Source organism: Equus asinus, chromosome 10 (genome assembly GCF_041296235.1).
Source record: "Equus asinus isolate D_3611 breed Donkey chromosome 10, EquAss-T2T_v2, whole genome shotgun sequence".
Lineage (NCBI taxonomy): Eukaryota > Metazoa > Chordata > Mammalia > Perissodactyla > Equidae > Equus > Equus asinus.
Window position 1 is genome coordinate 48,037,017 of NC_091799.1, and position 72,089 is coordinate 48,109,105.

The 72,089-nt window shown below is 43.2% G+C and overlaps 2 long non-coding RNA genes and 2 pseudogenes across 3 annotated transcripts; 3 read left to right on the top strand and 1 right to left on the bottom strand.

Annotated features, from left to right (window-relative positions):
• The first annotated feature begins 10,792 nt into the window (after positions 1–10,792).
• Positions 10,793–20,317, top strand: LOC139046377 (olfactory receptor 13C7-like; annotated as a pseudogene).
• A 14,595-nt stretch (positions 20,318–34,912) lies between these two features.
• Positions 34,913–35,822, top strand: LOC106836205 (olfactory receptor 2S2-like; annotated as a pseudogene).
• Positions 35,823–39,199: 3,377 nt separating this feature from the next.
• On the bottom strand, positions 39,200–41,343 carry LOC123289398 (uncharacterized). 2 transcript variants are annotated; one of them, XR_011506354.1, is made up of 3 exons: positions 41,107–41,343; positions 40,431–40,798; positions 39,200–39,874 (listed from the first exon to the last, which is right to left on the bottom strand). It is a non-coding gene; the product is annotated as an uncharacterized lncRNA (long non-coding RNA). The 2 variants fall into 2 exon arrangements; XR_006533339.2 differs by lacking the exon at positions 41,107–41,343 and having other exon boundaries at positions 39,200–39,758; positions 40,431–40,907.
• Positions 41,326–46,079, top strand: LOC106846514 (uncharacterized). Its single transcript, XR_006533337.2, has 3 exons — positions 41,326–41,550; positions 42,362–42,763; positions 42,979–46,079. It is a non-coding gene; the product is annotated as an uncharacterized lncRNA (long non-coding RNA).
• The last annotated feature ends 26,010 nt before the right edge of the window (positions 46,080–72,089 follow it).

Here is a 72,089-nt window from a genome sequence, read left to right on the forward strand (position 1 = left end):
GAAAATACTGTCCAGAGATAGAAAAATATCACATACATACATGGACACACATAACATACAGATAGACACAGAGATCTTATAGTCTTGTACAAAATTCCAAAAGAATAGTTGGATCTAAACTGTATTTCTGGCAGATTGACTAAGTTAAGATTATCTGCTCAAATGGTCAACTTTTTTTTTTTTTTTTTTCTGTAAGGATCCTCTTAGCTGTCTTTTTGGAGTCATTTTGTCTTTTGGAAACCTCTGTATACCAACCAAAGAATGCATTCTAAGGTCTCTCAGAGGTTTGAGTTTCTCTCTTTTACTTTTTTTTTTTAATTGTGGTAACATTGGTTTACAATATTATATAAATTTCTGGTGTGCATCATTATATTTCAGTTTCTGTGTAGATCACAGCATGTTCTCCACCCGAAGACTAATTACCACCCACCACCACACACGTGTGCCTACTCACCCCTTCCACCCTCCTCCCTGTCCCCTTCCCCTCTGGTGACCAGCTATTGACTATCTGTCTCTATGTGTGTGTTTGCTGTAGTTTTTTTATATGGTATGCTTTTTGGTGTGGAAGATTGGCCCTGAGCTAACATCTGTTGCCAATCTTCCTCTTTTTTTTTCTTCCAGCACATAGTTGTATATCCTAGTTGTAAGTCCTTCTAGTTCTTCTATGTGGGGTGCTGTCATAGCATGGTGTGTAGGTCCATGCCCAGGATCCAAACTAGTGAACCCTGGGCCACCAAAGTGGAGAGTGTGAACTTAACCACTACACAACAGGGCTAGCCCCCAGTTTGTTGTTGTTTTTATCTTCTGTTTATGAGTGAGAGCATATGGTATTTGACTTTCTATCTCTGACTTATCTTGCTTACCATAATACCCTCAAGGTCCATCCACATCATCACAGGTAGCCAGATTTCATCCTTGTTTATCGCTGACTAGTATTCCATTGTGTATATTTACCACATCTTCTTTATCCATTTATCCCTTGATGGGTACCTAGGTTGCTTCCAAGTCTTGGCTATTGTGAATAATGCTGCAATGAACATAGGGGTGCATATATCTTTATGCATTCATATTTTCATATTCTTTGGATAAATACCCAGCAGTTACGTAGTTGGATCATATGATAGTTCTATTCTTAATTTTTTGAGGAATCTCCATACTGTTTTCCATAGTGGCTGCACAAGTTTGCCTTCACACCAGCAGTATGAGAATGCCCTTTTCTCCATATCCTCTCTAACACTTATTATTTCTTGTCTTGTTAATTATAGCCATTCTGATGGGCATGAGGTGATATCTCATTGTAGTTTGGATTTGTATTTCCCTGATAATTAGTGATGTTGAACATTTTTTTATGTGCCTGTTGGCCATCTGTATATCTTCATTGGAAAAATGTCTCTTCAGATCTTATGCCCATTTTTTTTATTGAGTTATTGATAGGTTACAATCTTGTGAAATTTCAATTGTACATTAATGTTTGTCAGTCATGTTGTAGGTGCACCACTTCACCCTTTGTGCCCACCCCCCCACCCCACCTTTTCCCTGGTATCCACTAAACTGTTCTTAGTCCATAATTTTAAATTCCTCATATGAGTGGAGTCATACACAGATTATCTTTCTCTCGCTGCTTATGCCCATTTTTTAATTGGATTGTTAGTCTCTTGTCGTTGAGACATATGAGTTCTTTACATATTTTGGATATTAACCCCTTATCAGAGATAGAGCTTGCAAATGTCTTCTCTCAGTTGGTAGGTTGTCTTTTTGTTTTGTTGATGATTTCCTTTGCTGTGCAGAAGCATTTTAGTTTGATGTAGCCCTATTTGTTTATTTTTTCTTTTGTTTCCCTTGCCCAGTCAGACATAGTACTTGAAAATGTGCTGCTAAGACTTATGTCAAACAGTGTACTGTCTACGTTTTCTTCTAGCAGTTTCATGGTTTCAGGTTTTACATTCAAGTCTTTAATCCATTTTGAGTTAATTTTTGTGCATGGTGTAAGATAATGGTCTACTTTCATTCTTTTCAATGTGGCTGTCCAGTTTTCCCAACACCATTTATTGAAGAGACTTTCGTTTCTCCATTGTATGTTCTTGGCTCCCTTGTTGAAAATTAACTGTCCATAGATGTGTGGGTTTATTTCTGGGCTCTTGATTCTGTTCCATTGGTCTGTGTGTCTGTTTTTGTGCCAGTACCATGCTGTTTTGATTACTATAGGTTTGCAGTATATTTTCAAGTCAGGGAGCTTGATACCTCCAGCTTTGTTCTTTTTTCTCAGGATTCCTTTGGCTATTCGGGGTCTTTTGTTGTTCCATATAAATTTTGGGATTCCTTGTTCTTTTTCTGTGAAAAAATGTCGTTGGAACTTTGATAGGGATTGCATTGAATCTTTAGATTGCTTTCGGGAATATGGACATTTTAACTACATTAATTCTTCCATTCCAAGAGCATGGTATATCTTTCCATTTCTTTGTGTCTTCATCTTTCAATACTGTTCTATAGTTTTCAGTGTACAGGTCTTTCACCTCTTTGTTTAAGTTTATTTTGAGGTATTTTATTCTTTTTGTTGCAATTGTTAATGGGATTCTGTTCTTAATTTCTCTTTCTGCTACTTTGTTGTTAGTGTATAGAAATGCAACTGATTTTTATATGTTGATTTTGTATCCTGCAACTCGGCCGTATTCATTTACTATTTCTAAAAGTTTTCCTATGGATTGTTTAGGGTTTTCTATTTATAAAATTATGTCATCTGCAAATAGTGACAGTTTCACTTCTTCCTTTCCAATTTGGATCCCTTTTATATCTTTTTCTTGCCTGATTGCTCTAGCTAGGACTTCCAATACTGTGTTAAATAAGAGTGGTGACAGTGGGCATCCTTGTCTGGTTCCTGTTCTTAGAGGGATAGCTTTCAGTTTTTCTCCATTGAGAATGATATTAGCTGTGGGTTTGTCACATATGGCCTTTATTATTTTGAAGTACTTTCCTTCTATAACCATTATGTTCAGGGTTTTTATCATAAATTGATGCTGTATCTTGTCAAATGCTTTCTCTGCATCTGTTGAGATGATCATGTGATTTTTATTCCTCATTGTGTTAATGTGGTGTATCACATTGATGGATTTGTGGATGTTGAACCATCCCTGCATCCCTGGAATAAATCCCACTTGATCATGGTGTATAATCTTTTTAATGTATTGTTGTATTCGATTTTGTTAAGGACATCTGCATCAATGTTCATCAGTGATATTGGCCTGTAATTTTCTTTTTCTGTGTTGTCCTTGTCTGGTTTTGGAATCAGGGTAATGTTGACCTTCTAGAAGGAGTTAGGAAGCTGGCCCTCCTCTTCAATTTTTTGGAAGAGTTTGAGAAGGATAGGTATTAATTCTTCTTTGAATGTTTAGTAGAATTCACGAGGGAAACTGTCTGATCCTGGACTTTTATTTTTGGGGAGGTTTTGATTACTGACTGTTTCAATCTCCTCACTGGTGATTAATCTACTCAAATTTTCTGCTTCTTCTTGACTCAGTTTTGGAAGGTTGTATAACTCTAAGAAGTTAACCATTTTTTCTATATTATCCAATTTTTTGGCATATAGCTTTTCACAGTATTCTTTTTAATCTTTTGTATTTCTGAGGTGTCCATTGTAATTTCTCCTCTTTCATTTCTGATTTCATTTATTTGAGACTTCTCTCTTTTTTTCTTGATGAGTCTAGCTAAAGGCTTGTATTTTTGTTTATCTTTTTAAAGAATAGCTCTTAGTTTCATTGATTATTTCTATTCTTTTTTTAGTCTCTATTTCATTTACTTCTGCTCTGACTTTTATTATTTCCTTCCTTCTACTGATTTTGTGCCTTTTCTAGTTCCTTTAGTGCACTATTAGATTGTTTATTTGGGATTTTTCTTGTTTGTTGAGGTAGGCCTGTATTACTATAAACTTCCCTCTTGGTTGGGGATGGAATGTTCTATACATACCTACTAAGTCCAACTAGTCTAATGTGTCATTTAAGGCCAATGTTTCCTTATTGATCTTCTATTTGGATGATGTAAATGTGTGTAAGTGGAATGTTAAAGTCCCCTACTATTATTGTGTTACTATCTATTTCTTCTTTTATGTCTGTTAATAATTGCTTTATATATTTAGGTGCTCCTATGTTGCGTGCATAGATATTTGCAAGTGTTGTATCTCTTGTTGGATTGTTCCCTTTATCATTATGTAGTGCCCTTCTTTGTCTCTTGTTATAGTGTTTGTTTTAAAGTCCATTTTGTCTGATATAAGTATTGTTACCCTGGCTTTCTTTTCTTTTTCCATCCCTTCACTTTCCATTTGTGAGTGTCTTTAGGGCTGAGGTGTGCCTCTTGTATGCAGCATACATATGGGTCTTTTTTTTTTTATCCAGTCGGCCACCCTATGCTTTTTGATTGTCTGTTGACATTTAAAGTAGCTATTGATATGAATGTACTTATTGCCATTTTGTTACTTTTTCCCCTGGGTGTTTTAGTGGTTCTTCTGTGTTCCTTTCTTCTTCTCTTGCTCTTTTCCCTTGTGGTTTGATGGTTTTCTCTGGTATTGTGTTTGGGTTTCTTTCTTTTAATTTTTTGTGTATTTATTATAGGTTTCTGGTTTATGATTACCATGAGGTTCATATATAATAACCTACGTATATAGCAGTCTATACTAAGTTGATCTTTACCTTTAGTTTAATCTCTTGCTAAAAGCTTTACTCTTTTACTTCCCTTCTCCCTCTTTTTATGGTTTTGATATCATATCTAACCTCTTTTTTTGTCCATGTGTATCTGTTACCATCTTATCATGGAAATAGATTATTTCAGTACTTTTGTCTTTTTTAAAAATTGTGGTCATAATAGATTATAACATAGTGAGATTTTAGTTATATATTATTTATCATACACCATATAAGCATGCCCCTTCACCCCTTGTGTCCACCCTCCACCTTCTTTCCCCCAGTAATCACTAATTTGTTCTCTTTGTCCATAAGTTTGTTTATATTCCACATATGAGTGAAATCATATGGTGTTTGTCTTTCTCTGTCTAGCTCATTTTGCTTAACATGATCCCCTCAAGGTCCACCCATGTGGTTGTGAATGGGATAATTTCATCTTTTTATGGCTGAGTAGTATTCCATTGTACATATATACCGCATCTTCTTTATCCAATCATCAGTCGATCAGCACTTGTGTTGTTTCCATGTCTTGGCTATTGTGAATAATGCTGCAATGAACATAGAGGTGCATAAGTCTCTTTGAATTGTTTATTTCAAGTTCTTTGGGTAAATACCCAGTAGTGAGATAGCTGAGTCATATCGTATTTCTATTTTTAATTTTTTTAGAAATCTCCATACTGTTTTCCACAGTGGCTGCACCAGTTTGCATTCCCACCAGCAATGGATGAGGGTTCCCTTTTCTGCACAGCCTCTCCAACATTAGTTGTTTTTTGTCTTGGTGATTATAACCATTCTAATGGGCATAAGATGATATCTAAGTGTAATTTTGATTTCCATTTCCCTGATGATTAGTGATGTTGAGCATCTTTTTGTGTGCCTATTGGCCATCTGTATATCTTCTTTGGAAAAATGTCTGTTTATATCTTCTGCCCACTTTTTATTGGGTTGTTTGTTTTTCTGTAGTTAATTTGTGTGAGTTCTTTATATATTATGGAGATTAACCCCTTATCAGATATATGACTTGCAAATATTTTCTCCCAGTTGTTGGGTTCTTTTTTCATTTTGATCTTGTTTTCCTTTGCCTTCCAGAAGCTCTTTAGTCTAATGAAGTCCCACTTGTTTATTTTTTCTTTTGTTTCCCTCGTCTGAATAGACATGGTATTTGAATAGATCCTTTTAAGTCTGATGTCAAAGAGTGTACTGCCTATATTCTCTTCCAGAAATTTTATGGTTTCAGGTCTGACCTTCAAGTCTTTGGTCCATTTTGAGTCTATTTTTGTGCATGGGGAAAGATAATGGTCAACTTTCATTCTTTTGCATGTGTCTGTCCAGTTTTCCCAGTATCACTTATTGAAGAGGCTTTCCTTTCTCCATTGTATGTTCTTGGCTTCTTTGTCAAAGATTAGCTGTCCAGAGATGTGTGGTTTTATTTCCGAGTTTTCAATTCTGTTCCATTGATCTGTGTGTCTGTTCTTGTACTCCATGCTGTTTTGATTACTGCAGCTTTGTAATATGTTTTGAAGTCAGGGATTACAATGCCACCTGCTTTGTTCTGTTTCTCAAGATTGCTTTGGCTATTCAGGGTCTTTTGTTCCCACATATGAATTTTAAGATTCTTTGTTCTATTTCTGTGAAGAATACCATTGGGATTCTGATTGGGATAGCATTGAATCTGTAGATTGCTTTAGGGAGTACAGATATCTTAACTATGTTTATTCTTCCAATCCATGTGCATGGAATGTCTTTCCACTTCTTTATGTTATTATTGATGTCTTTCAGAAATGTCTTATAGTTTTCTTTGTATAAGTGTTTCACTTCCTTGGTTAAATTTATTCCCAGATGTTTTATTCTTTTTGTTTCGATTGTAAATGGGATTGTGTTTTTGACTTCTTGTTCTGTTATTTCATTATCAGAGTATAGAAATGCTAGTGTTTGTTGTAAGTTGACTTTGTACCCTGAAACTTTGCTGTAGTTTTTGATTATTTCTAATAGTTTTCCAATGGATTCTTTAGGGTATTCTATATATAAAATCATGTCATCTTCAAAGAGCGAGAGTGTAACTTCTTGAGTGCCTATTTGTATTCCTTTTATTTCTTTTTCTTGCCTAATAGTTCTGCCCAAAACCTCTATAACTATGTTGAATAAGAGTGGTGAGAGGTGGGCACACTTGTCTTGTTCCTGTTCTCAGAGGGATGACTTTCAGGTTTTCCCCACTGAGTATGATGTTGGCTGTGGGTTTGTCATAAATGGCCTTTATCATGTTGAGACACTTTCCTTCTATGCCCATTTTATTGACAGTGTTTATCATGAATGAGTGTTGGATCTTGTCAAATGCTTTCTCTGCGTCATGGAGATTATCACCTGGTTTTTGTTCCTCATTTTGTTAATGTGATGTTCCACATTGATTTGCAGATGTTGAACCATCCCTGTGTCCCTGGTGTGAATCCCATTTGATTGTGGTCTATGATCTTTTTTAGTACTTTTGTCTTTTGACCTTCATAGGTGATTGATCTGCTACCTTTATTTTATATTTGCCTTTACCAGTGATTTTATTGTACTTTTTAAAATGATTTTCTTATTCCTATTTGCAGCCTTCTCTTTTACACTTAAATAAGTCCCTTTAGCATTTCTTGTAATCTGGTTTCTTGGTGACAAACTAGTTTAGTTTTTGCTTGTCTGGGAAGCCCTTTATCTCTCCTTCCATTCTGAAAGATAAACTTGCCAGGTAGAATATTCTTGGCTGTAGATTTTTTCCTTTCAGCACTTTAAATATAACATGCCACTTTCTTCTGTCCTATAAAGTTTCTGCTGAGAAGTCAGCTGATAACCTTATGGGATTTCCTTTGTGTGTAACTTGTTGCCTTTCTCTTGTCTCTTTTAGGATTCTCTCTATCTTTAGCTGTTGACATTTTAATTATAATGTGTCTTGGTGTGGGCCTCTTTGGGTTCATCTTGTTTGGTGTTCTCTGTGTTTCCTGTACTTGCATGTCTGTTTCCTTCCTTAGGTTAGTCAAGCTTTCAGCGATTATTTCTTCAAATAGATGCTCTGCCCTTTTATCTCTCTCTTCTCCTTTCTGGGACACCTATAACACAGATGTTAGTGTGCTTGATGTTGTCCCAGAGGTCCCTTAGAGTGTCCTCATTCTTTTTGATTCTTTTTTATTTTATCTGCTCTGCTGGGTGATTTCCTCTAGTCTTTTGTCTAGCTCACAGATCCATTCTTCTGTGTCCACTCTGCTATGGCTTCCCTCTAGTGAATTTTTCGTTTCCAATATTGTATTCTTCATTTCTGATTGGTTCCTTTTTGTATTTTCCAATTCTTTGTTGAAGTTCTCACTGAGTTCATCCATTCTTCTCTCAAAATCAGTGAGCATCCTTAAGACTATTTGTTTGAACTCTGTCATGTATATTGTTTATTTCTGTTTCATTAGTTCTTTTGCTGGAGTTTTATCTTGTCTACTTACTTGGAATGTATTCCTTTGTCTCCTCATTTTGCCTCTTACTCTGTGCTTATGTCTATGTATTCCATAGGTCAGCTACATCTCCTGATCTTGGAGAGGTGTCCTTATGAGTCTCAGCCATGTGCTTCCCTCTCATCACCAGTTCCAAATGTTCCAGGAGCATCCCCTGTCTGGGCTACATGTGTTCTTCTGTTGTGGCAGGGTTGCACTTGCTGCAGGTGCACAGGGAAGCTAGGATGTCCCCCTGGCCAGCTGGTTGTAATGCTCAGCTGCATGCAGCTGCTGTGGTCCCTTCAGTCACTTTATGGGGTATGGGGAGCCCCAGAACAGTTGGCTGCAAGGTCTAGTAGCACATTCTTGTTGCAGTTTTTCTGTTAAGTGAGTAGGCCCTCCACATGGCTGGTTGCTAGGCTTAGGGGCTTACAATTGCTTTAGGCCTCTGGCCTGCAAGGCTGTTATCAGTTCTCTCAGGATTTCAGATGAGTAGGGCTGGCCCCAGGCATGGGGACATCCAATTGTTTCAGGCTTTGGAAGGTGGAGTTGTTCCCCTATGTGGCTGTTTGAGAAGCACAAGTCTGCTGCAGCCATCAGCCTCCACTGCCCATAGGGCCACACACTCTGTCAACACAGTCCTGCCCTGTGTACACACCCCAACCCACTTAAGTGGACCCAGTCACTCCACTGCAGAGGCCCCACACACTCCACCAGTGCAGGCTCACCCCTCATGCACACCCTGCCCTCCCAAGGTAGACCCACTTACTCAGTTGCAGAGGTTCTAGGCATCCAGCCTCTGCAGGCCCACAAGTAGCCTGAAGGCTTGCTGTTGTGTGGGGCCTGTCCCTAGGGTGGGCTGCCTGTCCTGAGTGAGCTGGATTAAATTGGTGCTCTAGTGAGTGGAGCAGACCCTGGGTTAACTGGCCAAGGGAAGAAGTCCAATGATGTCTGCCAGCATCTGGGTCAGTATACCTGTACTTGGTCACAATAATGGCTGGCACCAATGTCTCAGTCCCTGGAGAGGTCTCACTTCTCACCAAGATGCACCCAGAGCCTATCAAGTGAGTCTCTTTTCATCAAAGAGCTGTGTACCTTTCTTTCTGGTGATTTTAGGTTGCTTTCCCAAACATGTGAATTTGCACACGGGCCCTTTAAGAGTGTACTTTTTTCCCTTATGTCTGATAGCTTTTCTTGGCATATTCCCCATTGTAGTTAATAGCTGACAAAACCAGATATTATGACACTCATCTCAGTTGAGCTGAGTCCAAAAGCTATTTATTGTGGCAAAGCTCTCCCACTCCTCCAGGGAATGCTTCATACCTTAAGATTGCCCCTGGCTGTCAAGTGCTGTGACTAGAAGGTGGCTTTTTCCTCTCCAGAAAGGAATTTCTGCCTCTTCCACCTCAATCAGCACTCTCCCTTTTCGTCGGAGTGCTTTTAATCCAGCTTTCGGTTCTCTCTCGGGAGTAATTGTCCTGAGAGTAGTTGTAAATTCATTGTGTCCACTGAAAGAGGTGAGTTCAGAATCCATCTATGCCACCATCTTGACACCATCCCTAGTTTCTCTCTTTTAAAGTTGCCCTTTAAGGTGAATTTATCTAAGTCAAAGATTCCATAGAATGGCCATTACAATTTCAAATTATTTAAAAGTTTACCTATTTTTTTTCAGAAAGGCACAAGATCCTGGTCCTAAACCAGGTGGAACCTATCTTGCCTTTGGACTCCCTAAAACACCTTAACTGTGAGGGACCCTGTTTTCCAACAGCGGTTCCAAAACAGTGCGAATCATGTGTTTTCCCTCTTTTTGAACAGAACGGATGATTTACCAGGAAACTTCAGTAAACAGAAACAGATATTAGAACAGGACAAACATAAATACATAACAAATGTACACAATAAAATTGGAGGGCTCAGAACAGAAAAAAAAAGGCAGGGAACCAAGAGTGTACTACAGAGGTGGGCTGACATCCAGATTTAGTTTTATAAAATGTCTAGCAAATTCTCATAATCTAAGTCCTCACAGTAAGTTTTGGGTAATTTGTCTTCATCAACAGCAAAAAGAAAATTAGTCTTGATTCACTGGCAAGAGAATTTGCAGTCGCCAGTGACAGTGCAAGAAGTGGGGCTCTTAATTGGGGGGGAGGGGGAAGAGAGGCCTCATAAGTCTTTGTGTCTTTCTTTGTTTGTTTGCCTCAGTTAATTTAGAGATTGTACTTTGCAGAGAGGCAATTTTAGACTCCTGTTAACACTGGAAGCCTCAAAATAGGCATCCCATTCAGTTTTGACAATTTTAGAGCCATGGCTGTCCAATTCAGTTTTAAGAAAGGTAAGTTTTTGGAGTTAAAAAGTTCCCTCTAATAGCTGCAGGTGATCTAAATTAGTTTTGGTTAAGTCAGTCCATTTAATTATAAATGTGTAAGAAGATGGACCATAGTTTTTAAACATAAAACTGGCCAGGGGACACCCTTACAGCATTTAGATGACTGGGATCCCATTTCTCAGAGGTTTTTTGTTTTGCTTTGTTTTGTTTCTTAAGCAAAAGAAAAATTCCTTAACAGCCTGCAGACCAAATACCAGCCCATGATAGGAACAGCCCGATCCCAAAAAGCACACAGTTCCAACAGGAACAGCCTGATTCCAGAAAGAATTGGACCAAAGGCCAAACAAGTATTGCAGAAAGGACAAAGGCCTTTATAAAGAAAGGATGAAGCCTTAATAAAACAGATCCCGAATAAAACCTGGAGAGTGGAGCTCAAACCCAGGATAAAACTTACCTTCACACTGTGAGTCAGCCAGAAAGCAGTGCCCTCAATGGGCTCTGTGTGTGGGTACTGATACCAGTTTGCTCACCATTCTCAGAGTTGCTGGGGGTCCTCTTTGGATTCCACTTCTCTGACACCAAATTATGTTAACTTAAAAAATAAAACAGCCAGTTTTTTAACCAGAAAGGTGGGTTTATTCAGGAACAGAAAAGAATTGCAATTCAGCACAAGCAGGCTACAGCAAAGCCATAGGCAAGTCCAGCAAGCAAAGCAGATGAATATCATTTTGTAGAGAAAAACGAAGAAGTTGGGAGGGGTTGTTTGGAACAAAAATCCATTGGTGGAAAACAAGGGTTCAGGGTAGTGACGGTTTCTCATTGGCTGAGTTGCTGGGGTGGCCATGTTCTTGTTGGGCATTCAATGTACATCTTTTACTGTTGGGGTCTGTAATGGACAACCTTTCCTGTAATTGACCATCTTTCCTGTAACCAACCTCAAGTGGTACTGCATGAGAGGTCCCCCTTCTGGCCTCCTGACTCCATTTTAAATGAGGTTTCCCTTTACTAAAGGATCAAGAATCAGAATGGCTGCTGCCTTCACATCAGCAGTACCTTCAAATTCAGAAGGAAGGTGATTTCCAGTAAGTTCCTAGAATTCCACACCCCACTGTGGTGGTTAACGTTGTGTGTCAACTTGACTGGGCCATTATGTGCCTAGATGTTCAGTCAAATATTATTCTGGGTGTGGCTGTGAGAGTCTTTCTAGATGAGATTAATATTTGAATCTGTAGACTTCGTAAAGCAGATTGCTTCCTAATGCAGGTGGGCCTCCTCCAATCAGCTGAAGGCCTGAAAACAACAAGGCTGAGGAAGAGAGAACCACTCCTGCCTGACTGCCTTCAAGCTGGAACATTGGTTTGAGTCTCTGACAGTCCTTCCTGTACTTGCCTTATCTTGACCATGCATTGAGAAAATTCCCTCTTCTCTCTCCATGCCTTGCTGCTTGGGTTGGTTGAGGACACTCATTTCACCCCACATAAATATTCTGCTTTGGCCTGTTCCCAAGAGTGGGAAGTGGGCCACAGTGAGATCTTAGAAGCAGAAAACATAAAGCAACCCATTCTCTCTGATGGCATTTCTGCCAGATATCTGGTACCTGGTACAGCCCAGCCTGACCGACCCGGAAGAGGCTATTAAAACCATCAGCTTATATTCTCAGATGTCTTCCCCCAAATAATGGAAAATTTCCCCTTTCTTTGAAAAGCTAGGTTTGTAATTGTTATTCAGTTTTTCAAGATGGAGCAATGCATTGGACACTGATACATTTATAGGTGGTGGTAAAACTGTGAAGGAAACCAATAGAATGTATTTTTGTTTTCTATTGCTATGTTACAAACTACCCCAAAATTAATGGCTTAAAACAATACCCAGTTTCAGTTCTGTAAGTGAGAAGTCTGGGTTGCCTTGGCTCTGAGAAAAAATCCACTTCCAAGCTCATTCGGCTTGTTGGGGGAATTCAGTTCCCTGGGGTGGTAGGACGGACTATGGTCCCAGTTTCCTTGCTGGCTGTTGGCAAGGGTAGTTCTAGGCTTCTTGTGGCAGTTCTCTGATGCTTGTTTGTGGCGCCCTCCATCCATGGAATCCTTCCCATGCTTAGAATCTGACTTCTCCTTCTGCTACCAGCCTGAGAAAACTCTGCTTTTAAAGGGCTAACCTGATTGGGTCAGGCCCACCTGGATAATCTTCTAATCTTAAGGTCAACTGACTGGAGACTTTGATTACATTGAAAAATCCCTTCACAGCAGCACCTAGGTTAGTGTTTGACAGAATCACCACAGGACTGGAATCATGGAGTGAGGTGGGGATTGTTAAGATTCTGCTTAGGTTAAAAGGATTTCCATGAAAGTCAGAATAATGTGCATTTCTGGAAGAGAGGGAAAAAGGGACTATAATTGGGGAGAGAAGTATGAGGTGCTTCTAAGGTACTGGAGTATTCTGATTTCTCAACCTTGTGGGGGTACATTGTCCATATTTTATTATTTTTACTTAAATATTACACATTTACTTTTTACACTGTTTTGTATGTATATTTCACAGAAAGAAAAAAATCAATGCGAGGCATAGTGATTTATGACCATAAATATGGCATATATTTGATCGTAATATTTTTAGAAGCCAGTGCACAAGGCAAGTATGTTTCATTTGTGGAGGAAGTGGGAGGAATCGCCTGAGTCTTGTATTTGTTCCTGGCACTGGGCAAGCTCCTCTGGTACACCAAAGATATCTGTGGAATGAGGGCTCTATACATGCGCCAACCACCATCCCCAGTATTAGTATTAGATGAGAAGGAGAAAGCTAGAATGTGGTTAAGAAACCATAGCGTGTCAGAAAACAGCGGTCAGGCTGCTGCCTGGGCGGTCACAGCTCTCAGTTTGGATCCTAGAAGTAGAGGTTACCAGATCCCACTGATAAAGCAGCCGTGCTCTCACAGAAGCACAGATACAGGGCACTCAACACACACACGTAAGAACGACTTCAAACAACAGGACATCACTTCTGTGATCAACAGTCCTTTTTCAAGCCCATGGCTGCTAAACCTGTGAAACTCTCATGGCAGGAGGCAGGACCAGATTCATTTATGACTCTCCCAATGCCTTTTAAAGACCTGGCCTAGGGTAGGAGCTCAGAATCTATTTGATGGGACACAGAATAGGGGACCTTCTAGGACACCTGCTTTTTTCTAACCCTGAGGTCCTGGTTGGAAATGGCCAGGGGTACTGAGCTGCAGGCACGCGTCCTGAGCAGTGGGTTTCACGTTTGGCCGGGCCTATCGTGGGTTCTGCTGAGAGTTCTCACCAGTCGGGGGTTCGCGTTAGTTCTGGCTGGGCCGGGACGACTCTCCCTCTCGGCTGCTTTCCAATAGCCAGCAGATGGTACAAAGAGATGGAAGGGAGGGATGCTTCTGGAAGGACCTCAGAATAACTGGATCCTGGGGACATAATCCCAGATGTATAAAAAGTTTCTAAATGTTGTCACTTCAATTTCTAAAGTTTAAATTCCTTCAGGGACTGGAATAACCCCAGTGGCATGGTGGGATTTAAATGGCTTCATCTGTACAACAGACAGTCCTTTGTGGATTTTACCCAGACACAGAACGAAGACAAGAAAGCTTAGCTTTCACCTGTTTCAGGTGCTAACTCCGCTGGCCGCCACTTTCAGATCAGATTGGCTACTTTCGGCCTCTGGACTATTCCCAGACCACAGAGAGGTGATTTTTTTATGAAAGATGTAAGAGAGCACTTTTAAAGGAATATGTAAATTCCTGTGGGCCCAGCCACATTCCAGCTTCATCCCTTCTGACTCTGGCCTGGGGAGAATTTGGAGGAAAGGGAAACGGACCTTTCTGTGGTGAGACACAAAGTTCAAGAGCAAGAAATTCATGAGATCAGTTAGTCCCTAGGATGGAAGACCTCCAAAAATAATCCATTCCAGAGTGAGTATTAGGAAACGGAGGCCCAGAGAGGAAGAGGGATTGAGTGATTCCCATGCACCGAGTGACCGGCAAGGCCAGTTCTTTGCTTAGTGCTCTGGAGGAGACTGGCAGGTGAGTGAAGGAGTGAATGAATGACCAGCCCAGGGGCCTGTGGATTGTCAGAGAGGATCGTAAAGAGGAGGAAGGTAGAATCCCACAGTGCTTGGAGAGGGGAATGGCCAGGAATTGAGGGTGAAGAAGATTAGTTATTTCCGGTAGTTCTATGCCCCAAAGGGGGGAAAACATACAAATGGAGTACAGCACTGCTCACAAAATTGATTAAAGTGAATCAGCAACACGTGGTATAACTCGAAGTAAATGTATGACGTCTATCTTGAACGTGATTAGGAAAATCAAATCCAGTCAGGTGATGTTTCAAACATCTCTACAGGCAGCCAAACATGACAAAGTAGATTTTGATTGAATTCTCTGCATTTTACTCAGAACAACACAGACAGCCCCCAGATTGCCAGAGCCGTTCTCCACTTGCTCAGCAAAGCGAGTTTCCTCACTGGCTTTCTTGCCACATAAGGCATCAGAGAATCATGAAGTTGGCTGTCTGAGTTCCCACAGGTGACAGAGCAGATGCACCATGGATGGGTCCAATCAGACCTCCTCCATGGTGGGGTTCATTCTCCTGGGCCTCTCAGACCACCCAATGCTGGAGAAAACATTCCCTGTGCTCATCCTGCTGATGTACCTGGTGGTCCTCCTGGGCAATGGGGTCCTCATACGGTGACCACCCTGGACTCCCACACACACACGTCCATATACATCTGTCTGGGAAACCTCTCCTTCCTGGACATCTGCTACACAACCTCCTTGGTCCCCCTCATTCTCAACAGCTTCCTGACCCCTGGGAAAACCATCTCCTTCTCAGCCTGTGCCATGCAAATGTTTCTCTCTTTTGCCATGGGAGCCACAGAATGTGCGCTGGTGGGCATGATGGCATTGGATCGCTATGTGGCCATCTGCAATACCCTTAGATACCCCGTGGTCATGAACAAGGCTGCCTACGTGCCCATGGCTGCCAGCTCCTGGGCAGCTGGAAGTGCTGCTTCCATGGTTCAAACATCCCTTGCAATGAAGCTGCCCTTCTGTGGGAACAACGTCATCAACCACTTCACCTGTGAGATCCTGGCTGTCCTGAAGTTGGCCTGTGCTGACATCTCCATCAATGTGATCAGTATGGCGGTGGCCAGTGTGATCTTCCTAGGGGTCCTAGTTGTGTTCATCTCTTTCTCTTTTGTGTTCATCATTGCTACCATCCTGAGGATCCCCTCAGCTGAGGGAAGGAAAAAGGCCTTCTCCACCTGCTCTTTCCACCTCACAGTTGTGGTCGTCTTCTATGGGACCATCCTTTTCACGTACGGGAAGCCCAAGTCCAAGGACCCGCTGGGGACAGACAAAGAAGATACTTCAGAAAAGCTGACTTCCCTCTTCTACTGGGTGGTGACCCCCATGCTCAGTCCCATCATGTACAGCCTAAGGAACAAGCATGTGAAGGCCACTGTGAGGAAACTGGTATTTTGGAAATGCTTCGCCCAGTGGTGGTGGAGAGGTACTAATGGTTCTATGCTCCCTTGTTGCTCTCATCTGAGAGTCTCAGAGAATAAGATGAAGGGACAACTTCATCAAAGTTTACACAGGTAAATCTAATTATATATAAGCCTCTTACACAGAAGGGCTCTGTGTGAATAGGAAGTATTTAATGGGACTTTTTCCACCTCGTTCTATAAGAAATTCCACAGAAGAATTGCAGATCTGTTCACTTAGCCCTATAGTTCTCATTCTCTGTGATGGATACTGAATAAATTGGTGTCAGGGAAAGTAACTCTTCAAGTTTCATTGTTTAAGTAATGAAAAGCTCTAGTCTGTAGGTCTGTAATTCAGTTGCTCTTTGAACATATTTGAACGGGTCCCTACTTTTATGTTATCTTTCAATTCTTTCTACTCTATATTAAGTAACAGTAATATTTTTATTTTTATCCTCATTGTTTCTTTCTCTTATTGTTGTATTAATTCTTTTTTTATTGTCATATTAATTTTTAAAACTATTTCCTGAATTGTTCCCTATGTTACCATAATTAACCTCTTTCCCTTGTGCTTAATTGAGGTCCTCACCAGAAAATCATTCATGCCCTTAGAGCAGAGTAGAGAGTGAGGAAGATGTGGCAAAACTGATGCACGCACCAAAGGCTCAGGACTTTTTTTTCCCCTTTTTGAAAATGTTATTCATCTGCTGGGTAGAACCAGGCATGCAGCCTGGATGCCGTCTCTTGCTTCTCTGCCTAAGAATCCTCAAAGCTACACAGTAGTCAGAGGGAGAAGGAGGTGATGTTCACCAGGAGACATCTAAGAATCACACTGGTGAGGAATGTCAGGCCAGCTCCTAGTAGTAATCAATCTAGAAATCCAGGTGAGAGAATGAGCAGAATAGAAAATGTCTCATATTGACCTGAACTTTTAATTCCATAGAGAGGAAACAAACAGCCTTTGCTGAAAAGCAGTTATTGCTGGAACATGGTGAAAATGCTAAAGAACATTCTTAGCAGTATTTTCAGTGGAATTCAATAGCCTATCAAATCAATAAAACAATAACAGTCTATAAAAAGAAGCGAGGGGAAAAAAGACTGGGAGATAAGAACATTTTCTTAGGGGAAAAAATCCACATTATTGATCAAATAAAATTCAGTAGAAAGTATTTAAAAGTAGATAGAACAACGTGTAAGAAGGAATTTTTAAATTAAAAATAACTTAAATTGCTCTCCCAAACTTCAGAGGAAAAAAAAAAGACAAAGAGGTTTAAGTTATTTGAGACATGAAAGATAGACTAGGGGATCCATCAAGGAATTCGTGAAGAGACAACAGAGAAGGTGAAAGGCGAATAATAATGAAAAAAGGAAAAAAATCCCATTTCACAGAACATAAGTTTTAGATATTTCATTTGTAAAAGATTCATCAATCATCAGGTGAGAATTGTGGCAAAAGACACCACTATGTAGATCCAAGGATAACTTTTCATTCCCATATATGCCACAACAATTCCATGGACTTTTCCACAGAAGAAAAGCATATTTCCTCACAAAGAATGAGAACCTGACTGCCACTGGCCTCTGCTCTGCAGCCTCCATGTGGAAGTCAGTGGAACAAGCTTTACAGAGTTCTGAGGGAAATGGGTTGTGAGTCCAGAATTCTACATGCCCCTGACCACGGCACAGACATGAGTTAAAAAGACACTCGCTGTTGAGAGTGATGTCAGCAACATGGCAGCGTGAGCTCACCCAGGATGCTCTCCCCTCCAAATTACAACCAAAAAGAGCAACTGCTTTCCAACCAAAAAAAAAATCCTAATAACAGAAATCGTCAGAGACCCACAGCAGCCAAACAACAGAGGGCAGAGAGGCTGGAGCCAGCCTTGGAGGAGCTGGAATGGGATAAGAGAGAACCTCGCTCCCTCCCCTAGAGACTGGGATCGCTGCATGGGTGCAGGAGGAGTGGGGGAGGGGCCGCGCGTCGGAGGATCGTTTAGGACTCCCACCTCCTGAGCAGTGGAAACCCTATAACAGGGGAAAGCTTTTGTGTTGGGGAACCCCAGCAAGCCAGGGCCCCAGGAGACCAGAGAGCGAGAGCTGATCTGAATCCAGGTCTGCGAGGGAGAGAAAGGGCCCCTCCTCCCCTAAACCAGCTGTGCCCACAATCGTGGCTGAAGGCGGAGGGCTCAGAACGCGCAGCTCAGGACCCCCATCTAGTGGCGACAGGCTGTAACTGCAACCAAATAATAGCATCATGCACAAAAACCTTGCGTCCAGCAATTTGTAAAAGCTCCAGACCAGAAGGAAAACAATAAAAATACAGAAGTATGTCCTGAGGACTTGGAAATAAGTAAACTAAGTGAAGATGAGTTCAAAATAGCTATCATCAAAATACTCAGTGAGGTAAAGGGAAATATGGAGAAACAACTCAACGAGTTCAGGAGTTACTTCACAAAAGAGATTGAAACTATAAAGAAGAATCAATCAGAAATACTAGAGATGAAAAATACAATGGACCAGATAAAACAGAATACAGACTCTCTGAATGCCCGTGTAGACACCATAGAGGAGCAAATTAGCATAATTGAAGATACACAGGCTGAATGGCTCCAAACAGAGGAAGAAGAGAACTAAGGATTAAAAAAACTGAAGAAAATCTCAGAGAAATAGCTGACTCAATTAGAAAATGCAACTTAAGAATAATTGGAATTCCTGAAGGCGTGGAAAAGGAAAATGGAGCAGAAAGTGTGTTCAACGAAATCTTAGAAGACAACTTCCCAAATCTAGGAATTGAAAGAGAAATGTGTGTGGAGGAAGCTTTCAGATCTCCTAGATTTGTCAATGTAAAAAGACCTACTGCAAGGCATATAGTAGTAAAAATGGCAAAAATGAATGACAAAGAAAGAATACTCAGGGCAGCAAGACAGAAGAAAATAACCTACAAAGGAACCCCTATCAGACTTTCAGTGGATTTCTCTACAGAAACTTACAAGCTAGGAGAGATTGGAGTGACATATTCAAAACTTTAAAGGATAAAAATCTTCAGCCAAGAATACTCTATCCAGCAAAAATATCCTTCAGATACGCGGGAGAAATTAAATCTTTTCCAGACAAACAAAAGCTAAGGGACTTCATAGTCACAAGACCTCCACTACAAGAAGTCCTCAAGAAGGCTCTCATACCTGAAAAAAGAAAAAAAAATGGAGAAAGGGGTCACAAAACACAGATTAGGGAGACAAATAGATAGAATTGGAATAGAATAGCAAATATTCAACTATAGCATTAAGATAAAGGGAAGTAAATCACCAAAGCAAAGACAATCTTATCACTCCAACCACAAACTCACAACACAAGCTGGAATAAGAGATGAAAATAATAATTTAGGAGGAGAAGAGGAAATGGACTGAAACAGTCTAGGCTAAGGAAGTAAGAGGCCACCAGAAAATGGACTATTGTTATACATGAGATTCTGAATACAAACTTCAGGGTAGCCACTAAACTAAAAGACAGAACAGAGACACAAAACATAAATAAGGAAAAATCTAAGAAACCCAGCACAAGAAATTGCAGAAGTCAATGGGTAGACCAAAACACACAGGACGAGAAACAAAGGAAACACAGGAAAACTGGATAACGAGCAACAGAATGACAGCATTAAGCCCTCATGCATCAATACTCACCCTCAATGTAAACGGATTGAACTCTCCAATAAAAAGACACAGAGTGGCAAAATGGATTAAAGAACAAGATCCAACAATTTGTTGCCTCCAGGAAACACACCTCAGCTCCAAGGACAAACACAGGCTCAGAGTGAAGGGGTAGAAGACAATACTCCAAGCTCATAGCAAACAAAAGAAAGCAGGTGTTGCAATACTTAGATCAGACAAAACAGACTTCAAGATAAGGCAGGTAAAGAGAGACATAGAGGGCCAATATATAATGATCAAAGGGAGACTTCATCAAGAAGAAATAACGCTTATAAATATCTATGCACCAACGCAGGAGCACCAAAGTTCATAAAGCAACTATTAACAAACCTAAAAGTAGATATCAAAAATAAAACAATAATAGGAGGGGACCTCAACACCCGACTCACATCAATGGATGGATCATCCAGACAGAAAATCAACAAAGAACCAGTGGAGCTAAACAAAAAGCTAAAACAGTTGGACTTAATAGACATATATAAAACACTCCATCCAAAAACAGCAGAATACACGTTCTTCTCAAGCACGCATGGAACATTCTCAAGGATAGACCATATGTTGGGAAACAAGACAAGCCCCTACAAATTTAAAAAAAATTGAAATAATAACAAGCATCTTCTCTGATCATAATGCTATAAAGCTAGAAGTTAATTACAAGAAAAAAGCTGAGAAAGGCACAAGGATGTGGAGACTAAACAATATGCTATTGGACAAGCAATGGATCATTGAAGAAATTAAAAAACAAATAAAAAAATACCTGGAGACAAATGAAAATGATAACATGCCATACCAACTCATATGGGATACAGCAAAAGCTGAATTAAGAGGAAAATTCATCACAACACAGGCACATCTTAACAAACAAGAAAAATCCCAAATAAGCAATCTTAAGCTACACCTAACTGAATTAGAGAAAAAAGAACAAACAAAGGCTAAAGTCAGCAGAAGGAGAGGAATAATAAAAATCAGAGCAGAAATAAATGCTATTGAAACAAAAAAGGCAGTAGAAAGGATCAATGAAACAAAGAGCTGGTTCTTTGAGAAGATAAATAAAATTGACAAACCCCTAGCCAGACTTACAAAGAAAAAAAAGAGAGACAGCTCAAATAAACAAAGTCAGAAATGAAAGAGGAGAAATAACAAGAGACTCTGCAGAAATACAATGGATCATAAGAGTATGCTACAAAAAACCATATACCAGCAAAATGGATAACCTAGAGGAAATGGATAAATTCTTTGACTCCTAAATCTCCCAAAGCTTAGTCAAGAAGAAGCAGACAATTTGAACAGACCAATCACAAGGAAAAAGATTGAAATAGCAATCAAAAGCATCCCAAAGAATAAAACCACAGGACCAGATGGCTTTCCTGGGGAATTCTACCAAATTTCAGAGAGGATTTAATACTTATCCTTTTCAAGCTATTCCCAAAAATAGGGAGGATAGAACACTTCCTAACACATTCTACAAGGCCAACATCACGCTGATACCAAAGCCTGACAAGGACAGCACGAAAAAGGAGAACTACAGGCCAATATCGCTGATGAACATAGATGCAAAAATTCTCAACAAAATTTTGGCGACTCGAATTCAGCAATTCATCCAAAGGATCATACATCATGATCAGGTGGGATTCATAGCAGGGAAACAGGGATGGTTCAACATCCGCAAATCAATCAATGTGATACACCACATCAACAAGCTGAGGAATGAAAACCACGTGATCATCTCAATAGATGCAGAGAAAGCATTTGACAACATCCAACAGCCACTTATGAACAAAATGGGCATAGAAGGGAACTACCTCAACATAATAAAGGCCATATATGACAAACCCACAGCCAACATCGTACTCAATGGGCAAAACTGAGCACCATCCCCCTGAAAACAGGAAAGAGACAAGGATGCCCACTATCATCACTCTTATTTAACATAGTGCTGGAGGTTTTGGCCAGAGAAATTAGGCAAGAAAAAGGAATAAAAGGAATCCAAATAGGGAAGGAAGAAGTGAAAGCCTCGCTATTTTCAGACAACATGGTCTTATATATAGAAAACCCCAAAGAATCCACTGGAAAACTTTTAGAAGTGATCAACAACCACAGCAAAGTTGCAGTATAAAATCAATTTACATAAATCAGTAGCATTTCTATACTCTAATAAGGAACTAACAGAAAAAGAGCTCAAGAACACAATAACATTCACAATCACAACAAAAAGAATAAAATACCTTGGGGTGAATTTAACTAAGGAAGTGAAAGACTTACACAACGAAAATTACAAGGTTTTTCTGAAAGAAATGGATGACGACATAAAGAGATAGAAAGACATTCATGTACATGGATTGGAAGAATAAACATAGTTAAAATGTCCATTCTACCTAAAGCAATCTACAGATTCACTACCATCCCAATGAGAATCCCAATGACATTCTTTACAGAAACAAACAAAGAATCCTAAAATTCATATGGGGCAACCAAAGACCCCGAATTGCTAAAGCAATCCTGAGAAAAAAGAACACAGCTGGAGGCATCGCAATCCCTGACTTCAAAACATACTACAAAGCTACAGTAATCAAAACAGCATGGTTCTGGCACAAAAACAGGTGCACAGATCAATGGAACAGAATTGAAAGCCCAGAAGTAAAACCACACATCTATGGACAGCTAATCTTCGACAAAGGAGCTGAGGGCCTACAATGGAGAAAAGAAAGTCTCTTCAACAAATGGTGCTGGGAAAACTAGACAGCCACATGGAAAAGAATGAAAATTGACCATTCTTTTTCACCATTCACAAAAATAAACTCAAAATGGATCAAAGACCTAAAGGTGAGACCTGAAACCATAAGGCTTCTAGAAGAAAATGTAGGCAGTACACTCTTTGACATCAATATTAAAAGGATCTTTTCAGACACCATGTCTTCTCAGACAAGGGAAACAATAGAAAGAATAAACAAATGGGACTTCATCAGATTAAAGAGCTTCTTCAAGGCAAAGGAAAACAGGATTGAAACAAAAACACAACCCACTAACTGGGAAAAAATATTTGCAAGTAATACATCTGACAAAGGCTTAATATCCATAATATATAAAGAACTCTCACAACTCAACAACAAAAAATCAAACAACCCAATCAAAAAATGGGCAGGAGACATGAACAGACATTTCTCCAATGAAAATCTACGGATGGCCAAAAGGCACATGAAAAGATGTTCATCATCGCTGTGCATCAGGGAAATGCAAATCAAAACTACACTAAGATATCACCTTACACCCATTAGAATGACAAAAATAACCAAAACAAATAGTAACAAATGTTGGAGAGGTTGTGGAGAAAAAGGAACCCTCATCCACTGCTGGTGGGAATGCAAACTGGTGCAGCCACTATGGAAAACAGTATGGAGATTCCTCAAAAAATTAAAAAATAGAAATACCATATGACCCAGCTATTGGGTATCTATCCAAAGAACCTGAAATCAGCAATTCCAAATGTCCCATGCACCCCAATGTTCATTGCAGCATTATTTACAATAGCCAAGATGTGGAAGCAACCTAAGTGCCCATCAACAGATGATTGGATAAAGAAGATGTGGTACATATATACAATGGAAAACTACTCAGCCATAAAAAAGAACAAAATCGTCCCATTTGCAACAACATGGATGGACCTTGAGGGAATTACGTTAAGTGAAATAAGCCAGATAGAGAAGGACAATCTCTGTATGACTCCACTCATATGAGGAATTTAAACATGTGGACAAAGAACAGATTAGTGGCTACGAGGGGAAAGGTGGGGTGGGGGGTGGGCACAAAGGGTGAAGGGGTGCACATACAACACGAATGACAGACAATAATGTACAACTGAAATTTCACAAGATTGTAACCTATCATTAACTCAATAAAAAAAAATAAAGACACGCTGTCATGTGCAAACACAGAAAGCACACATGCCTATAATCTTTTTCTGAAAAGGAAATCTTTTTTAGAAAATTCTTCCACAAAATAGTTAAAAATAAATAATTGGGGGCCAGCCCCATGGCTGAGTGGTTAAGTTCACGTGCTCTGCTTCACCGGCCAGGGGTTTGCCAGTTCGGATTCTGGACGTGGACCTACACACCGCTCATCAAGCCATGCTGTGGTGGTGTCCCACAAGGAAGAACTAGAATGACCTACCACTAGGATACACAACTGTGTACTGGGGCTTTAGGAGAAAGAAAAAAGAGGAATATTGGCAACAGATAGCTAGCTCAGGGCCAATCTTCCTCACCAAAAAAAAAAAAAAAAAACTTAAAATAAATAAATAATTGAAAAATTGTAATAGATATGGTATATAAGAGACAGTGGAGAACAATGAAGTGCATAAGACCAATAAATTCTAATTAATTCTTGATACCAAATTTGTATTGATTAATTTATGGAGGAATTACTAGGAAACACATAGAGGTAAACAGTGACAACAAAGCAACAATGTGTCTCCAATTACAATTCTGGATGACTTCATCAACCTGGGAGATTGAATGCAAGGCTGGTTCAATATTCAAAGATTAGTCAATGCAAGCCACCATATTAACAGGCTAAAAGAAAAAAATCACATGATTGTATCAAGTCAAGCAGGAAAAGCATTTCAAAACCAACACCCATTCATGATAAAAACTTGCAGCATTGAACTTGAGGTCCCAGCCAATGCAGTAGGGCAAGGAAAAGAGGCAACCAGTCTAATATTTTTGAGTGAAGAAAAAAACTGTCATTATTCACAGATATTATTATTGCTTACTGTGTAGATAATCTAAAATAATTTGAAACATAAGTACTAAAAAGAGAGTTTAGCAAGGTCGCTAGACACTAAATAAATATACAAAAAAAATCTATTGCATTTCTATATTCCAGCAACAGATTATGAAATATTTTTAAAGATACCAAGAAATATAAATCTATGTTTATATACTTAAATATAAAATATATTTTATATTACTTATAATATAAGTATAAATATAATTTATAATATAATACTAATATAAATAGTATTTATATTTATTTATAAATACGTAAATATATATACATAAATACCATATGGTCCAGCTATCTCACCATTGGATATTTATCCAAAGAACATGAAATCACCACTTCAAAGAGATGTATGCATCCCCATGTTCATCACAGCGTTATTCACAATAGCCAAGATGCAGAAGTAACCAGGTGTTAATCAATGGTTGAATGAATAGAGTGATATTTATATATACGAATAGAGTGATACACACACACATACACACACACAATGGAATACTATTCAGTCATAAAAAAGACAAAATTGTGCCATTTGCAACAACATGGATGGGTCTTGAGGGTATTAAGTGCAGTAAGTGAGACAGAGAAGGATAAATATGGTGTGATTTCATTCATATATGGAAGGTAAGCAAACACATAGATAAGGAGAACAGATTAGCGGTCACCAGAAGAGGAGGGAGTTAGGGGAGGGCGAGAGGGATAAAGGGACACACGCGTATGCTGACTGATGAAAACTAGCCTATTGGTGGTGAACATGATGCAGTCCATACACAAACTGAAATATAATAATATACACCTCAAATTTGTACAATATTATAAGCCAATATGACCTCAATAAAATAAATAAATAAATACCACCATATAGGGGTAAATTCGGCAAAAGAGCTCCAACATCTTTATGTATAAAATTATAAATTATAAAATATTTTGAATGATGATAAAATAAAGAGAGAAATATTTCCAATCCATGGGTGGAAAAACTCAGTATTGTAGAGATGTTGGTCCTCCTCAAATTGATCTATAAATTCAATGTAATCCCAATTGTTAAATCTCCAAAATAATTATTGTAGAATTTAAGAAGCTGGTTCCATAACTTATGTGGAAGAACAAAGGATCAAGAACAGCCACGACACATTTGAAGAAGTATTGGGTGGGGAAAAAGGGACTTACCCTATAAGAAATCAAAACATACTAAAAGCAATATTGATTAGGGCAGTGTAGCATTGACACAGGAATAGACAAATAAACAAATAGAAAAGAATAGAGATCCCAGAACCAGACCCATTCAGGTCTGGAGATTTGATGTACGACAGAGATCGTAGTGCAGATCATGAAGAAAGGATGAGTTGTAAACACAACCAGGACAATTGGGAATACACATATGTATCAGGAGAAATGTATAAAATATTTATAACAGCATTCAGTCGGGAAGCAACCCAATCATTCATCAAAGTAGAATGTATGAATAAACTGTGCTGCATTCATATAGTGGAATTAATGAACTCAGTTACACTCATCAACGTGAACAAATCTCACAAACAGTATTGAATAAAGAAACAGGTCACAAAGAACAGCTCCAAATGGCTCAATTCATACAGAGTTTACAAAGAGGGAAATCTAAACTGTGCTGCTGAGGGATGCATCATAGGTGATAAAATTCAAGAAAAGCAAGGAAATGATTATAACTTAAATCAGGAGTGGGGTTATCTCTGGGAGGAGAGAGGACCAGGAGGGGAAAGGGATAGCCAGGGAGCTTCTAACACACTGGCAATGCTGTATTTCTTAAATTAGGTGATGATTCCTTTATTGTTCTTTAAATTTAAAATATGTGTTACATACTTTTATATGCATTTATATACGCGAATCTGTTTCACATTTTAAATTATTTTCAAAAACCAAAAGTTTGAAATACAACAATGCGATGTCACTTCTCACCTGTCAGATTGACAAAGACCAGAAAGTCTCCAGAGCAAGATGCGATGTTGGCAGAGTGTGGGAAGCAGACATCCTCACACACTGATGACAGGAATGTGTAAACCTGGCAATATCTATCAAAATTACAAATTACATAAAACAGATATATTTGACCACATGTGCTAAATTATAAATATGCAAGGGTATTTATTTTAGCACTGACTATAGCATAAGATTGGAAAATCTAAATGTCCATCAACATGCAACTGGCTAATTAAATCGTGGTACATCCTTACAATGAATAAATGCAGCCAATTAAAAGAATGAGGCAGCCCTATGTATGTTTTTTTTTTTCCAGGAAAACTCTCCAATGTATACTGTTTTTACTGAGGGTTTTTATCATAAATGGGTGTTGGATCTTGTCGAATGCTTTCTCTGCATCTATTGAGATGATCATGTGGTTTTTGTTTTTCATTTTGTTGATGTAGTGTTTCACGTTGATTGACTTGTGGATGTTGAACCATCCCTGTGTCCCTGGTATAAATCCCACTTGATCATGGTGTATAATCTTTTTGATGTATTGCTGTAATCGGTTTGCCAAAATTTTGTTGAGGATTTTTGCATCTATGTTCATCAGTGATATCAGCCTGTAGTTCTCCTTCTTTGTGTTGTCCTTGTCAGGTTTGGGGATCAGAGTGATGCTGGCTTCATAGAATGTGTTAGGGAGTTCTCCATCTTTCTCAATTTTCTGGAACAGTTTGAGGAGAATAGGTATTAAGTCTTCTTTGAATGTTTGGTAGAATTCTCCAGAGAAGCCGTCTGGTCCTGGACTCTTATTTTTGGGGAGGTTTTTGATTACCGTTTCTATTTCCTTACTTGTGATTGGCCTGTTCAGATTCTCCATTTCTTCCTGATTCAGTTTGGGGAGATTGTAGGAGTCGAGGAATTTGTCCATTTCTTCCAGGTTGTTCAATTTGTTGGCATATAGTTTTTCATAGTATTCTCTTATGATCTCTTGTATTTCATTGGTATCTGTTGTGATTTCTCCTCTGTCATTCCTAATTTTATTAATTTGCGATTTCTCTCTTCTTTTCTTGGTGAGTCTGGCTAGGGGTTTGTCAATTTTGTTAATTCTTTCGAAGAACCAACTCTTTGTTTCATTGATCCTTTCTATTGTCTTTTTTGTTTCAATATCGTTTATTTCTGCTCTTATTTTTATTATTTCCCTCCTTCTACTGACTCTGGGCTTTGTTTGTTCTTCTTTTTCTAGTTCTGTTAGGTGTCGTTTGAGGTTGCTTATGTGAGCTTTTTCTTGTTTAGTGAGGTGGGCCTGTATTGAGATGAATTTCCCTCTTAGGACTGCTTTTGCTGCATCCCAAATGTTTTGGTATGTCGTGTTCTCATTTTCATTAGTCTCCAGATAAAATTTGATTTCTTCTTTAATTTCTTCAATGATCCATTGTTTGTTGAGAAGCGTGTTGTTTAGTCTCCACATTTTTGCACCTTTCTCTGCTTTTTTCTTGTAGTTGATTTCTAGTTTAATAGCATTATGATCAGAAAAGATGCTTGATATTATTTCAACTCTCTTGTATTTATTGATGTTTGCTTTGGTTCCCAAAATATGGTCAATCCTTGAGAATGTTCCATGTGCACTTGAGAAGAATGTGTAACCTGCTGTTTTTGGATGAAGTGTTCTATATATATCTATTAAGTCCATCTGGTCTAATTTTTCATTTAATTCTATTATTTCCTTGTTGATTTTCTGTCTGGATGTTCTGTCCATTGGTGTTAATGGTGTGTTGAGGTCCCCTACTATTATTGTATTGTTGTTGATGTCTTCTTTTAGTTCTATTAAGAGTTGCTTTACAAATTTTGGTGCTGCTGTGTTGGGTGCGTATATATTTATAAGTGTTATGTCTTCTTGGTGGAGAGTCCCTTTTATCATTATATACTGTCCCTCTTTATCTTTCTTTATCTGTTTTGCTTTGAAATCTACCTTGTCTGATATTAGTATAGCGACACCTGCTTTCTTTTGTTCATTATTAGCTTGAAGTATTGTTCTCCATCCCTTCACTCTGAGTCTGTGTTTGTCTTTGGGGCTGAGGTGTGTTTCCTGGAGGCAGCATATTGTTGGATCTTGTTCTTTGCTCCATCCTGCCACTCTGTGTCTTTTGATTGGGGAGTTCAATCCATTTACATTTAGAGTGATTATTGAGATGTGGGGGCCTACCACTACCATTTTGTGTCTTGTTTTCCACTTTTCTTCAGTTTCCTTTGTTTCTCGTCCCATGGTTTAATCTGTTCTGATGTAGAGCTGCTACTCTCTGTTGTTGTCCTTCTACTTATCTCCTCTGCTCTTGGTTTTGTAGCCCCTTTCCTTTTTTGGATTTTTCAGGAATGAGGGTTTTCCTGAGGATTTCCTGAAGAGGAGGTTTTGTGGCAATGAACTCCCTTAATTTTTGTCTATCTGCGAAAGTTTTTATTTCTCCATCGTATTTGAAGGATATTTTCGCTGGGTAGAGAATTCTCGGCTGTAGATTTTGTCCTTCAGATTTTTGAATATATCATTCCACTCTCTTCTAGCCTGTAAAGTTTCTGCTGAGAAATCTGCTGATAGCCTGATGGGGGTTCCTTTGTAGGTTAGTTTCTTTTGCCTGGCTGTCCTTAGTATTTTCTCCTTGTCGTTGACTTTTGCTAGCTTCACTACTATATGGCGTGGAGTTGGTCTTCTTGCATTGATAAAGTTTGGAGATCTATTGGCTTCTGTCACCTGAAGATCCATCTCCCTCACCAGATTTGGGAAGTTCTCAGCCATTATTTCTTTGAATAGGCTTTCTGCCCCTTTCTCCTTCTCTTCTCCCTCTGGTATACCTACAATCCTTACGTTGCATCTCCTAATTGTGTCTGATAATTCTCAGAGAGTTTCTTCATTTCTTTTTAGTCTTGCTTCTCTCTCCTCCTCTGCCTGCAGCAATTCTATATTGCCATCTTCCAAATTGCTAATTCTTTCCTCCATATTATCGGCCCTACTGTTCAGAGCATCTAGATTTTTCTTAATCTCCTCTATTGTGTTCTTCATTTCCAATATTTCTGTTTGGTTCTTCTTTATCGTATCAAACTCTTTTGTGACATAGCTCCTGAACTCGTCTACAGTCTGTGGTTAGTTCACCTAGCTATGCTGCTTTTGCCCTGGGGTCTTCCAGCTTTGTGGCTGATGGCTGGGTGCCTTCTACTGGTGCTGTGCAGAGGCTTTCCCTAAGGCTGCTGCGAGCCTGTAGGGTTTCCCCCTAGGCTACGAAGCTGGGTCTCTGGAACTCCCCCCAGCCCCAGTCCTCTCCGAGATCTCCAGCTATCCCGAGACCCACGGGGCGGGCAACGGCAGCTGGGGGTCGCCCCGCCCTCTGGGATTCTCTCTGGGCCTCTCCCAGAGCCGTGAATGCTCGGCGTGGCCCCTCTGCTAATGGCAGACAGAGAGTTTTGTCTGCTGCCCGGGCGGAACTCCGGCGCTTCCCGTCCGGGTCGCAGAGCCGGCCTTTGAAACTTCCCCCAACCCCGGTCCTCTCCGAGATCTCCGGCAATCCCTAGTCCCACGGGGCGGGCAACGGCAGCTGGGAGACCTCCATACCCTCAGCGACTCTCTCTGGGACCCTCCGGGCGCCGCGAACACCCGGCGGGGACTCCCTGCCAATGGCGGGGAGAGACTCTCCCCGCGGGCTCAGGTGTGCAACTCCAAAGTTTCCCTCTGCGTTTAGGAGTAATTGCGGGGGGTTTAGGTAGGGTTCTGGTCACCTGTTTCCACCGTCGCTCCTCTGTTGTGTGCTCGCTCCTGCCCTAGATGTGTGTAGATCCTCTGGGGGCGTCCGTTGGAAGAAAGCCGCTTGCAGGTACTAGGCTGCTCGTCGGGGTCGGAGAGTTTTCACCTATTTCCACATCCTCCCGGAGGAAAGTCCATCCGCCTTCCGATGTATAGTCGCGTGGGTCTCTCAGACGTCCTGAGATGCTGTCTGGATATCCTTTGTCAAGCGATAAGTGTCCAAATAATTGTAGACTCGAAGGGGGAGAGACAAAGAGGACTACTCACGGCGCCATCTTGGATCTTCTCTCTCCAATGTATACTGTTAAGTGACAAATCAAGATATTAAAACAGTGTGCTTGTGCTAAATTTGTCTTCAAAATACTTATTAGTATATGCCTAGAATACCTCTAAAAAAAATACAAGAAATTGCCTTGAGGGAGAATTACCGGGTGACTCGAGACAAAGACTTAATTTTTGTTACATATTCTTCTATATCTTTTAAATTCTGTTTCAAGTACAAGTGATACTCACTAATCATGGTGATGATGATGCTGCTGCTATCAATGATGATAAAGAGACTCAGCTGTATTGACATTGAAATCCCAGCTCTGCCATTCACAAGACATGTGGTCTTTGGTGAATTGCTTAACTTTTAAGGTCTGTTCCTTCAGATAAAAAAATGGGGATAATAATACAATCTCCAGGGAAAACTAGAAGTAGATACTCACTACACACGTATCACTGGATTTTATGGAATTTATATAATGTGTGTAAAGTGTTTGTCACAGTGGCCAGCACGTGGGGGCAGCTCAATGAATGTAGCTAATTCTGCTGCTGGTTTTTTGTTAAGCATCTGTCCTAGCAACCTCCGCCCCCCCGCCATTCCGAATGTCTAGGACTTCAACTTGGGGACGTTTGCTCTGTCCCTGATGCGAGTGCTGGCTTCTCTGAGACCTGGGAAAAGCTCAGGAGGAAGCCAGCCTCTGCTGCGCCCTCCTTTCCACGTCCAGTTGGCCGTGACCCAGTCAGGGCCTCTGACTGGGACAGGGAGGTGTGGTCCCTGGACCCCCTAGATATGCTGAGGGCCTGCACCCTGGGCACACTTGACGTTCCAGACTTTAAATTGCTCCAGGAATCCTTCCCGCAGCCAGCACTGGAGCAGGGAGGAGCTGCCGAGAGGAAGGCCAGGCAGTCCTTCGCGCTCTCCGGGCTCGCCACTGTCCAGCCCCTGCCCTGCCCTTGCCACTCCATCTTCTTATGTAGCCGGAGCTGGGAGGGAGTTGGGCAGGATTCCCACCCCAACCTGCAGAGACCCTCAGAGGAAAGGGCCTTCCTCGGAGTCAGAGGGTGAGCGGACAGGCAAGCAGAGACCTGCACCCTGTTCAACTGACTCCCAGTCTGTGGCTACTTCTTTCCTTTTTCCTCACTTTCCTTTTATAATGCTGAGATTCTTCCCCTGAATGCAGAGTAACTTGCGCCCACTGTATGAATAGAAAATTTGGTGATGCTGAAGAGGTTCAAAGAGGAGCCCTCCCCCTATTGATCTTGCTATAGTTTTTCCAGTCACTTTTATCCACACATGTCATTTACCTGATTGAGATCATAACAGTATATACAATTTTGCATTCTCTATTAATTTATCATTGTAATGTAATAATATTACAGTGTAAAAATAGAAACTTGACTTTAACGTCTGCCTAATATTCCCTTACATGAAATGGCATAATTTCCTTAGGCGTCTGTTGGTGGACGGTTATTTTGTTCCCTACCTTGACTCACAAATTTTGCTGTGACGGACGCCTTTGTTGAGAGATGTTGGCCCTCCGCTCTCATTGGTTCTCCGGGCTTATTTCCCGGAGCGGGGCTTGCTGAGGCGACAGGTATGCAGGTTTTTCAGGTTTCTCCTTTTTCTAGGCCAAGGCTCTCCAGAAAGGCTGTATGAGAGGCTATGCAGCTCTTTTGGCCACACTGCACTGCCTCCCATTTCTCACTTTCCTGCTGGCTCCCGGGACAGGTAGGGATGTAGGGACGAGACCACAGCAAGACCAGGTCCCTGGGACATGTGGAGGGACCACACCTGCAGGATGCAGCCGCAGAGGTCAAAGCTTCCTTCCTCCTCGCTCTCCCTGCCGGCCTCCCCGCCCTCCTCTCATCGGGTTGTGGGTGTCAGAGCTCTTTGTTTGCCTCCATCCCCAGTCCCTCCAGAGCCTGACACAGCTCTGTTTCCTGCTGACCATTTCTTGATGGGAAACCAAGCACTCAGATCTCCCCTTAACACACACCCGCCCCCACAAAGGAGTGGGCAGTCGCCTTCACCAAGGACCGCTCCCTGCCTGCCCAGCACAGCACCGGGCAGTCCACGACAGAACTGGGAGGCCCTGGGAAGCCCCTGATTCAGCCTTCTCATGATGCATGTGGGGAAGCTGAGGCCTTGGGAGGAGAAGGGACTTGCTCAAGCTACACAGAATATCCATGTCACGGGCGGGGCACGCCCCACAGCTCTGGTCTCAGTGTGCAAGGTCTTCCTAGCTGTTCACTTCATTCCAATTGAACCAGCTTTCATTCGGCAACTTTTGCACGACAGGCACGAAGACCTGCGTGGATGCAGCTCTCACACAGGTCAAGTCCTGGGCATCACTCAGGCCCACACGCATTGTTTGTGGGCAGGAGCTTCTGTGGGCAAGGATTTGTCTGACAGGAGTGGACAGGATGGCTGCTCTAACAGAAGCCACTTTCCTCGGCCTCTGCAGCCACAGCCTGTCCTTGTCACTGTTGAATCTTGTTTGTGACACTGACTGTGGTGTTTACTTTTGAGTTTCTGGAGGGGCTGGGAGAGCCAGTGGGAGGAAGGTGAGGCAAGTTGGGCGCCCAGCGGGGCCTGCACTGAGCAAACGTCCCCCATGGGCTGCGGGCTGGGAAAAGGGCCGGAGGCTTCGCAGGAAGTACGGTGAGGCCTCTGACTGCAGACAAGGAGACCTCTCCGGGATTAGTTCTCTGCTGGCCACAGTCCTGCACTTCCCTCTCCTCCGGAAACATTTGGCAATGTCAGGAGAGCTTTTTAGTTGTCACAACTCGGGGAGCAGACGATACTGGCAACTGGTGGGCAGAGGCCAGGGATGCTGTTAAACATCCTGCAGTGCACAGGACAGCCCACTCCAACAAAGGATTCTCCAGACCAAAATGTCAGTGGTGCCGAGGTTGAGAAACCCTGGGTTCAACTCAGGCGGGAGCTGCACTGCCTGACGACACGTCTGACATAAACCCTCTGACTGAGAAGGGAGCATGCTGGACAACGAGACATCAGAGGATATGGAGAGTGGGTTTGGAGAGACGGACTCTTTCAAAACTCTGCACCAAGAGAGTGAGACAGCTGCCTGGTGGAAGGAACTCTGAGCTGGGGCCTACCACCCAACCCCAGCTCTGCATTCAACCCCACGTAGCAAAATCTTGAGCGTCTCTGAGCTTTGGTTGCTTCATCTATAAAACTTGAGTGACAATATCTTCTCCATAGTGTGTTCCAAAGACTGTGGCACAGAGTAGATGCTCATTAATACTAACCACTCATCTCCCATCGTCCACCCACTTCTACACACACACACCATTGCAGTTAAGAAGGAGCTATAGAAATACCATCAATGAGGTTTCTGAGTTTAGAGTCTGGGCAATTGCAGCTGGGAGACCAGAAATCCGCCACACAAGGGCATACAGGCCTTCCTATAAGCTAGCTGCCTGTGTGGAACACAAGAATGGCATCAGAGAGCCAGAATATTACACGAGAATATAATAATAACTTAAAAGGACAGAGGAAGAACATTCCTTGGTCCCCCCTGGCTAAGAATTTCACCAGTATGCTAACGGAATGGGATTAGAAGTCACTGTCCTAAACCCTCCTATCTGACGAGTGTAGGCAGTGTGGTTATTAATAACTGAGCTGACTGGTCAGTGAGCCGCCCAGTTGTCATGCCATCGTGTGGGCTAAGTCACTTCATGAAGTGTTGACTTCATAAAGTTCTTCCCCTTGTGGGAACCACCCCATGTATTGCCATCAATCCGTATCTAAAATAAGCAAATCCCAAGGCAGACCACAGTCAGGTTTGTGTCGCGGATGGCGGACAGACTGAAGAAGTAATCCTCCTGATGGCTGAGCCTTCGCCCAGGCGTGTCTGTCTGGATGTGGATTAACACTTTTATACAAGCCCCTTCCAAATGTAATCAAAGTTTAAAGAGGCTTGAAAATTTGATAGTTCTAAGTTTGGGGGTTTGCCTGAGAATCTAAGAAAGATTAAATGAAATTTCTATCCATTTACATTAAAGAGAAATAGTTCACAGCATCGTCCAGCCATTCATCATAATGCAGAGGGAAAGCCCTTCCTGACCGGAGATTAGCTCTGCTGGGTTCAAGTCCTGTCTCTGGCACCGGCTGGCTCAGAAGGCTCAGATGGGCCACTTCCCCTCCCTAGGCCTCAGTTGCTTTTATGGGCCACGAGAGGATGCAGCAACGTTGGAGAATTCCTCGCACATGGCTGGAATATTTGAGGTCCTCACCCAGTGCCGCTCCCTTGTAAGCTCTGTTCCAGCTCTGACCTCCTCCCATCTAGGAGCTGAGGACTCCCCTGTTGCCTCCCTCGGTTATTTTTCTCTTACGCACATATGCTTTGCTGTTATGCAGCACGGACTTGACCACATACCGGATGCCTGGGACTCCTCTCAGGAAAACCTGACGTGCTGCTTTTGTACTTTGCTGATGACAGAAGGGGTATCACATGGAAGAAGCCAGCTGGACCTCCCCGGTGGTGGGGTTCATTCTCCTGGGCCTCTCAGCCCACCCAACGCTGGAGAAAATGTTCATTGTGCTCATCCTGCTGATGTACCTGGTGGTCCTGCTGGGCAATGGGGTCCTCATGCTGGTGACCACCCCTGACTCCCACCTGCACACGCCCATGTACTTCTTCCTGGGGAACCTCTCCTTCCTGGGCATCTGCTACACCACCTCTTGCACCCGTCTGGTCCTGGTTGGCCTCCTGACTCCCCTAGGCAACCATCTCCCTCTTAGGCTGTGCCATGAAGATGTTTCTCTCCCTTGCCAGGGGAGCCACAGAGTGTGTGCTTCTGGGCTTGATGGCATTTGATCGCTGCGTACGTGCCCATGGCTGTCAGCTCCTGGGACATTGGTGGTGCTGCTTCTGTGGTACACACATCCTTGACAATTCAGCTGGCCTTCTGTGGGAACAATGTCATCTACCACTTCACTTGTGAGATCCTGGCTATCCTGAAGTTGGCCTGTGATGACAACTCCATCAACGTGATCAGCATGGGGGTAATAAATGTGATCTTCTTGGGGGTCCCAGTTCTGTTCATTTTTGTCTCTTATGTGTTCATCATTGCTACCATCCTGCAGATCTCCTCAGCTGAGGGGAGGCAAAAGGCCTTCTCCACCTGCTCTTCCCACCTCACAGTCATGGTCATCTTCTGTGTGACCAAGCTCTTCATGTACGGGAAGCCCAAGTCTAAGGGCCTTGTGAGGGCAGACAAAGAGGACCTCTCCGATGAGCTCATCCCCCTCGTCTATGGAGTGCTGGCCCCCATGCTCAACCCCATCATCTATACCCTGAGGACAAGTATGTGAAGGCCGCTGTGAGGAACCTGGTGGCTCAGAAATACTTCAGCCAGTGATGTAGGGGGTCGTCTGTGGTTCTCACTGACGTGTAACATAGGACTTCCAGTCATGGCTGCCACTCAAAAGCCAAGTCAAGATAACCGGAATGGTCTCTCGCCCGTAAGTCCCTTTTCGGGGAATATTTAACTTTTCAGAGTGTATCTCCTAAGTTTTGACTATATGTGTAACAGCTTTAACAGATGCCAGGCAGTAAATACTCTAACTGAACGTATGAAGGCGTCCTGAACACATGCTAAACCAAGGAGACAGGCACATTAGAGCAAGCCAGATGGCCCTTAGTGTCTAAGCTGCGGAGTTACTGCAGGGGAGGGGATGGCTCTCCCAGCCATGTTGCCGCCCCTCCTGCATTCACCAGGAGAGTCAGAGGTACAAGGAGGAAGTGGAACTTTCACTTGGGGCTTTCGTCTACTAGATTCAGTTTGCCTGAAGTGCTAAGAAGAGACAAAGATGAGTTCTCCACATAGAGAGCTTTTGGGTGGGAATAATCTATTTTGATAAACTGAATTTCTTTCTAGCTGTGAGAAAATTGAGGGGATTTTTTCCTCTTGCACTGCAGATTATGAAATGCTCCTGGTAAATTAAATTAAATTCAAGAAGGTGTACAGAGCTTGAATTTGATATTTTTCACTTATAGCAATTCACAATAAAAATACTAGTATTCTGAGAGATAATAACTCACATTCTGAAAAAAAATAGATGATAGGTAGGTAGATACATAGACGGTAAGAAAGAAAGGAAGGCAAGGAAGGGAAAAAAGGAAGGGACTGGGGAGGAAGGAAGGAGGGAGGGAGGAAGGAAAGAGGGAGGAAGGAAGAAAGAAGGGAGGGAGGAAGGAAGGAAGAAGGAAGGAGGATGGAAGGAAGGAAGGAGGGAGGAAGGAAGGAGGGAGGAAAGAGGGTGGGAGGGAGGGAGGAAGGAGAGAGGAAGTAGGGAGGAAGGGAGGAAGAAAGGGTTAAACACATTTGAAGACTTTGGGGCTGCGGCGTGACAGGTTTCTCTGCTCCAGAACTCTCAGAGCCTGCTCTATGGTAGAGCACACTGTGAACGCCCCGGAGATGGAAAGTCTGCAGCGTTTCCTGAACACCCATAGTTCAGCACAATGAGAACTGGGAAGCAGTTCTTACCTACGGCCTTGGCAGGTTGCTCAGCTCCTCTCAGCTGTTTCTTCATATTTTAAAACCTAACCACTCGATTTTACTTGGATTAGATAAGATACTAGAAATGAGTGCTTTGTAAACGGTAATTATTAGCAGTAGTATTATGAAGGCTGCACGGTGCTATGTGCCATCTAGAAAAGAGCAAGACATAGTTCCTCTCTAGAACAACAGACACAGAAGACAGGTGAACGATTCAGAGATGGAAGTGGATGGATAGAAGCAGTTTTATGGCAACATATTAAATTTTGAGAACATTGGAAGACATTTAAAAAGAGAATTTAGAAAGTGAATCCAATTTTGAGAATAGATCTTGGAAATTTTTGCTTCAAGTGATATTTAAGTTTTCTTATACTTATTAAAAATGAATTGCATAAGATAAGGATGCACATTTAGTTAATAAAATTCCACTGTCTTTTCTTAGTCGTGTTCCCCAGTTCCACTTTGCACTGGTAAAGAATCTTGCTATTGCAAATACACAGGAGTGACATCTAGCGGCCACTCAAGCGAACTTCAGACACTTGCCCAGCCATGCAGGAGCATCGTTTCTGACGATGGCTTCAGAGGTCTGCTCGTTCAATCCTACCTACATGGTGCATGGAGTTCCTCTCCACGGCCCCTGGCCCCAGTCGCCAGCATCTGCTTGGACACCTCCAGTGACAAAGAACTCAGTACTTCTAGATTCGAGCTGTCGCATTCAGCCCTACTAGCGAATTCTTCCTTGCCTTGTGCTAAAATATCCTCTCCAGGAGCTGCTCCCAGTCCTGATCCAGCTTCATGCCTTTACATGAAATGCGTCTAATCTGTCTCCTTCTGATGTGTGACGATAGTTCTTCTGGTCCCTGAGTCTGTTTCCCTCCAGCCTAGACAGCCCCAGTTCTTCGTCCTGTGCCCAGAGCGCCCAGCATTACCCAGCTGGCAGGTACTAAACTATGTCGAGAGCATCATCTAGTCTATTCCAGCAATGAAAGAATGTGATATTTCTGAAAATACCTTGGGAATAATGATGACACTGCTAAGCTAACTGTATTTCCCCAGGGTGCCTGACATCAGTCTGGTGCAGAGAAACAGTTGAAAAAGGGCCCCTTCGTGTTGGCTGTCCTCTACTCACTTCCTTTCCCCCTGAGTAATGATGGCCATGTCCTTTTCTATTACAAATTACATGATCCTGAGGTAATTGTTAAGTGAGAAATTGCATGATTTGTTTTCTCTAGGAACAGTGGCTACCTCTGCTCCCACCCTCCAACTTCACATTCCTTGCCTTTCAAAGTCAGTCACCCTTCTCCTGGCCCATGCTTTCAAAAAGAACAAGATGCATTAACAGCAAGAAGAGACAAGATGGGAACTTTCTCATTGACCTAGGTCATCAGTCTTTCTGAACAATTATTGCTATGGCGCTATACCATATAGGAACCCATTCCTAAAGGCCCCCAAGCGAAAATGATCAGAATGGATAAACTCCTTCGGGGGCCAGGCATACTCTCATGTTATTATACGTATTCAAACAAATGTATTATTTCAACTTCACAGTTCTTGGTCAGTGATTTTTCAGGCTTTTATTCTAGTGACCGAATTCCCAATGAAATCTTTAAGCTGAAACTCCAAATGTAAAGTGGGTCTGCTTCCGTGGAAGCGGGGCAGCGGCCAGGGCGGAATGGAGGTGGGAGAGATTGGAGCGGGGAGGGCTCCACCTGCTCAGCCTGCCCTTCCTCTCCATCCCCCAGGACTGCCCCAATCCAGAGGCACCACCCAACTCAAAAATGGTGCATACCGCTGTTGCCAAGAAAATGAGAAATTCTATAAGAATAGTTTTCTCCACTCTCAGAAAAAAATTGAGAATTTAGGGAAAAAATTATTTTCTAAGAAAAAATAAATTACCCAATTAACCATTAAAGAGATAGACCTCCTAAAAACACCGATTACCTAAGAAGAAATTGAGAAATTTCCAGTTACCATCTTAAGATGTTCCAGGCCCAGAGAGATGAATGTTATTAAATATTTGGGGAATGAAAGCCTTTAACACTGTTTAAGTTATTTCAGAGCATACAGTGAGAAAGATATATTCCAAATTTCGCCAACCAATCCAGCATAACACTGATGGCGAAACATGAGAAACAGGACAGAGAAGGTACAATGGAGAAAACCAGAGCCCCACCTTGCTCGTGTGAATGTGTGTGTGTGTCTGTGTATATATGTACATAATAGAATTCAGCAACACATTAAAAGAATAATAAACCATACCCAGGTGGATTTATTTCAAAAATGTAAAAGTGAAACAATTTAAGAATATTTACTGGAATAATTCACCACATTCATAGGTCAAGGGAGGAAAAACGTGATCATTTCAATAGATTCCTCAAAGTTATTTGAAAAGTTAAAAATCAATTTATGGACTTTACAAAACTTCTAATACAATAGGAAAGCGTGTGTTATTCTTTAAGAAAATTAAATCTATGTCTCTAACAAAAACGTCTGCACCGGGCGAATGAAGAGTGAGATCAACCCATTACAATAGCAGCCATTGAATCAGAGAACAGAAAGAAAATAGTGAAAATAGAAGACAGGAGGGAATAATTTATTATTACTGATAACATATACCGTTAATTTTATACCTGGACAAAACAGGAAAATCAATTGAAAAGCAATTAAAGAAAAAATAGAACTTGGGGGCCGGCCCGGTGGTGCAGCGGTTAAGTGCGCAGTTTCCACTTCTCGGAGGCCCAGAGTTCGCGGTTTGGATCTCGGGTGTGGACATGGCACCGCTTGGCAAAAGCCGTGCTGTGGTAGGCGTCCCACATATAAAGTAGAGGAAGATGGGCATGGATGTTAGCTCAGGGCCAGTCTTCCTCAGCAAAAAGAGGAGGATTGGCAGAGTTAGCTCAGGGCTAATCTTCCTCAAAAAAAAAAAAAAAAGTAGAATTCAACAAAGAAGCTGGTTATGAAATTAACATGCAAAAATCAAGTTTTTCATACAAATAGTAACCAGGAGAAAATATAATGAGGGAAAATAGAATTTATATATTAGCAATGAATTGGAGGGGAAATACCTAAGAATAAAGTTAAGAATCCACAATACTTACGTGAATAAAAGCATAATACTCTATTGAGAGAACTCAAAGACATATTTGGATAAATTGAAAGATAAAAGTTGGATAAGAAATCTCATTAGTGTAAACTTCTCAAGTCCCCTAAATTAACATAGAAATTCAATGAGATTCCAGTCACTGAGAAGTTAATTCTAATTCACATAGAAATATAGCTATATATTACATATAATATAATAATATAGAAACACGTGTCAGAATAGCCAGGAATTTTGGGGGGAAAACCAAGGAGGAACTAGTCCTACCAGATGCCAAAATGTACAAAAGTACAGTAATAAAATGAAGTTAGTGTTGGTGGAGAAATAGGTCATTGGAACAGAGTCTAGAAACAGGCCCAAATACATACGTCATTTAATATGTGAGGGTCCACGTGCGGATCCCTAGGCTACTGTCTCAGCTTCGGAGCCGTCCTGCGCTCGCTCGGCGACGCTGGGCTGGGACGCCGAGCGCGTCTCTCTCGGCCGGCCGGCTGCCCGCCGGTGGTGCCCGCGGGGGCGCTGGGGGAGAGCCGAGCGGGAGGAGAACGGGCGCCGGCTCCTCCGGGCTGCCTCCTGCGGCCGCCGCTGCTGCCCGCGAGCCCTCTGCCCCGGCGGCGAGTGGCCGCTGTTTCCCACGACAGCGAGTTCCAGCGACCTGCGTCTCTCCACGTTCTCAACCAGGCTCGCGTTCTGGGTCTGGGCTCCCTAAGGCCCTCGCCAAACACCGAGAGAAATTCTAGAGGAATCAAAGATTAGCATATAAAAAAATCTGACAGGTTGCAGATGAGAGGAAGGGGTGAGGAGGATTCTGAAAAAATGGCAGTTTATTCTGCAGAAGCCATGGCGCTTCCCGACCCAGCCCCAGTCCCGCTGCTCTTCTCCTAAAACAAGCCGCCGCTGAGGCTCCACGGGCGCGGGCAGCGCCCCGGCTCAGTCACCGGCCCGACGATGGAGCTGGGGTGGGAGTTCCTCCCTGTGCCGGAGGAGATCCCGGCGACCAGCATCAGAGTCCTGGGGCAGCAGAGCGGCCAGCGTGGTACCTACGGTCAGGTTGGGCAGTCCGCGGGCCGCAGGGCAGGGCGGTGGCCCCAGGTCACGGCCCGGAGGAGCCGGGGTCTCTCTGGCCTCCGGGTCGAGCTGACTCCTCTCTGTCCCTGAGCAGCGGACGCTCAGGCTTCACTAGCCTTGGCAGCACGGGGCCCGTTGGAGGACTCGTAGCTCGCGGGCGCTCACGCCGCAGTCCACAGGCCGACTGCGGGCCGGCCCTCCTCCCGGGACGGTGACGACGGGACGGTGACGATGGCCGGGAGAGCGCCAGCGGCAGGGAGCCAGCGCGAGAGCCAGAGAAAGAGTCTCCTAGAGTCCCCGAACCGCTGGAGGGACAGACACGTGCCGGGAGCGCTCCAGGGTTCAAGTCCAGCCCTGGAAAGTCTTCCCGATGAGACGCGGATGAACGCTCGCGCCTGGTGACGTCAGCTAAGAGAGAACGTGCGTGATGCCATCCGAGGAGGACGCGAGGGCGGAGGAAGGTTGCGGGAGGTGGCGGGAGGGGAGGGACGACTTGAATGTGGTCAGGGGAGGAAGTGCGGGAGCCGAGTGCCCTTCTGGCCAGCCCCGAAGCCCGTGCCCTTTGGCCCTGGCTGCCCCTAGCTGGGCTTCCAGCGGGCCCAGGGGAATAAGAACAGACGCGGCGTGCGGGAGATTTCAGAAGAACCGGGGACACAGCAGCGGGCACAGGTGAAGCGTCCTGTTCTTTCTCCCAGGGGGTGTTCACTGCCCAACGCGACTCGATTCCTCCCGGAACGAAACAAGCCCTTAAGCTGACTCTGGCCGTCAGAGCGGGCCTCAGGCCTGTTTCTTTAAGAGTCACAAGCGAACGCCGACTGGGGACATCCACAGCAGCTTGGTGGAAGCTCTAACACTTTCAGCCCAGACACACCCGAGTCCCTCAAATCCGGCTGAAGGAGAACACAGGAGGGAGTTTGGGCCCTGGGCCCTGCCCGGGAGGCGGGGTGTGCGGAGGCTTGTCTGCAGTCCGGGCTCCCCCGCGGCCGGAAGGACTCCGCTCACTGTTACCCAGTGAGACCCTGTAAGGAGGCCTGGGTGCTGCCTCTTCCTGCCCCGGCCCCTCAGCTACACCCGCAGCCCGCACACAGACGTTCGCTAATGACCTACTGCCGTTACGGCTTTGAACGGTTCCACGCTTTTCAGACAGTGGCTTCTTTTTTTTTCAGTATGACCATGTTTTCACCCAATGCCATATGCTGCAAGAAGTAATATTTTGACTTTATGGTTTCAGGCAAAGACACAGTCACCAGCTTATTACTCGGCACAGCAGTTTCTAGTCGGAGAACATCACATGGAAGGAAGAGGAGTGGCTGCCGCGTGGGGATGAACCCGAAGCACACTGCGCAGTGGAGGAAGGAGGAGGAAGCATGTCCCGTGACTCGTCAGTGGGCTGTGCGCACGCACTGGTTTTACACCTTTTGAACTACTCACGTATTTACTTTTATTGTGCCCTCAACGTATTTTCTGTGATATAACTTTATTTGTAGTGAAGTTGGATGCAAGATCACCGTGAACCCCCTAAATGTTGAGAAATGGTTGAACGGTGCGGAAAGAAGGCCATGCCTTCCAAAGAACCCCTTCTCCGCCAGCCCCCCCACTACCAAGTCTTTCTTCCTCCTTCCTTCCTCCTTCGGTAAGTGCTGTAAACTTCTTTACATTTTACCTACAGACTCAACTTATTTACTTTCTAATTGCTGTTTGTTGCATAAACTTCTTTTCATTGTTCAGTTAATATATTTTTCTACCTATGAGTACTGTTTAGGGTATCTTGGATTGGGAGGAAATGCATCATAATTTTTCCCATTAAAATCAGTGGAAAATTTTTTCACCTAATTTTTTTTCCCTTAGCAGCAAGGTTTTCAGGAGAGAGCTGACATCTTTAAGGGAAGGATAGGTGCATTTTTTGGATTAGCGATGCTCTCTGCGGAGTACAGATGAAGTCGCATTGCCTCATGGAGCTCATGGCTACTATCTTGGGAACCAACTGAAGCAGCTGGAGAATTGAAGTCGTTGGCATTCATTGGACCGTCTCCATTCCTTGCTGTAGACAGAAAGACACCGTTCTCAACGTGTTGAGTTTGTGATCCTAGGGACCAAGCTTTGGCCTTTTACCACTAAGATGAAATGACTACAGACCCATTGACTAAGGACCACAAAGGCTCACGTAAACATAAGGAAAAGGGTGTGTATCACTAAGGATTAGGTTTAACTAAAAGGCAGACCTCCATGGTAACACTGCTGACTTAAGACAGTGGTATATTTCTCTGTCTTGTGTAAAGGTCTGTAAGGTAAGTAATCCAGGGATGTTGTAGGATCTCTATTCCTCTAAGTCTCCAGGAACTCAAACTCCTTCTGGCTTGCTGCTTTACCATCCCACTGGTGTGGTCCTTATCCTCATAGTCCAAGAAGGCAGCTAGAGCTCCAGCTCTCTCACCACATTACAAGCAGTGGGATGGAAAGAGTGACAGAGATGAAGGGGAGCATGATGGTTGAGATTATGTGTCGACTTGACTGGCCGTGGGCTGCCCAGATTAAACATTATTTCTAGGTGTGTCTGTAAGGGTATTTCTGAATGAGATTGACATTTGAATCTGTGAACTCAGTAAAGTAAATTGACCTCCCCAAAGTGGGTGGGCATCATCCATTCTGCTGAGGGCCTGAATAGAACAAAAGATGGAGGAAGGAGGAGTTCGCTGGGACATCTCCTCTCATCTTCTGCCTCAGACTAGGACTGATGCTATTGGCTCCCCTGGTCCTCAGGCCTTTGGACTCAGACTGAATTATATCACCGGCTTTCCTGCGTCTCCAGGATCTGCAGACAGCAGATTGTGGGGCTTCCTCGCCTCCATAATCGTGGGAGCCAATTCCTCATAATAAATCGCCTTTGATGTCTATGTATCCTGTTGGTTCTGTTTCTCTGGAGAATTCTAACTAATACAGGGAGCAAAGGGCATGTGTCAGGTATCCTTTAAGAAAGGTTTCTAGAAGCTGTCATGCTACAATTCTGCTGCAGCCCATTAGCTATAACTTAGTCATGTGGCCATAGTTAATTGCAGGAGGTGCTGAGAAATACAGCCTTAATTCTGGGCAACCATGTGACCTAGTTAAAAACTGGGGATTCTTTGATTGTGGAAGAAAGGGCAACCAGATATTGGGGAGCAATTAACAGTTTCTACCACAAAGTCCTCCATAATTCTAACTCTGCACTGTATTGTGGCGGGGCTGGGGGGGCGTTGGGGTTTTTTTTCTTTGCTGGGGGATTAGCCCTGAGCTAACATCTGTTGCCAGTCTTCCTGTAATTTATATGTGGGTTGCCACCACAGCATGACTGATGAGTGGTGTAGGCCCACACCCGGGATCTGAACCTATGAACCCGGGCCACCAAAGTGGAGCGCACCAACCTTAATTACCACACCATGGGGCCAGCCCATGCATTGTATTGTTTTTAATATAAGAACTGCCACTTACTCCTAGAGAGCTCCATTGCCTGTAGAAATTTACTCAGCTACATTAGGAGAAAATAAAAGAGTCAACAAAATAGTTTCTTGAAATTTTTATCTCCGTATGTGTCTGTTGCCCAGCCTGTCTCATGACAACCAGGACAATCTTCTCAAACAACTGCTAGCTCAATGAAAGAGCTATCATAGGACTTTGAACTATGGGCAATAAATGTTAAATTTAGATATTGTGGCATTACGAATTTTTTGATAAAGTGATCAACTCATTCTTCACCTTTAATTCTCACTCACGTTCATTTCTGATGAAATGGGCTGCAACCAAATGTCCCTAAGTTATTCTCGGGCTCTCTAATAACGTTCCTGGTGATGGCATGAAACCCACTTTGGAGCGGAATTGACTCCCCCACTAGTGAAACATTTGCATTCCTCCACTTCACCAGCTCTTGCAAATAGGCCTCAAAGTGCATTACCGAAGCTTCTGGTGGAAAATCCCAAGTTTCACAAGGCAACTGGGGCTGATGCTTTAATTAATCCCTTTCACCAAACTCGAGGACATGCACGGGGGCTGCAGGAACCACCAAGTTCAAAGCTGGTTCACCATCCGTTTGAAAATACTGAGGCTTAATAACAGTCTGACTCGTCCCACAGGTGTTAAATGTCTGTGGTCATGGCCCATAGGGCTTGCTAAAGGCTCCTCCTCCACGCATATTTACAGTCCAGATTCAGTTTGAGTAGGCCATAACTCTAACGTTCCTCATTGGTCTCTCGCCACTGCTCACCTCTAAGGGGACAGAGTTCCCACAGGAAGAGTCAGGTGACTTCACCTTCCTGGACTGTAACAGGGATACTGGGGGCCAGCTTCTGTCCCTGCAGGTTCACTGCAGGCTTCAACATCCGAGTAACACGGACTTGGAAAGTGCTGAGACCTCCAGAGCCCCTGTGTGGTTGGCTACACCTTGGGGTCTGACTCGTGGGACAGGCAGACGCTGTATCACAACTGTAGGTACAAGGGAACAGCTTGGCCTACGTGCATCTGGCCTGGATGACCGTGAGACTTCATCGGCGTGTTTATCCTTGCTGCTGATTTTTATCAAAGCTATTGTCATACCTTGCTTGTGGGTTTTGTTTTATTAGCTACTCTCAACCAAATGGAATTTACGATGTTTTTAATAGCCATAATTATCCTTGTTTAAGTCATTTTAAGGCAGTGGCTTTATAGTTTTATGGGATATTTTTAGTTTAACTGAGAAGAGTTCATGCTCTAAATTGTTTATAAAAAAAGAGAAATTGAGGGGCTGGCCCCGTGGCCGAGTGGTTAGGTTCGCGCGCTCCGCTGCAGGCGGCCCAGTGTTTCGTTGGTTCGAATCCTGGGCGCGGACATGGCACTGCTCATCGGGCCACGCTGGGGCAGCGTCCCGCATGCCACAACTAGAAGGACCCACAACAAAGAATGTACAACTATGTACCGGGGGGCTTTGGGGAGAAAAAGGGAAAAAATAAAAATCATTAAAAAAAAAAAAAAAAGAAAAATTGACCACCAGGATTTCAGATACGTAGTGAAAGGCCACTTTACTTTCCAACCAAATTTTAAACAGACAATTTAAAGGAAAACTTCTCCTTTTGTGGGTTGGTTACATTGGAAACCGAGGCTGAGCAGGTTGTTCGGTGTCCGAGTTGTTTTGCTTGTTTGTCTTCCTTCACGTTGGGATTTCCAGACCATAGGAGGAAGCTTGATATTTTAAAACCTTTATGCATCTTGCTAAAATCTTCAGCGTCAGAGAAAAGGTTTTAGTTGGATGGTCCTGTTACACTGGCGTCTGAGGCCAGAAGAGACAGCCCAAGGCACGCGGGCTGCGCTGCTCTACAGGACGACCCGGGGCCCACTTCCCTCTTTTCGCTCTGCTCTCTCCTGTGCTCTTGTCCTCATGCAAATAATCAAGGCTGGTTCACCACTTTATTTCAAACATTCCAGCCCAAAGAAAGGGGGACATAGAGGGCGTGGACAGTTTTTTCTGAAGGATTTGACCTGGACGTTGAAAAACCTCATTTCCACTCAATCCCATTGGAATTTAGTCACGTGGCCACACCCAGATGCAAAGGATGATGGGAAATATAGTGTCTAGCTGGGAAGCCATGTGCTCAGTTAAAATTTAGGGGTTTCTATCAGTGAAAGGGAGAAATGAAAAATGGACATTGAAAGATGATTGGTCTCTGCGACAGTGACGTTTGTGTCATGGATGATTGCTGGATCACGGCCACTGGCTGACTGGGTGGTTGGGGATGCTTGGGGGTAGGGGTTTATCACTTTGGGGGCTGTATTGGTTTCTAGAGGGTTAATTAGCTAGGGCTGGTTAAGCTTGAGGAAAGAAGGCCATTGAGTATGTCTACATTGAGGGCGATTGTATTTGGTGAGGTTGATTGAATTAGTTGATTAGATAAGAATTTTGATAAGATATATAATTCCTGGTTTAACATCAAAATACAAAGACAGTGTTCAGCTGTATTTTTGGTCATTTTGAGAAGTAACAGTTTTGGTTTGCCAAATATTGAAACTTTAAAGTAAAAATTGGTTATACTTAGTTGTTCAAAAAAATAAAAGTACTCAATTCTCTCTCCTGCCTTTCCTTGTGTGTTATACATCAGTGTTGACACTCATTCCATTTGAGGTACTTTTGGTCTCTTAAAAAGCTAGCCACAAATAGCCTCAATGGCACTTCTGGGCAGACACCAAAGAAGTAAATTTGACTCTAAGTAAAATCTAGTAGCTTGCCAATATTTTGACCAGTTAGGAGTTATAGGAATTCAGCCATAAAACTTGAAAATAAGTTAAAGTCTCTTTTTAGCCATTTTTTATTTTTAGTAGAGACCAAGATCCCATTCATTGCAATTGTTTTCCTAGGCGCGAATGATTGTGTTCCATTCAGGAACAATCAGTGGTTGACTGTCACCAGCAGTGGGGTGGGGTGGGGTGCCTGACACTTTTTTTTTAGACAAAGGAAAAAACAACTGAGCAGAAATTTGTTCTTTCAACAGTTTTTTTGTGGAAATATGGAGACTAGGCGTTTCTTTTTTTAATCCTTTATTGCAATAATTGTGTATATGGTCGCACAAAGCTAGTGGGAACGCTGTTTTAAGTCAATATAAGTTATGTGACCTAGATGTTGCCGTTAGTGACATCAACTAATAAGACATCTTCAGTTATTAAACTTTTTTATCTTCATGAGTTCTGAGTTCAGATGTTTTCTTTTTAAATGTAAATATTTGCTTTTGCTAAAGCTAATTTGAAATTCTTGAGTTTGACATGAGTATGCACAAAAAAGATCAGTTTTGTCAGAAGTAGCAGGGAAATTCGCTGTTGGAATTTAAAAACAGCTAATGTGTTCTAAGTCATTACATTTCATTGTACAAATTTCTACAATATAAAATAAAATTTAAAATTCTTTTTAAACAGAACTTTGATTCCAGGCATCCCAAAAGAAAAGCTTCTCTCATTTAAGAAGTGCTCTAAACCAGCAGTTCTCAAACGTTTTGTCCTGAAGATTAGCAAAAATTAAAAGGCTGCTAATATCTGACATTGATAAGGATAGAGGGAAATAAACACTCTTCTATTCTGTTGGTGCTAATGTAAACTAGGTCTATTCTTTAAAGATTTTATTTTCCTTTTTCTCCCCAAAGCCCCCTGATACATAGTTGCACATTTTTTAGTTGTGGGTCCTTCCAGTTGTGGCATGTGGGACGCCACCTCAGCGTGGCTTGATGAGCAGTGCCATGTCCACGCCCAGGATCCAAACTGGCAAAACCCTGGGCCGCTGCAGTGGAGCACACGAACTTAACCGCTCGGCCATGGGACCGGCCCCTATTTTTTAACATAATGATACAATATTAGGTAGACCTGCAGGACAAGAAGAGTGAATAAAGAAAAGAAAATTCAACCATCTTCCAAGAAAGAAAACTAAGAGGTCAAAAGTCCTGTTTCACACGTTGGGCTCCCATGGCTTACCGTCAGGTCACCAGATTTAGCAAATAAAAATACAGAATGCCTAATTCAACTTGAATTTCAGATAAACGGTGAATACTTTTTGAGTATAAGTATGTCTACATACCTTGGGACATACGTATACTTTAAAAAGTATCGTTTATCTGAAATTGAAATTTTTACTGGGCATCCTATGTTTTATCTAGCAATCCTAATTTAATATAAAACAATCAGAATAACAGGAGAGGAAAGTTTTACCTCGGATTGTTGCCAAAAATCCTGCCCTGAGTCTCCTCTTTTCTGTTGTCCCTCTCCCCAGGGAATGGTTATTGCCAATTTTTGTCACAGGAACTGCTCAGTTAATTCCTTTCTTTTACCCTCGTCCTTGGGTCTGTCTTACAATATCCTCCCATGCCCTCAGTCATTTTCTCTTTCTTTCTTTTTCACTCAGAAGACTTTCAATTTCAACTTGCAGTTAAGAGCTCCAGGTACATTCAAGAGTCCATCTTCTCACCTATCTGGAAACTAGGAGCTACTAAATTTCCCCGGGGAAGGGCAATAGAGGCCAAATCCAGGACACAGAGCAAGAATAAGTAAAAGGCTGGATCTTGGAGGGCGCTCAGTTGCAAGGGAACAGTTGGTTCACTGCTCTCGGTGCTTTAGAGGTAAGGAAAGAGCCTGGAACAGACAGGTGAGGAAAAGATGCTTTCAAGTACCTGAAGTTTCCCTGGAGCCTGATTAACTCAAATCCCATTAATCTTGGTTTAGACCCACCCCCTCCACCGCCACCCAGATGCTTAGAGGCTTAAAATAGCCAGTTACATGTATGAGAACACATTATCAAATCCAACATAAAAAATCACGTAGAAATTTGGACACTGGCTTGATGTTTCATGATACTGAGGAATCACTGTTAAATGTTTTTTGGTATGATAATGGTATTGTTGTTACTTTTTAAATAAGAGTCCTGATCTTTTAGATGCATCCTGGAATATTTGCAGATTAAATGATAATTCTGGAATTAGCTTCCAAAGGTAGGAGGGGGAGGGGGTAGAAGAAAAGATGAGACAAACAGGTTTGTTGAAGCTGGATAATGGGTACCTGGGAGCATGTTATGCTATTCTCTGTGCTTTTGTGTATGTTTGAAATGTGCCATAATAAGAATTTTAAAAATAAAAGCGATCACATCTGTACAATGAAATATTATTCATCCTTAAAAAGGAAGAAAATTCTGACACGTGCTACAACATGGATGACGCCTGAAGACGTTACGCTAAGTGAAATAAGCCAGTCACAAAAAGACTAATACTATATGATTCCACTTAGATGAGGTACCTAGAGTAGTCAGATTTATAGAGACAGAAAGTAGAATGGTGATGGCCAGGGGCTGGGGGAGAGGGGACTGAGGAGTTAGTGTTTAGCTGGTACAGAGTTTAGTTTGGGAAGACGAAAGTAGTTCGGGAGATGGATGGTGGGGATGTAGAACAACAGTGTGAATGCAATGCTGCTAAACTGTATGCGTAAAGATGGTGAATAGCATGTTGTGTATACTTTACCACATAGAAACGATATCAGTTTAGTTTTATAAATAAAAAATGCTACTTTCCTAATGAAGAGCACAAATAAAAATGGAAAATAGCAATAAAATCTGAATACAGGGGATTAAAAACTAACTTTTTTTTGCTGGGAAAGACTCACCCTGAGCTGTTGCCAGTCTTCCTCCCTTTTTTTCCTCCCCAAAGCCCCAGTACATAGTTGTATATTCTAGTTATAAGTCCTTCTAGTTCTTCTATGTGAGCCACCACTGCCGCATAGCTACTGACAGAAAAGTGGTGTGGTTCCACACCTGGAAACTGAACCCGGGCTGCCTAAGTGGAGAGGGCTGAATGTTAACCACTAGGCCATGAGGGCTGTCTCAAAAAAAACCTAGTGGCTGCCCCCATGGTGGAGTGGTTAAGTTTGCACACTCTGCTTCGGTAGCCCAGGGTTTCGCCAGTTCAGATCCTGTGCACAGACATGGCTCCACTCATCGGGCCATGCTGAGGTGACATCCCACATAGCACAACCAGAAGGACCTACAACTACAATATACAACTATGTACTGGGGGTCTTTGGGGAGAAGAAGAGGAAGAAGAAGAAAATAAAAATTGGCAACAGATGATAGCTCAGGTGCCAATCTTTAAAAAAGAAAACAACCTAACTTCTAGAGGGAGTGATGTCAGCATCATGGTGGAGTGAGGTCTTCCCTTAATCTCTCCCTACTAAGATACAATGGGAAGGACATTCATAAATCAACAGAGGACATTCACAACACACAATAGGCATCTGAGATCCCACACAGCCACACGTCTGAAGGTGGGAATGATGGACTCCCCTGGAGGCAGTAGAAGGAGGTAAGGAGATCTCCTCTCCCTCCCAAGCAGCAGCAATTTGGGGTGCAGGACCTCACATGGTGCCAGGCCCATGACACTGAAAAAAGAAGGAGAAAAAGGCAGCCCTCCATGAGAATGCTTTTGCTCTCAGAGTTGCCTCCCAGCCTAGGGGAATGCTGCACACTGAGGCAGCTAAGCAATCATGGCAGCGTCCACACCAAGCTGAGCATCCCAGGAGGGCAGACAGTGAATGCAGAGCAGAGGCATATGGGATCACATGTGAAAAAGAAAGCACCCCTCCCACCTAGCACACCAGCTCAGCTGGTTGGCCAGAACTAGGGACCCCTGCCAGAGCACCTGTGCATACATGTGTGAAGCAGCAGCAGCCAGCAGGCAAAGGCAGACAGGCCCTGTTAGCACAGCTTCCAATAGACAGGCACATCTGCCAGGGGTCACAGAGGGCTCAAAAAACACAGCACCTGTCCCCCCTCACTGGTGGCATGTGGAATCTGTGACCAGATTTTGCTGTTACTATGTGACAACAAAAGTCTACCCCATCAGATAGCATGAAGAGATATATTAACACTCCGGACAAGTAGGAAAATGACAAGTATCCAGGAATCAATCTGAAGTCACAAAAATGTACAACCTAAATGACAGAGAATTCAAAATAGTTATCATAAAGAAACTCAACAAATTGCAAGAAAACTCAGAAAGACAGTCAAGTGATCTCAGGAATGAAATTAATGAACAGAGGAAATTCTTCACAAAAGACATTGAAACTATAAAAAAATCAGAAGTATTGGAGATGAAAAACACAATGAATGAGATAAAGAAAAATCTGAAGTCCTTTAAAAATAGAGCTGATATTATGGAGGACAGAATCAGTAATTTAGAGGACATAAATGTAGAAATCCTGCAGGTGGAGGAGGAGGGAGAACCAAGACTAAAAAGAAACAAAGAAATTCTCTGAGAAATATCCAACTCAATTAGGAATTGCAATATAAGGATTATAAGTATTCCAGAGGGAGAAAGGAGCAAAGAGTTTGCTCAAAGAAATAATAGCTGAGAACTTCCCAAACTTGGGGAAGGAGCTGGAATTACATGTAAACAAAGCTAATAGAACTAATTACATCAATCAAAAAGACCTTCTCCAAGGCATATGCTAACAAAACTGGCAAAAGTCAATGACAAAGAAAAAATATTAAGGGCAGCAAGGCAGAAGAAAATAACCTACAAAGGAACCGTTATCAGCCTTTCAGCAGATTTCTCAGCAGAAACCTTACAGGCTAGGAGAGAGTGGAATGATATATTCAAAATTATGAAAGACAAAAACTTTCAGCCAAGAATACTCTATCCAGTGAAACTATCCCTCAGATACAATGGAGAAATAAAAGCCTTCTCAGATAAGCAAAAGTTGAGTGAGTTCATTGCTGCAAGACCCCCACTACAAGAAATGATCAAGAAGGCCCTCATACTTGAAAAAAAAGAACGGGTGTACAAAGCCTTGACAAGGAGATAAATAGACAAAATCAGAAAATTGCAGCTCTCTAGCAGAACAGACTAGCAAACACTTAATTATAATATTAAAGATAAAGGGAAGGAAAGCATAAAAAATAACTCTAACCATTTCATTTTAATCACAAACTCAATGCAAAATGGAATAAATTGTGACAACAATAACTTAGATGAGGAAGGGGAAAGGGATGGAACCTGCTTCAACTAAGAAAACAAGAGATTCTCAGAAAATGGACTATCTCATCCATGAGATTTTTTTACAAACCTCATGGTAACCACTAAGCAAAAAATTAAAACAGAGATACAAATGATATATAAAGAGAAAACTGAGAAAACCATCATAAAGAAACACCAAACTGAACTGGCAGTCAGAAATAGATGGGATGAAAAACAAGGGAAATACAGAACAGCCAGAAAACAAGTGATAAAGTGGCAGTATAAAACCCTCATATATCAATAATCAATAATGTAATGTATATGCATTGTAATATAAATGTAAATGGATTTACATATAATCCATTTTGTAAATGGATTGAATGGATTGTAATTCAATGTCATGTAATGGATTGAATTGTAATGTAAATGGATTGAATTCTCCAATCAAAAGACACAGAGTGGCTGGATGGATTAAAAAACAAGACCCAGAGCCAGCCTGGTGGCATAATGGTTAAGTTCACATGTTCTGCTTCAGTGGCCTGGGGTTTGCAGGTTCAGATCCCGGGTGCGGGCCTAGCACCACTCATCAAGCCACACTGTGGTGACATCCCACATAAAACAGAGGAAGATTGGCATAGATGTTAGCCCAGTGACAATCTTCCTCAAGCAAAAAAGAGGAAGGTTGGCAGCAAATGGTAGCTCAGGGCCAATCTTCCTCACAAAAACAAAAACAAAATCAAGACCCAACAATATACTGCCTCCAGGAAACACATCTCAGCTCTAAAGACAAACACAAGCTCAAAGTGAAGGGATGGAAGACAATACTCCAAGCTTATGGCAAACAAAAGAAAGCAGGTGTTGCCCTATTTATATCAAAGTAGACTTCAAGTTAAAACAGGCAATGAGAGACAAAGAGGGGCAGTATATAATGATAAAGAGACACTCCACCAAGAGGACACAACCCTTATAAATATATATATGCACCTAATACAGGAGCACCAAAGTACATAAAGCAGCTATTAACAGACCTAAAAGGAGAAAATAACAGCAACACAATGAGAGTAAAGGACCTCAACTCCCCACTTACATCAATGGATAGATCATCCAGACAGAAAGTCAACAAGGAAATAGTGGAATTAAAAAACTAGACCAGATGGACTTAATAGATATACATAGAACACTCCATCCAAAATCAGCAGAATACACATTCTTCTCAAGTGCACATGGAACATTCTCAAGGATAGACCATATGTTGGAAAACAATAAATTTAAGAAGATTGAAATCCTATCAAGCAACTTTTCTGACCATAATGCTATGAAAGTAGAAATCAACTACAAGAAAAAAGCTGGGAAAGTGACAAATATGTGGAGACTAAACAATATGCTACTGAACAACCAATGGATTAATGAAGAAATTAAAGAAGAAATGAAAAAATATCTGGAGACAAATGAAACTGAAAATACACCATACCAACTCATATGGGATGCAGCAAAAGTGGTCCTAAGAGGGAAATTCATAGTAATATAAGCCCACTTTAACAAACAAGAAAAATCTCAAATAAGTAATCTTAAACTACACCTAACAGAACTAGAAAAAGAAGAAGAAATGAAGCCCAAAGTCAGCAGGAGGGAAAAAATAAAAATTAGACCAGAAATAATGAAATAGAAACCAAAAAACAGTAGAAACAATGAAACTAAGAGCTAGTTCTTTGAGAAGATAAACAAAATTGACAAACCCTTAGCCAGACTCACTAAGAAAAAAAGAGAGCAGGCTCAAATAAATAAAATTAGAAATGAAAGAGGAGAAATTACCATGGAAACCACAGAAATACAAAGGATTATAAGAGAATACTATGAAAAAGTCTTTGCCAACAAATTGGACAGTCAGGAAGAAATGGATAAATTCTTATACTCATACAACCTCCCAAAACTGAATCAAGAAGAAATAGAGAATCTGAATAGACCAATAACAAGTAAAGAGATTGAAACAGTAATCAAAAACCTCCCAAAAAATAAAAGTCCAGGACCAGATGGCTTCTCTGGAGAATTCTACCAAACATTCAGAGATTTAATACCTATCCTTCTCAAACTATTCCAAAAAATTTAAGAAGACAGAATACTTCCTAACTCATTCTATGAGGCCAAAAACACCCTGATACCAAAGCCAGACAAAGACAACACAAAGAAGGAAAATTACAGGCCAATATCTGTGATGAATATAGATGTAAAAATCCTCAACAAAATATTGGCAAACCAAATAAATTAAAAGGATCATACACCATGATCAAGTGGGATTTGTACTAGGAACACCAAGATGGTTCAATATCTGCAAATCAATCAATGTGACACACCACATTAACAAAATGAGGAATAAAAATCACATGATCATCTCAATAGATGCAGAGACAGCATTTGACAAGATCTAAGATCCATTTGTGATAAAAACTTTCAATAAAATTAGTATAGAAGGAAATTACCTCAACATAATGAAGGCCATAAATGACAAACCCACAGGCAACATCATACTCAACAGAGAAAAACTGAAAGCCATCCCTCCGAGAACAGGAACAAGACAAGAGTGCCCACTCTCACCACTCCTGTTCAACACAGTACGGGAGATGTTTGCCAGAACACTTAGGCAAGAAAAATAAATAAAAGGTATCCAAATCATGAAGGAAGAAGTGAAATTCTGACTGTTTGCAAACAACATGATTCTATATATAGAAAACCCTAAAGAATCCATGAGAAAACTACCAGAAACAATCAACAACTACAGCAGAGTTGCAGGATACAAAATTGACTTACAAAAATCAGTTGCATTTCTGTAGTCTAATAAAGAACTAACAGAAAGAGAACTCAAGAGTATCATCCCATTTACAATTGCAACGAAAAGTATAAAATACCTAGAAATAAATTTAATCAAAGAGGTTAAAGACCTATAAATGAAAACTATAAGACATTATTGAAAGAAATCGATGATGACATAATGAAATGGAAAGACATCCCATGCACATGGATTGGAAGAATAAACATAGTTAAAATGTCCATTCTACCTAAAGCAATCTACAGACTCAATGCCATCCCAATCAGAACGCCAATGACATTCTTTACAGAAATAGAACAAAGAATCCTAAAATTCATATGGGGCAACCAAAGACCCCGAATTGCTAAAGCAATCCTGAGAAAGAAGAACAAAGCTGGAGGCATCACAATCCCTGACTTCAAAATATACTACAAAGCTATAGTAATCAAAATAGCATGGTACTGACACAAAAACAGGTGCACAGATCAATGGAACAGAATTGAAAGCCCAGAAATAAAACCACACATCTATGAACAGCTAATCTTCCACAAAGGAGCTAAGAACATACAAAGGAGAAAGGAAAGTCTCTTCAATAAATGATGTTGGGGAAAGCTCGACAGCCACATGCAAAAGAATGAATGTAGACCATTATCTTTTACCATATACAAAAATTAACTCAAAATGGATCAAAGACTTGAAACCATCAAACTTCTAGAAGAAAATATAGGGTGTAAAATCTTTGACATTGGTCTTAGAGGCATCTTTTCGAACACCATGTCTACTCGGGCAAGGAAAACAAACAAACAAAATAAACAAATGGGACTTCATCAGACTAAAGAGCTTCTGCAAAGCAAAGGAAACCAGGAATGAAATGAAAAGACAACCCAACCACTGGGAGGAAATATTTGCAAATCATATATCCGACAAGGGGTTAATCTCCAAAATATATAAAGAACACACACAACTCAACAAAAAAAATACCAAACAACCCAATCAAATAAATGGACATAGGATATGAACAGACATTTTTCCAAAGAAGGTATACAGAGGGCCAATAGGCACATGAAAAGATGTTCCACATCACTAGAAACCAGGGAAATGCAAACCAAAAGGACAATGAGATATCACCTTACATCCATTAGAATGGCTATATTTACTAAGACAAAAAATAACACGTTAGAGAGGATGTGGAGAAAAAGGAACCCTCATACACTGCTGGTGGGAATGCAAACTAATATAGCCACTATGGAAAACAGTGTGGAGATTCCTCAAAAAATTAAGAATAGAAATACCACATGATCCAGCTATTCTACTTTTGGATATTTATCCAAAGAACACAAAAACACTAACTTGAAAACATATGTGCACTCCTACATTCATCACAGCATTATTCACAATAGCCAAGACTTGGAAGCAACCTAAGTGTCCATCAATGAATGAATGGATAAAGAAGACTGGTATGTATATGCAATGGAATACTACTCAGCCATAAAAAAGGTGAAATCTTGCCATTTTCCACAACACGGATGGACCTTGAAAGCATTATGTTAAGCAAAATAAGGCAGATGGAGAAGGACAATTACCATATAATTTAACTCCTATGTGGAAGATAAAAACAACGCAACAACAACAAACACATAGACACAGAGAATAGATTGGTGGTTACCAGAGGGGGAGGGGAGAGGAAGAAGGGGTACAGAGGCACACTTGTATGGTGACAGATGGTAATTAGACTTCGGGTGGTAACGATGTAGTCTACACAGAGATCGAAATATAATGATGTATACCTGAAATTTGCTTCAATTAAAAAAATTAGGGTTTCTCAAAAGTAGCTATATATGGAAAAAATGAATACTTTGTCAGTAGAGTTTAATTTACTGCAAAGCACGTGGATCCCCTTTCTGGTTTCTCTGTTTGCGCCACCAAATGCTCCAGCTCCTGTGAGTGCACAAGAGTGGCATCTAGTGGCCCCTCGACTAAACTACAGCTCCTTGAAAGGTCAAGTCAGAGAGACAACTGAGGGTCATGTCCTGTGGTTACCAACTTCCAGATTTCACAGACTATAAATCTTCTCTAAATGGAGACTTATACGGAGTTGTCAAGAGTTTGTTTGTCGAGTTAGGATGTTAAACAACAACAATAACAAATACCACCTGCTATCTAACAACAACAAAAATACATTTTAACATTGCCCCGAATAGAAAGAACATGATCTCAGAATACAGGAAACGTACTTCAAATTGCAAATGTTTAGCTTTATAAAAATGTGCCACATTTTCTTTTCTTTCAATAGGAAAGCAAGACCTGACAAACTTTATGGACAGGTGCCAATGTGCAGACTGGCTTTTGGGAACGGTGCTCGCTTGATGAATCCTTTCTGCACCATCCTCTGCTAAATACCCCCGCCGCCACCTCCTTCCAGCCCTGAGAGACAGGAGGGTTCTCTTTAACTCAGGGTTAAATTGGCAGCTCCACTCACCGTCCTGGTTTTGGCCTCGGGTTCTCCAGGAAGAAGCCTAAACCCTTTTTTATTTTGATGTGTGAACGCAGCTCTCAGATCCCCAGCGCCCAGCTCCAGAATTTCTTCCCGAGGCCGAATCGCCCAGGTCCTTCAGCCAGTACTTACACTCTCACCTGGCTGTGCCTTCCGGGGGTCTAGTGGCTACACAGATAAGATCATAGACATTTGTGAAAAGATCCTGTTAAGGGTTAGAAGTATGAGAACTTCTCTCTCCAGGCTAACCAACCCAGAGCCGCAGAGAAGTTTACTTATTTATCGACCTTCTTGGCAGACAGGCAGCACGCACCCAGGCAGCCACAGTCTGCGATATTGCAGATTATGTCATCCACGCCTCGAGGTAAAATCTCCTCCCCACACCGCCTGATCACTGAATAGTGCTGAGGTCTTTCATCCATCACACTCTGTTGCTGACCTTTCTAACTTTCTTGCTAGTGGTCTGTGCTTTCGGTGGTAACAAAATGGGTTAGTATGCTGTTTAATTTGTTTCAGCTGTGAGTCATCGAAAACCTCCAATAGTTTCCCTCTCTTTGGGGTGAGCTCCTGGAAGCAGGCAGTCTGGGGCTGGCGTGTTGCCCCGCACTGTCAGGAACCCGGGCTCCTTCTGTCTTGCTGTTCCACCTGCACGGTTTCCATTCCCAAGGTCACTTCATGGTCCAATGTGACTTCTGTAGCTCGAGCCATTGCATCCACCTTCTGGCCAGATGGAAGGAGGAAAGGCAAAGAGCAGGACTCCCTCCCTATTTAAGGACATTGCCCAGAAGTTGCACACCACTTCCACTGGGCACTCCTGGCTCCAGGGGGGGCTGTGTTGTTGTTGTTGTTTTACTAATAAGGAAGAAAGGGGAAACTGATGTTAGGAGACAATTAGCTATGTTGACAACTAGCTTGTACTCCATGAGCACAAGTTCAGACATAAGGTCCAATGATCGCTGATGCATTGTGTAGAACCGCGCACGGAAAATCTCCTAAAATAGGATCAGTGACAATGACCAGGGGGCAAAACTGAGACCAACGAAATTGTATCCAGTAGGATCATGATCATTCAAGTAAATGGGTTGTTTTAACTCAGATCTTCTGGATTAGCGTGTCATGCAGGAATTCCTTCCCAGCGTTCCTCAGAAATGTTATTTTTTCCCAAAACGTGAATCCTAATAAAAATAAGCTGAGAAATCTAGAAACCTGGGAAAAGTATTCTGTGAGAATTAAAACTTAACAATCGGGCCGGTTGGTGAGGTAGTGGTTAAGTTCGTGTGCTCTGCTCTGGGAGCCTGGGGTTCACCAGTATGGGTCCTGGGCGTGGACCTACACACTGCTCATCAAGCCATGCTGTGGTGGCATCCCACAGAGAAGAACTAGAAGGACTTACAACTAGGATATACAGCTATGTACTGGGGCTTTGGGGAGGAAAAAAAAAAAGAGGAAGATTGGCAACAGATGTTAGCTCAGGGCCAATCTTCCTCACCAAAAAGCAAAAACAAAAACCTTAGTGATCCACACAGAGATATCACTAGCTCAAAGGAATCCGCTGATCTCAAATCGAAAGCAAGAGTAGAAAATGCCGAAGGATGCACCAGAAAATTAAGGTGGACAGTTCCTGAGTAGGGTGGAGCACGAAGGAGAGAAGTGGTCACCGCCTTGTCAGTCTTGCCCATAGCTGTTGCGACATTACAGGCAGTGGCCTGCTGGAGCTGGCTCACAGGCTCAAGAGAGCCAGTTGTGTGCATCTCTTTCCAGCTCTCAGTGACATCACGTTTGTAGCTTCAAATTGACCATAGGGGGAGTGTTTGTATCTTCCCTCAGAAACTGGCAAACGCTACATATCAGGGTTTTTTTTCTCCTGGAGAGTCAGTTTCCCAGCACACACTGGTGATAGCTGTGTGTTTGTAGCCCGGTCAGCTTCAAATACTAAGTCATTTTTACTAATAAAATAAATATTAGTCGGTTTATGCACATAGGATACTTATACAAATCCTATGAGTGATATTAGAAAAAGATAAATTTTGGAAGCAAAATAAGTCTTTCTATTGGCAATTTCAACAAGTGATTGCGTGTAGTGCTATTAACCTTGCTAGTGGGTCTGAACATTAATGTCATTTGAAAACTTCCTGGTAATGATTGCTGGCGTTTCCAAGTGTCTGAGTATTCGCCATAGGCTACAGTTCATTATAAATACTTCACAGAAGAGCTGCAAAAAGATGTGATTGTCGTAGAACACTCCGAAACGAAATGAGAAACTGCTCTAAGATCTGAGTCGGTCAGAGCAGCATTGAATCAACGCAAAATCAAGAGGAAGGCAAGCAGACAAAAAGTGTTTATCACTAAAAAGGGGATGAGCTTCTCCAAAGCAACACACACCCCAGTGCCCAGCTTGAAGGTGTTTGGGACATGCTCTTAATTCAGCCAACATCAATGCAAAATGAGTGACAGTTTTCTACGTCTGGAATATTTGTCACAAAGCAAAGATCGAGACGTCACATGGAGCAATTAATGCTTTGTGTTTTTAAAGTTCATTTTAAAAATGATAACTTTTTTTTCCTGAGGAAGATTCTCCCTGAGCTAACACCCATGCCAATCTTCCACTAATTTTTAGTACGTGGGCCACCAGCACAGCATGGCTGCTAACAGGGCCAAGTGGGTCCGCCAAGGAACCAAACCCAGGCTGCTGAAACGCAGTGTGCTGAACTTAACCACCGGGCCCCTAGGCTGGTCTTAAAAATGATAACTGTTAAATGTCAAATATTTGTGGCATTCTCTTTCAATTTTTAAGTGATTTTACTTGGCATTTATTTTGTGTTAACATTCCCTTCTTTTTAAAGTTTTCTATATCTGTATCTATATCAGATAGACATCATTTTTACATGTTATTGAAATGATCTTGTCACAATATATTGGTTCGTAATAATAAACTATAAAACTATACTTTTTTTTACTGAAAAACGTCTGAAACTTAGCATCATATTATCACAGAAAATTATTCACTACTTCTTATTACGGTTATTCATTATTTAAAAGCATGTTAATAAAGTGTTATAAAAATACTGAATAACATAAGATTTCAGGAATTGCCGAGAATGCCCAGAAATTCCAGTTTGTCATTCCTGAATGCTGAATATCAGTATTAGGTGGGAATTTGGAAACAGGATTCTGGATCATTGACTTTCAAACTTTTTAAAGCAGCACACCCTTCTGTCGAATAAAATCTACCCTGGAAACAGAAGATATGAAACAGATAAAAATGAAGCTCTGGCTGGAGGAGGTGGGAGAATAAGGAGACGTGGATTTGTCCTGAACCTTGTGAGCAGATTGCTGAGTGACTCGGGGCCGTCGTGTTAGTGTCTCTGAGTCTGGTTTTCTCACCCGTAACTGCGGTTGGCGCGGCTCTGCCTGCCCGCAGGCTCGCTGTGGAGGCTGCTGAGACGCTGCTGAAGAGCTTTGCAGACGTGGGGCGCCTTGTTGCGTGTTAGGTGCTGGACAGACAGAAGACTTCCACCTGCTGGACACCACCCTGTCAGGAGAGCCCGGCGGGGACAACCAGGACCAGCTCCCCAGACGCCACAGCCCATTCTGGCCGCTTTCCTTGCCCTCGCCCTCTGCCAGGGCCCATCCCTCTTGAGGGCTGGAGCTTCGATGTAAACAAGTCCCTGGGTTTAAAGCGGAGTCATTTTATAACCAGCTGGCATCTGGCAATAAAACACTGAAAGTTTTATCCCTCACATGAAACTGAAGGATTATAAAAAGAGAAGTGTTAATTATGAGGAAGTTCAAAGTTCACTGAAATGGGGGCCAGAAAGTTGTATTTCCGTCTGAACTGCCATAAAACATAGAGGCATCCGTTAGTTCAGCTCTCCGAACTCCAGGCGGCACACCTGTAAAAGGCCGGGAGGCCCTGGGCGCCTCGGAGGGTCCACGCCGCCTCATTCCCAGCTCAGCTCACGCCGGGGAGGGAACCTGCTTTGTTCCTCTGCGTCCCGGAGTGTTGGCTAAGTGGAGCCCCTGGTGTTCCTCATCCCAGAGAGCTTTTTGCAAATAACAACTATTTACTAAAGAGTAATAGTAAAGTTTGCTTTTCTTAACCTTTGTACCACATTTTAAAAAAATACTATTACAGGTACATGTAATAAAAAGCAACACATACTTGTGCGGGGCTGGTCTGGTGGTGTAGTGGTTAAGTCTGCGCGCTCTGCTTTGGTGGCCCGAGGTTCACAGATTTGGATCCTAGGTGCGGAGCTGGCACCACTCCTCAAGCCATGCTGCGGTGGGGTCCCACATGATGCGGGCTCAGCGAGCCGAGGAGTCGAAAGAAAGATTTCTTGGACTCTCAAGGTCTGGCAGTAGTGCTCCTTTATTCAGAGAATAGCATGGGGACAGGACCCACGGGCAGTGAGGGGCTGCAATGGGTTGAGGGTAGGGCTAAATTTATAGGGCATAGGTATGTGAGTTATTTCTTTACAGAACAAAGGAAAGATCATGAAAAAAAGTCATTAAAAGGGTATCAGTGCAGGTGGGGTCTGGTTATCGGGTGGTCCTATAACTTTGGATAGGAATCAGGTCGGATCAGGTCAAGACGTCCTGTACTTCCAGGAGGATGATATAGATCGGCACGTAGGACAGGACGCCTTGGGCTTTTCTCCTCGGGGCAGCCTTGATCCACATCATCACATACAAAATAGAGGAAGATGGCCACAGATGTTAGCTCAAGGCCAATCTTCCTCACCAAAAAAAAGTGCAACATATCCTTGTTAAAATAAACTCAAACAATACGGAAGTATGTACAGTGAAAAGTATGTTTTCTCCTCTCTCCAAGCCTACCCCGTGGCAGTGACGTCTTTCCAGACTTTTCTCTATGTTTCTACAAACATGTGTACATGTGTCACTCAGGAGTGGTTTTATTTTCTTAGGAGAAGGGGTGCTGGTTTATTGCTCCCCCTTTTCCTATGAGACCATTCTGTAACTTGCTGTTTTCCTCTGTTTATGGTGGGCAGTTCCCCAGGCAGCACACTGTTGGAGTGGCTGTTGTTCCATTTTGTGCACGTGCTGTAACTTGTCTATACATTTCCCTATTGATGGATACTTGGATCTTTATAATGTTCGTCCATTAAAAATAACCCTGCAGGAACACCCTTGGTCACACATGTGTGCACACTCGCGTGGGGGGTGTCCTTCGGGTAAGATTGGGATTGCCGGAGATGCACCTCGCAGAGCACCCAGCCCAGGGCCTGACAGTCACCACGTCATCACTCTGAGCCTGCTCACCCCATCACCTGAGAAGCACAGTTTTTGTCTCCCCATCCTTCTGTCCAAGGTGGTCCAGCCCACCTGTCCCCCAGCCCCACAGCATTCTTCAGCTCTAATACCTGCAGCCCCTCAGAGGCCACTTTGTTCTTCCCTGTGGCAGCCAGGAAAGGGATTAACTGAAGGAGCAAATTCAGGGCCAAGTCTTGAGAGCACAAATGGTTGAGCTGAGGATACTTTGTTGCTGTAACAAATTACCACAAACTTAGCGGCTTAAACAACACAAATGCATCCGCTTACAGTTCTAGCGGCTGGAGCCCGAGATGGGCCTCGCTGGACTCAAGTCTGGTGCCGCAGGCCGGGCTCCTATCTGGAGGCTCTGGGGAGACTCTGTTTCCTTGCTTTGTCCTGTCCACCTTCTCGAGGCTGCTGGTGTGCCTTGGCTGGGGCCCCTCCCATCTTTGAGTCTTTCTCATATCGCGTCGCTCTGGCCTGACTCTCCTGCCTCCCTCTTCCACATTTAAGAATGCTTTTGTTGACATTGGGCCCACTCGGATATCCAGGATAATGTTCTTGTTTTAAGGTCACTGATTAGCAGCTAGAATTCTATCTGCAGCTGTAATCGCCCTTTGGCCGTGTGACATGCAATAACTGTGCAACATGACGCACTCACTGCACTGGTGTTTTGGGGGGGGTGTCTTTGGGAGACCGTTATCATGCCTACCACAGATGCCAAGAGTCCAAAGGTGGGGACAGAGCCCAGATAGTAGCCTTCTAAGGAGTTTAGATCTGTGTCTGAGGAAGAGCCCTCTGAGCCAGTGGGCAGTGGGGAGGTGAGGCCGGGGAGGCCAGTCAGAGCATACTACAGCGGTGAGGCCTGTGCAAGGACAGTGACAATGGGGATGGGGAGAGGGCACAGAGAGGGTCAGGCTAGGACAGCCCCATGGACAGAAACAACAGACCAAGAACTAGGAGGCAGCTGCCCCTGGCCCAGGGCCAGGCCCCACGCAGGGGCTGAGGGGCTGCCCGGAGCCTGCATCTCAGAAGCTCTCCAGGACGGAGGGCTGCTCTGTGGCACGCACCAAGCTCTGGCTTCCCAGGTGGGGCCTGCGGGCGGCTGGAAAGGCCTCTGCCTGGAAGTCATATGTGGTGGCAAGGAAGTGCTCCCAGCTTTGGGCCCTGCCATCTCCTCCACAGCTGGGGGCAGGGAGGGGGTGGGAGGAGAGCTGCAGTGGCAGGTTCTGCAGCTTTGCCTGAACTGGGGACCTCGGATCAGGGAGGCACGGGGCGGCGGGGGCAGCACAGCCAGCCCTCTCCCTCTGGCTCTGCTGAGCCCCAGGACACTCCCTCTGCTCTCCCCACCCACCAAACACAGCCTCAGGCCCAGAAGACCCTGCAGGGACCCTCACCCCCAGTTCCCAGTGTTCTCTGGGAACTTAGCAACCGTCCCCCGCCCCCAACCTTGCTTACCTCAACCACACAAATGAGGCAGAAGATGTGTGTGTCTGCGTGTGTGTGTGTGTGTCTGTCTGGAGAATTTCTTCCCATTTCTATGTCTGTATCTGACTGTTTTTAATTGGGTCTTTTTTTAAAGATTGGCCCTGAGCTAACATCTCTTGCCAAACTTCTTTTTTCTTCTTTTTCTTCTCCCCAAAGCCCCCCAGTAAATACCTGTATATTCTAGTTGCAGGTCCTTCTAGTTGTGGCATGTGGGATGACGCCTTACCATGGCCTGATGAGCGGTGCCATGTCCGTGTCCTGGATCCGAATGGGTGAAACCCAGGGCCACCGATGCGGAGCGCGGGAACATGACCACTGGGCCCGGGCGGCCCCTGGACTGACTGTTTTTATGTCTCTATCTCAGACTGGAGTTGGTTTATTTTATCATTAAAAAAATAAATTTTTGTTCCTTTTCTTTTGTTAGTTTCTTGTCTTTTTTCATTCAGAGCAAACCTATTCATTACAGGAAATACAGATAAACAAAAAAGGAAAACATTTGAAACACACAGCCCCCAGCCAACCCAGAGACTGTCGCTAGTTAACACCTGGGCGTGTGGCTCTCCACACCTTTGTCTGTGCCTCTAATTGTATTTTAACAAAAATAGGGTTTTACCACATTTGTACTTCTCTAATTTACTCTACTTTTCCTTACTGATGGCTGATAAATGCCCTTTCATGGTAACGAGTTGAATTGACCTCATCGTTTTAAGCCTGAATCCCCGTCAGGGCTGTGCTAGGACTTGCTGGACCAGCCCCTTCTGCTCCATGTCTAGGCTGTTTCTGACTTTTCACTGCTGCAAATGTGCTGGATGAATGCATCTGTGTGTGTGTGTGTATGTGTGTGTGTGTGTCTGTGTGTCTGTTTGTGTCTGTATTTTCAAATGTCATTTCCCGAGGGAAGTAGGGACCTTTTCTACTCCTTGGAACAAGTGGTTTCCTTTAAGGAAGGTACTTTCCTGGAAAACATGCTATTTCAGGGCCTCCTGACTCCAGGATCCAGCCCGTCGCAGGGAGAAACACCACCCTAGTTGCAGCGCCAGGAGTGTGGAGAAAGAGCAGGGCGGGCTGGGCCCCTGTTGACAGCCGGGTTTCAAGGGTCTTCCCACTCTCAGACATCCTCTAGACAGGGCAGGACATGATTCTCTATCCAGAAAGTTAGTGGTGGGGGCAGGGCGAGGACAGGGCTGGGTGGAACAGAGCAGGGATCTCCCAGCCCTTTGCCCTGGGGTGGAGCTGGGAGGGAAGCCATGGTTGGTGGGGCAGAAGCGAAACCTGTGCATGGAGAGACACAGTCCGGACCTCTGCAGGTGTGAAGCCTAAGGGAGGACTTGGTGGGCAGGCTCAGGGCTGAGATCCATTAACCCAGAATTCCAGCCCTCGACAGATATTTGTCTGGGGTGAGGCTTCGTGGGCGGCCCTCTAGAACTGTGTCTGGCAAAGACCCCTTTCTTCTTCTGAGACAGAGATCCAGGTAGATCAGGTGTGAGCAAGGCTTTTGTCCAAGGAAACCCAGGGCAAGCCAGATGCCTGGTGCTCTGGCCTCCCCTTCATCTTCAAGATGTGAAATGGGTCAGCTCAGAGTTTGCTTGATACAGGCCCCTTTTACAGAGGAAAAGTGACATGGGCTCGGTGAGTCAAGGAGTCGAAAGAAAGATTTCTTGGACTCTCAAGGTCTGGCAGTAGTGCTCTTTTATTCAGAGAACAGCATGGAGTAACATGGGGACAGGACCCATGGGCAGTAAGAGCTGCAATGTGTTGAGGCTTAGAGCTAAATTTATAAGGCATAGGTATGTGAGTTATTTCTTTACAAGACAAAGGAAAAATCATGAAAAAAAATCATTAAAGTGGTATCAGTGCAGGTGGGGTCTGGTTATCGGGTGGTCCTGTAACTTTGGATAGGAATCAGGTCGGACCAGGTCAGGACGTCCTGTGCTCCCCGGAGGATGATCTACATGGGCATGTAGGGCAGGACGCCTTGGGCTTCTCTCCCTGGGGCAGGGGCAGCCTTGATCCTCATCAAAAAGGACGGGTTAGCTTTGCTCCTGCATGTTCCCGCTGCAGAAGAGCCGCAAGGCACTGGTCCAAACTGCCGCTCAGGTCCCTCAGCTGTGAAATGGAGAGCGTGGGGCTGCTGTGAGCACTGATGAAATGATATGTAGAAAGCATGGTGCCCGTGCACAGGAGGAGCCCAATAAAGAGGAACTCGTAATAGTAGTAGAATGAAAGATAGAGTACTGGCTTTGGAAACTGGGGGCCTGGGTTCAAGAGCGGCTCGTCCCAGACTTCCAGGGGGAGCTGGAGCAGCCCCACCCCTGCTGCCTCCAGCAGTATGCCAGGCTTTGCTAGCATTCTGGTGCCAGGCTTAGTCTCTGTTCTTGCACTGCCGCTCCCCTCCCTCGGGGACAGAGGGGCTTCCTGGTGGCCTGCTACGGAGCCCCTACCTCCTCTTACACAATGGGCTGCATTGGGCAGAATGGCAGGAGCACCTCCGGCCAACACACACGACATACACACGCACACACGCATCACACACCACACACTTACTCCACACTCACATTACATACCCCACACACATTCTTACACCCACTCACTCCACACCCGCAAGAAAAGCAGGACTATAGGAGCTGCTCATCCCTTCTCTGGGTCATCATTCCAGACTTTCCTTAACTCCACCTCCCCGTACCCGTCTGTGAGCCGATGCTCTTGCTTCCTTGAGAAAACAGACCATCTGGCACATTGCCCTCATCCCCCTTCTCCCGCTGACACGCATACAGGCAACATTTATCTGTATCTCCAAACATCCTTCCGGCAGCATTCCCCCACCCTCAACCCACCATCCAGGCCTGACCCCTCACCCCCACCCCCTTCCTGTGCCGGGGCTCCCAGCCTCACTCCAGGGACCTCCTCTGTGGCTCTCTTCATTGCTGGTATACAGTCAGTGTCTCCCTCTCCAGTCCTCTCCTTTGGGCCTTACATGCGCTCAATCTCTCCCCTTCTTAAAAATAATAATAGTAAACTCCCGCAGTGCGCCGCCCTTCTGGCCACAATGCGTCACCCTTCTTCCCTTCAGATTGTCTTCAGTTGTGACCTCCCCTTCCTCCGCTCCCACTGACTCCACTGCACTTGCACACACACCACACACACACACGCAGCCCACAGACATGCACACACACGCGCACCACTGTAGGGCCACTCCCTTTACTCCACTAAACTGTTCACTAAAGTCACTTTCAACTGTCATGTTGCAAAATCCAAGATCTCTCCCCGTGCTCACCGTCGCCAGCCTCCCTGACGCTTTCAACCAGTTGACCCGCACTCTCTGAGAACCACTCTCTCCCCTGGGGGGGTTGCCAGAAAAAGTATAGGACACTCAGTTAAATCTGAATCTCAGATGGACCATAAGTAATGTTTTAGTATAAGTATGTCCCAAATATTGCATGGTATGCATTTATACCAACAATTATTTGTGATCTATCTGACAATCAAATTAATGGGATGTCCTGTATTTTTAATTGCTAAATCTGGCAGCCTTGCTCCCAGCCTCTCTGCCCCGCACACTCCCCCATTTCCTGTCCCTTCTCTGGTCTCTCCTCCTCAGCCCCTCCCTTTTGTCAGCCCGCCCCAGGGTGCTGGCCTTGACTGCCTTTCCTTCTCAAACTCCCTGCTCTCCGGAAACAGCTTTTTCTCGCATGCCCTCAAGTTCACTTCCACATGGAACCGGCCTCCCCCAGAGTCTCCAAGGACCCTCTCTCCAGCTCCACTGCAGGAGCCACCACTTTCCGGCAGCAACGGCAGATTACAATGCTGATGTGTGTGTGTGCTTGGAAAGACTGCACCTGCCCTGTCTGACAAACAAGGCTGCCTCTTTGTTGCTTCCTCTTCTGTTCCCTGGAAGCATGCTGGCTAGATGTGGCACAAAGTGCTTCCCTCAGAACCTGGCTGTTGTCCAGACTTATCTCTTCATGCCAGGTCAGGCTGAACCACTTATTCCCTGCCCCTATATGTTCTCTGAACCTCCACGCAGCTTGTTCCCTCTGTCTGGAACATCCTCCCCTAAATTCTGCTTGTTGAAGTGCCCCCTTTCCTTTAAGTCCAGATCAGGGGCCATCTCTTCCAGGTTTCCCTGGGTCTCCCAGCTCTCCCTCTCCTGAGCACCTAAGTCTGTTCCTTGTGGCCTTGTCCAGGTCACTAAATTGGGAGTGCATTGAGTGCTGGGACCATGTCTGGTTGACTCTCACATTCCTTGGGCAGGGTCTGGTACACAGTCAGTACTTAGCTAGTGTTTATTGAATGAAGGTGTGAATGATTGAATAAGAGAACCAGTGATGGAACGAATGAATAAATGCGTGGGTAAGTGAGGAAGGAAGACCCAGTGAGTAGACAGAGTGGGTGAATGGATGGATAGATGAATGAATGAGCAAGTGGATGGCTGGGTCAGTAGATGATTGGATGGATGGATGGATGAGTGGATGAATGGTTGGATAGGTAGATGGATGGACAGATGAGTGGGTGGATAGGTGGGTGGGTGGATGGATGGATGAGTGGGTGGGTGGATGTTTGGGGGAGTAGATGGATGAATGGATGGATAGATGAGTGAGTGAATGAGCAAATGAGTAAATGAGGAGACCTCAGGGCTTGCCAGACTGCCCATTACCTGTAGAGTGGGTCTTGGCTTGCCCCCGATGCTTTGTTTTCGGAGTCACGTTGATGTGGATCAACGCTGCCCCAGGGAGAGAAGCCCAAGTCATCCTGGCCTACATACCCATCTGTATCATCCTCCGGGAAGTATAGGACATCCTGACCTGATTCAACCTGATTCGTATCCAAAGTTATACAACCACCCCACCTGATAACCAGACCCCACCTGCACTGATACCATTTTAACAACTTTTTTACATGATCTTTCCTTTGTCTTATAAAGATATAACTCACATACCTATGCCTTATAAATTTAGCCCTAGCTTCAACTCCTTGCAGCTCTTCACTGCCCATGGGTCCTGTCCCCATGCTATCCTCTGAATAAAGGAGCACTACACCAGACCTTGAGAGTCCAAGAAATCTTTCTTTCCACTCCTCAGCTCACTGAGCCCACATCAATTCTTCTGGTGGCCCATACAAGGATCTTGCTTCATCAGCTTGTGAGCTTAAGTTCTGGTAAGTGCATTATTCTTCCTTGTGCCTTTCTCTTTTTCAAGGATGGATCTAAATACAATTCTCCATTGGGAACCTTCTCAGACAGCTGTGTGAATCCAAGTTTGCTGCCTATGGCTACTCTATGGGGCAAACCATGGCATTCAGCTCGAAAAGAATCAGTACCTTAAGGCTGAGGGTGATGAAGAATGAATTAATCCGTTCCTTCCTAATCCTTTCTCTAATATATAAATTTGACATGAGCACGGGTTGACCACTTAAGTCTTTAGGACAGTCGCCAATCTCCAAGACTCCTGTGGCAGGTTTCTTTCCCTAAGGCTGGATTGGTATGCCTCCCTATGGCTCCTGACCACACTCCAAACCACGGGAAAGTCCCAATCAGGACTCCAGTTCAAGGAAAGTACCAAACTCTAAGCTTTGGTTGAATATGGGAAGCCCTTCTTGGGAGAATGGCTCCAGGATGCAGTTGGGTAGAACGTCCCCCAGACCGGCAGAAAATTCTTCACTGTTTCTCTCTATTATCTCTGGGACCATTCACCAGGCACCTATTACTGCCGGCATAATAGGGAAGATATACAAGGGGCAATGCAGGGGGATGCCCCCATCACTCCTTGCCCAGTAGCCCGCATAGGCAGAACAACAGGTAGGACGCTGCCCTAGGTTCGGGGAGAATTTCAAGATAATGGACCCTTTACTTTCATCTCTCTTAAAGCTACAGTGGCCATTTTGGGCTCCTTTTGAGCTTTGCAACTGAGCAACAAAGAAATCTTTAACGAGTCAGTCTCCACCCCTGGGAGTCCCCTGCCTTGTTTCCCGGCCTGATCACCTCAGCGACCCCAAGTGGGATGCCCTCTCTTGGCAGTTGACTCATTCAGTATTTTAGGCACCTACTGAGTCGGTTCTGAGGATAGGAGACCTGTGATCTATTCTGTGAGCTGTGCTGCCAGGGTTGTGTGCCCCGGCGCGGGAACTATTGTATGACCCTTATCTTGATAACCCTTGGGAAGAGGCCATGAGGGTGAGGCCTGATCCCCTCTTTTCCCTTCTTTGTCTGTCTTGTTTGTCACCTTCTCTGTTGTCACCAAGTGGAGGTTAAGTTCAGGCTGGACCTGAGCAGAACTGGGACTTTCTGTAAAATCAAAAACTTGAAAAACTTCCTGCCAGGGACTTAACTCTCAACCCCGGCATTGGGAGCCCCAGCCCCCAGCCAGCTCCAGGCCTTTGCCTCCTGCCTCCCTGGTTCGCCTTGTGCTGGCTCAGCGACTAAGGGCCCGGGCTGCATGGGACTTGACTAAATCTTATAGCTATGTTGACACCTGCAGTCGGGCTCTGCACCCTTTCTCCAGCTGCTGTCAGTCAGACACCAGCTTTACTGCCATGGGGAAGGCCCCAAGCATCCCTGGAGACCCACCCCTCGGGTGCATTCTAATTAATTGGAAACACTTTCAATTGGATGGGTTATGTCCCAGAAACTCCATCTGGGAGAAAACTTGAGTGGTTTCTCTGTGCCTTTGTGATGCAGTTGGACAGGTAGATCAACCTATAATGTCATCTGAGTTACAACCCAGTTTCTGAGAAATCAAGAGCAACTGTCCTTGGAAAATCCTTGCAAGAGTGGAAATGCATCTCTAGAGGCAGTTCAGGTTCCACCCATTTCCCTTATGTCAAAGAGCCTGCAAATCCTCTAGGGACTATCTAGCCCATCACTAATTCCTAAGACTGAAGGGAAAAAAAGGGAAAAAGGAAAAAATGGTCATAAGCATGCCCTTCCCAAAAGATCTAGCCTCTTGAGTGTCTTCTCCACAAATATTGGTAAAAAAAAAGGCTTAAAACAAAATTTGGATTCATAACCAGGGAACTTTCTATTACTGTACCTGATTCATGGAAGTAATTTTAAAACAATAGCTGTGGAGACTCTGTGTATGTGCGTCTATATGGATGTTATATATGTGTGATATTTTACCTCCAGATGGTATGGCCAAAACTAACAGCTCTGTTTAATTGGCTTAAAGTAAGTGCTTACATAAATTCTAAGTGTAATAGAAATTAACCCAATGTCTTTCAAGTTAACATGATATAGATTAATCTTTGGTGAATGAAAGCTTGTTTAAGATTGTTGATTTGATTGAAATAGACATGTCCTCAGAGTTTTCAGTATTTGGATATGATGCAGACATGCAGCCTGGGTTTATAAGTCAAGCTCATGTTGTCTGTTAGAAATTCATCAGCAAAATAATAGCTTTAAATGATAGCTAATTTTGTCTACCATTTC